Source organism: Arachis hypogaea, chromosome 7 (assembly GCF_003086295.3).
Source record: "Arachis hypogaea cultivar Tifrunner chromosome 7, arahy.Tifrunner.gnm2.J5K5, whole genome shotgun sequence".
Taxonomy (NCBI): Eukaryota; Viridiplantae; Streptophyta; class Magnoliopsida; order Fabales; family Fabaceae; genus Arachis; species Arachis hypogaea.
Window position 1 is genome coordinate 79,997,079 of NC_092042.1, and position 61,225 is coordinate 80,058,303.

General features: G+C 32.7%; 2 protein-coding genes and 1 long non-coding RNA gene across 3 annotated transcripts; 1 reads left to right on the forward strand and 2 right to left on the reverse strand.

The window, feature by feature from the left end:
* Positions 1-39,616: 39,616 nt before the first annotated feature.
* Positions 39,617-44,174, reverse strand: LOC112701680 (uncharacterized). Its single transcript, XM_072199785.1, has 4 exons — positions 43,665-44,174; positions 42,700-42,922; positions 41,869-42,109; positions 39,617-41,628 (listed from the first exon to the last, which is right to left on the reverse strand). Exon 4 carries the CDS (start codon positions 41,591-41,593, stop codon positions 40,544-40,546), a length of 1,050 nt encoding a protein of 349 aa, XP_072055886.1. The 5' UTR covers positions 41,594-41,628; positions 41,869-42,109; positions 42,700-42,922; positions 43,665-44,174; the 3' UTR covers positions 39,617-40,543.
* Positions 44,175-46,759: 2,585 nt separating this feature from the next.
* LOC112703629 (protein IQ-DOMAIN 10) lies at positions 46,760-49,584 on the reverse strand. Its single transcript, XM_025755180.3, has 6 exons — positions 49,378-49,584; positions 48,736-48,834; positions 48,230-48,409; positions 47,486-47,713; positions 47,289-47,402; positions 46,760-47,197 (listed from the first exon to the last, which is right to left on the reverse strand). Exons 2-6 carry the CDS (start codon positions 48,811-48,813, stop codon positions 46,946-46,948), a joined length of 852 nt encoding a protein of 283 aa, XP_025610965.1. The 5' UTR covers positions 48,814-48,834; positions 49,378-49,584; the 3' UTR covers positions 46,760-46,945.
* LOC112703630 (uncharacterized) lies at positions 46,809-47,849 on the forward strand. The gene is made up of 2 exons (XR_003154663.3): positions 46,809-46,953; positions 47,045-47,849. It is a non-coding gene; the product is annotated as an uncharacterized lncRNA (long non-coding RNA).
* Positions 49,585-61,225: the final 11,641 nt, after the last annotated feature.

The following is a 61,225-nucleotide window of genomic DNA, read 5'->3' on the forward strand; positions in this document are numbered from 1 at the left end:
GGTTCACGTCATCTAGCCACCTGAATAGAAAGAACATAGCAGAAGATTTTTCGAAGGTGACTTCCCATCTTTCTCCCCTTTCAACCATCACCATCAAAGCCTTCTTTCTCATGCGAGCCTATCTTCTCGTTCTCTTCCTTCTTTCAGTTTCTCATAATGGTTTTCAATTGAATTTTTATTTCATTCTTAATTGTTAATGGGTGGTGATTGCTGTGTTTAAAATAAATTGGTTTTTTATTTCTCACATTGTTAATTAGTGATGGCTGTTGTGTTAGTGCTTTAGTTCATTAGTTGTTTCTTCTATAGTTCTTTTCAAGTGACCTTGTGGTTTGAAGGGGCTTGTGTCTGATAGTTTTAAAAGAGAATATTTGATTATTAGAAATGCGGAATCAATGAACGGTGTTATTATCTTGTTGAGAATGAAAAAAGAAGCCTAATAATTTGAGATAGATTCAAAACGACACAATTTTAAAGCCCTAAACCCAGGGATTAATTTGTCCTGTCGAGTTGTCTATGTATGTTTGTTCATGCCTGTAGATCAGTATTTTTTGTTTGTTATTGATGGAAAAATAAGGCTGAGGACTGATTTGTCTGCCAAAGTTAAACTTAGAAGAGTTTTTTGTGTATTTAAAAAGTTAGAAGACTAAAATGTTCGATATTAAAAATTTCGAAAACTGATTTGAGTAATTACTCTAAATTTTTTTTGTTTTTGCATGGATATAATTATTACTAAATTGTCCATAAATTTCTTAAAAATTTAACTGTTAAAAATATATTTAATATAAACTAAAAATTTTTAGAATAAAATTAAAACAAATTAAAATTTAAATATATTTTTAAAATTTTTAACAAATTTCAAAAAAAATTACTTTATCCAAATTATATGTCTTAAAGAAGTTTTTGGCACTATAAAAAAATTTTTAGTAATGGTCTTTTTTTATTTAATTACCAATGATAAAAAATATTTTAAAAAATAAATTTATTAATAGTTTGTAGGAGTTTAAAATTTCTATAAATTATAAATAAAATTTTTACAAAACTAATTTTCGTTATTATTTAACTGATTTTTTAATAAAAAAATTGTATTATTCTAAAATAATTGAGAACCGAAGTATCTCTGTTGAGTTAAGAAATTAACTAAATTAATTATTGATGACAAATATTATTTTTGGCAAAATAAATAATTAGAGTTGTTTAATTAATAAATATACATTGCTAATTATTTATGTTATGTTGCAGGCCATAATTCAAGTTAAGCAGTCCAAATGGTATGAAAATAACATAGCAAGGCTGATGGGTAAATAAACTAGCACAGCCCAAAAGAAACAAAGTCAAAGGATCCAATAGGCCAAACGGGTTGCTTAATAAAAACCGGATCCAAGCCCGTATCCATCCCACAAAGCTTCTCTTGTAAGATTGAATTCTTCACTCCTCCAAAGTAAGCAACGTTCCTCTCCTCTCAAATCAAGTCAAATCATGGAATCAGAAAAGTAAGAAAGAGAAAGAGAGAAAAAGGTTCCTCCCTAAGCTAGTAACCAAAGAAGCAAGAGAGAGAGAGTTGAAGCTTGAAGCACAAAAGCTAAAACAGAAACTCCAAGCTAAATCAAGCGTAAGAAAGGTAATCCATCTCATCTTGCATGCATCAGATCTTCATCCTTTCTTCCCAACTCTCTGCTCTATCCGAAAATGGCATTCAAAGGAAAAGTTGATCTCTGTTCTTCACTGCTACAAATCCACGGTCACAAGAGATTCTTGGGGACCAAGTTGCATCTCTATGGTTCAGATTTGGTTGACCATTGGAAGACATTTTCGGTTACTCCTTCATGGATTTCGGTCAAGTTGGAAAAGTCAGAAGCAAAGGTCCTACTTTGATGTTTGAGAAGAAAAAGTGAGCTTGGGGTTGGAAAAGCTCAGTGCTCAAGGAGCTGACCTAGGAAGATGAACCCATCAACATGCTAGGAGATAAAAGAGGTTTGTCGTTCATTCAGAAACCAAGGAGAAAAAAACTAGAGTGTGAGAACAGTGTTCTATTAGGAAGTTCATCTACTTGGATAATGCTTTCTTTCAAAGAAGCATTCGGCTAATACTGAAGAACTCAAGCTGAGGTTTGTGAATCTGGTTTTGCACATAGCAAAGAGGCTGCTGATGAAGTCAATCTCCTTCATGTTTTACTGATTGTAAAGTACTTTTCTAAGCTTATCTTTCTGTAATTTCTTGAGAGAAAAGGCAGTGTGAGAAAGCTTGAGAAAAAGCCATGAGTGGAAAAAGGCTGAGAGATACACTTGAGAGAAAAGTCTAGAGTTGTTTTCTGATTTCTTTAGGTATGATTGTGTCTTGTATCTTGTACCTGTAAGGTATCCCTTTCTTAGTTGGGTTAGCACTAAGAGGTATAGTTAGGTATTAGCATAGCCAATGTCAAGTTAGGTTAGAACTTGAGTGTGAAAGGATTGGGTCAATCCTGTGTTATTGGTGTATGTAATACTGTTAACTATAATGAAATTCTTCCATAGTTGTGGAGGAGACTGGATGTAGGTTGCATAGCACAAGGCAACCGAATCAGGATACTTGCTGGTGTTAGCTTTTCTCTTCTCTGCTGTGTTCTGTTTTCTGATTTTCATGAGACAAAAACAAATTATCTCATAAATTTCCGCTGCTCAGTTCGAATAGAATCAGAATTGCAAAGTTATTTTAAAAGGGTAATAACAGCAAAATCAAAGGAAGGCATAGATTCAACTCCTCTTCTCTAAGCCTACCACAACCTTCAATTGGTATCAAGAGCTAAGGTCTCAAGAATCAAGTTTAACCGCTTAGAGCAAGGATCCAATGGCGAACAACCTGGGCACAACCACAGTTGCCTACACCCTCACTGAAGGCCAGTCAAACAACTGGCTACCTTTCTTTAACGGAAAGAACTACTCCTACTGGAAAGAAAGGATAAGGATCTTCATCCAATCCATTGAATACAACCTATGGAAGATCGTTGTGAGTGGTCCCAAGATCCCAACAAAAACAAGTGCTGATGGAGTGGTGACTCCAAAAGAAGAAGCTGAATGGAATGAAGATGACAAGAAGAAGATAGAGCTGAACGCTAAAGCAATCAACCTTCTTCACTGTGCTATCAGCTTTGAAGAGTACCGGAAGGTGTCTAGATGCAAGACAGCCAAAGAAATCTGGGAAAAACTCTAGGTTACACACGAAGGCACTAAACAAGTCAAAGAAACGAGGATTGATATGCTGCGAAAAGAGTATGAGATGTTTAGCATGAAGGATGGAGAAAGCATTGATGAAGCGTTTGAGAGATTCTCAATCATAATCAACAACCTTGATGCTATGGGTACAAACTATGTAGAACAAACCTTGGTGAGAAAACTCCTTAGAAGCCTCACAAAAGAGTGGGAAAACACTGCCACTGTCCTAACCGAGAGTAACAACATAAGCCCCATAACCTATGATGAGCTGAGAGGAAAACTCCTTGCCTATGAAGCCACACACACAAACACAGACTCAAAGAAAAAGGGAATAGCCCTCAAGTCACAAATAGAACCAAAAGAGAGTGATTCTAGTGATGGTATTTCAGATGACGAGCTTTTGTTCTTTGCTAGGAGATTTAGAAGGATGATGAAAAGCAAAGGCAAATACAAGGGTTCAAGTTCAAAGGAGCAAAAGATAGACTTGAGCAAGGTGACGTGTCATCATTGCAAGGAGGCTGGACACTTCAAGTCAAACTGTCCAAAGCTCAAAAAGGAAGACAAAGGAAAGAAGGAAAGGAAGAGAGTACTCATGGCAGCTTGGGAAGATCTTGAGAATGACTCAAATTAAGAAGAAGAATCTGAAGGAGATGACAAAGACTGCTTCATGGCTGGAAACAACAATCTTGATGAGGTAAATTATTATGATTTGACCATTGAAGACTTGCATGCTATTATTGATGATCTCACTTTAAATACATCAAAATTGCTTGACAAATACAATGAATGTAAATCTGAAAGAGATGTGTTAAGAGTTGAAAATAATTTTTTAAAAGAAAAAGTAAAGGAAACTGAATGTGCTTTGGATATTATTGAAGAAAAGAGATTTCTAAAATCTGAACTTGAAAAATTAAAAGGAAAGCACATTGTGGATCCTTCTCATGAGTTAATTGCTGAAAATGAAAGGTTAAATGAAATGATCAAAAGGTTGAATGGTGACTTAGCAAAATTTGCTCAAGGTTCTAGCAACCTGGATAAATTACTTGCAAGTCAAAGGCCATTATTTGAAAAATCTGGTTTAGGCTACATAGCCAAGGAAGACATAGTTTCTAACACTTCTTCTATAAAATTTGTGGCCTCTTCATCAAATACCAAATCCATACCAAACAAATCAGGTATCGGATATGTTTCAACTTGTGAAAAAAAATCTAATGAAGAATACACAAATGAAGCTGAGCCTTCACCTAGAACTGGTCCGAGTTCAAACCGGCCAGGTTTGGGTTATATTTCGAAAAATGAGGCTGCTTTCAAGAAACCATTTTTCTATAACAAAACCTCATTTTCGAAAAATCCAAATAGTTTTAAAAATTCTGGTGAAAACAGTTTTGCAAAGAGGAACAATTATGACAAAAATCAATTTGTTAAAGGAAATGTGTCTCCTCCAAAAACCAGAAAATTTCAACCATTTAATCACTTCAAGCAATTTAACTCACCTAAGTTTCAGCGACACACACCAAAAAATCATTGTGTTAATTGCAAAAAATTTGGTCACTCATATCCACAATGCTTCATTGAAAAGAGAGTCATAGGAAACAAAGTCTACAATGTTGTTTGTGATTTCAATGCACTTGGGCAACCAAGATGGATTAACTTCAAAGGATCCAAATTAATTTGGATACCTAAGGCTACTTGAAACTCATCATGCAGATTTGCCTAGCATCCAAGAACAAAAAGGACATGTGGTACATGGATAGTGGATGTTCAAGGCACATGACTGGAAGGTCAACCTACTTCATCAAACTAAATAAGTATGACGGAGGTTTTGTGACCTTTGGAGATGATGGCAAAGGTAAAATCATTGCAGTTGGAAAAGTAGGTAATGAACAATCTACATTCATTGATGATGTGCTTTTGGTTTGTGGTTTAAAGCACAATCTTTTGAGTATAAGTCAGCTGTGTGATTTAGGATATTTAGTTATTTTCAAAAGGCTTGAATGCTGTGTTGTTAATGAAAAGACAAATGAAGTGATGTTTGTTGCCAAGCGTTTCAATAATATGTATGGACTTACTCTTGATGAACTGAAGGATCAAAATGTAGCTTGTCTTCACTCTAAAGAATCTGAAAAGTGGTTGTGGCACAAGAGATTGGGCCATGCAAGTATGTTTCAAATAAACAAACTTGTAAAGAAAGAATTAGTAAGAGGTCTTCCTTTGATAAAGTTTGACAAAGACATCACTTGTGATGCTTGCCAAATGGGAAAACAAACAAAAAGTTCTTTTATACCCAAGGAAGACATCTCTACTAAAAGACCACTTGAGTTGCTACACGTTGATTTATTTGGTCCAACAAGAACTCAAAGCCTAGGTGGTAAACATTATGGTTTAGTAATTGTGGATGACTACACTAGGTTTGGTTGGGTTTTATTTCTTGCACACAAAAATGAAGCCTTTTCGGCCTTTGAACCTTTTTGCAAGAAAATTCAAAATGAAAAGGATTTGAAAATCTCTTCTATAAGAAGCGATCATGAAACTGAATTTGAAAATAATTTGTTTGAATCCTTTTGTGAGGAATTTGGAATATCTCACAACTTCTCTTGTCCAAGAACACCACAACAAAATGGTGTTGTGGAAAGAAGAAATAGAAGCATACAAGAGATGACAAGAGCCATGCTTTGTGAGAGTAATGTTCCAAAATTCCTTTGGGCTGAAGCGGTTAACACAGCTTGCCACATTTTAAATAGAACAATCATAAGGAAATTTTTGAAGAAAACCCCTTATGAACTTTGGAAAGGCTACCCACCAAACTTAGATTACTTGCACATCTTTGGATGCAAATGTTTTGTTCTAAATAACAAAGAAAATTTGGGAAAATTTGATCCAAAGGCTTATGAGTGTTTGTTTGTAGGATATTTCACAAATAGTAAAGCTTATAGGGTTTATCATCAAGATGCTAGAATTATTGAAGAGTCCATACATGTTACATTCTGTGATACTAACTTGGTGCAAAGCATTTTGGAAGATGGTGATGCAGGAAATCAAGCTCAAAAGGAGGATGAAACTGCTCAGTATCATGGAAAAGAAAATTCTGGACAAACTTAACCAGAAACAGCAAAGGCTGAAAATTCAAGAGATAATTCCATTTTGTCTCATGAATCTGAAGGAAATTCTGCAGACAGTAGCACACAGAATCCCTTGGTGACTGAATCTGCCTCCAAGTCCACCAGACCTTGTGAATGGAGATTCTTGAAGAATTATCCTGAGGAATTTGTCATTGGGGACGTCTCTCATGGAGTGCAAACTAGGTCTTCCACTAGAAAGGCAAATGAAGGTTCAAACATTGCCCTTCTTTCACAAACAGAGCCTTAAAACGTCAAGGAAGCCCTTAGTGACCCCTCTTAGATTAAGGCTATGGAGGAGGAGCTTCTTGAATTTGAAAAGAATCAAGTGTGGACGTTGGTTCCAAGGCCTAGTGGAAAGAAAGTGACCGGCACCAAGTGGATATTCCGGAACAAGTTGGGAGAAGATGGTAGCATTGCAAGAAACAAGGCAAGGCTGTGGCTCAAGGATATGACCAAGAAGAAGGAATAGACTTTGATGAATCATTTGCCCCTGTTGCCCGAATGGAAGCCATAAGACTTCTCTTAGCTTATGCTGCATATTGTGGTTTTAAATTATACCAAATAGATGTGAAATGTGCATTCTTGAATGGAGTGATAGATAGAGAAGTGTATGTGGAGCAGCCCCCTGGTTTTGAAAATAAAGAACATTTTAATCATATTTTTAAACTATCTAAAGCTCTCTATGGTTTAAGACAAGCTCCTAGAGCTTGGTATGAGAGACTTAGCTCCTTCCTTTTGAAAAATGGTTTTCAAAGAGGCACCACTGACACAACTCTATTCATCAAGAACTCTAATGATTCCTTTATTCTAGTCCAAATATATGTTGATGACATTATTTTTGAATCAGCCAATGAATCCCTTTGTTCTGAATTTGGAAAACTCATGACAAGCGAATTTGACATGAGTATGATGGGTGAACCTAATTTTTTTCTTGGACTGCAAATTAAACAAACTGAAAATGGTATTTTCATTCATCAAGAAAAGTATGCCAAGGAATTAGTTAAGAAATTTGGTATGGAAAATGCCAAACCCATGGGAACTCCCATGCATCCTAGTTCTAAATTAGATAAGGGAGAAACTGAGAAAGATGTTGATGAGACTAGGTATAGAGGGATGATCGGTTCTCTTATGTACTTAACTTCCTCTAGACCCGATATTATGCAAAGTGTTGGATTGTGTTCTAGGTTCCAATCCAAACCTAAAGAGTCACATCTTTCTGCAGTTAAAAGGATCATTAGATATGTTCATGGCACATCCAATTTTGGTCTTTGGTATCCTAAGATTGATGATTTTTCTGCAATTGGTTATTGTGATGCAGATTTTGCTGGTGATAGAGTTGATAGAAGGAGCACTTCTGGTTTATGCTCCTTCCTTGGAAAGTCCTTAAATGTGTGGTCAAGTAAGAAGCAACCAACAGTGGCCTTATCCACTGCAGAGGCTGAGTATATAGCTGCTTCTTCTTGTTGTTCTCAGCTTTTATGGTTAAAAACACAGCTTGCTAATTACAAATTAAATGCTGAAAATATTCCCTTAATGTGTGATAATATGAGTGCCATTAATATTTCTAAAAATCCAGTTTTGCACTCTAGGACTAAGCATATTGAAGTGAAATTTCACTCAATAAGAGAACATGTCCAAAAGGGGGATATTTGCATTCAATTTGTTAAATCAGAGGAGCAATTAGCAGATATTTTTACAAAACCATTAGTTGAGGATAGATTCTGCATGCTTAGGACTTGTCTAGGAATTTTGAGCTATGATTCCTTATTTGAAAATTGCTGATGTATTTGCTGGAGCTTTTTTTGTCTCATAAACAGGTATGAGACAATTCTGGGCAGATGATGAATGTTTCCTTCAAGTCAGCGTATTCTGGGCTTATTGCTAGTAAATCAATCTGGGCAAACCTCAATTCAGATCTGTGTAGTCCTATGTGATTCATTAATTCAAACCACATCTGGGCCCAATATGAATGTTACATTCTTGCTTGCTTATTTTTTTTAATTGTGTGTTTAAGTTTTCTTCAAAATTTTTGTTTTTGTGGCCCGAAAAGTTTTTTTTTGGCTAATTTAATTTTTGACTTTGGTCCAAAAGCTCGAACCAAAAACACTCCAAGGTTTCCTGCCTCTGCCAAGTCGACGCCACCACCAAAGGCCACACCTTCCAAGCCTAGCTCCTCAAAACCGAGTTCAGCAAAGCCTAGATCCTCCAAAGCCAAACGTCCGGCGACTGAGGAACCAATTCCCGAACAAACACAACCCATATCCAGGTCGGTTCCAATGCGCTCTCAACGAGGTAACACTCGAGTCCCTCTCAAAAATGTTAAAGAACCAGAAATTGGACCATTTGATCACAAAGCTCATTTTTTGACCTCTCATTCAAACTATAATCCCTATAGATTCAAATCTGTCATGAATAATGATTTTTATGAGGGGGTCATCCAGTATCGCACCCTATGCTCTTCATTTCTTGCTAATCTGCCATCTTTGAAAAGAAAAGATTTTTCTTTTGTTGACAACTTAATTTTTCTGGACTGGAATCACCTTTTTGACATCAAAAAACCTGTTTATCCCTTGTTGGTCAAAGAGTTTTATGCAAACATGACTTATCATGAAGGCACTGCTCATTCGTATGTCAAGGGCCGAGATATCATTTTAAACAATGAGACCATCAGTGAAGCTTTGAAGTATACTGATGTTGGGCCTTGTGCATACACGTCAGTTAAGTGGGATGAAGGAGTTGGTGTTTCTTACAATGATGCCCTGGCTAGTATTTGTGAACATGTCTCCTTAATAGATGGCATTACACCCACACACAAAGCCCTAGGATATGAACGTGCTCAGTTGCACCGAATGGTCAACCACATTATACTTCCTCAAAGTGGTTCATATCAAAGGGTTTCATACACTGACACTCTTGTTTTATATGTCATTCTCACCAAAACTGAAATTTCATTTGCATATTTGATGGTTAGATACATGTTTGATTCTGTTAGAAGTGAAAAGGACAAAGCTCTTCCTTATGGCATGTTTCTAACTTGTATTTTTGAGTATTTTGGTATTGACTTGACCAATGAGAAATATGAAAATAGACATTCATATCTAAAGGGAGGTGGTTCAGTGAAACAGAACAAAGGACCCACTAGATCTAAAAGAGTCGTCCTAAATGATGAAGACGAGGACTTTATCCCTGAGGATTCTACTGCTCCCTCCATTGAGGGTACTTCCATCTCCACTGGGAAGAAATCCACTCTGCTGAATGTGGTCAGGGATGTTGCTTAAGAGTTTGTCTCTCAATCGAATCACTTGATTGAATTGAGCAAAGATTGTTTACATTATTCATAATTTTCGTTGTCTACCTAGCAAAAATACTAAAAGTTGCTAACTCTAAAATTATTTTATAATAAAGCATGAATATTGTATTTATTATTAAAGCATGAATATAAATACTAAAATTTTCTTATCGTTAAACGTTTTTATTAAGGAAAGAATATTGTATTTATCATTAATTAAATATATTTTAATTATTTATTTATTATATTTTATATAATAATTCAAATTTAAAATTTAGAATTTAAATAAAAAAACACTGCATTTCATATTTTTTTCAAATTAAAGCACATTATTTTTTTTGGTGACTTTCAAAGCACATTATTAACATTCTCTTTATAAGGCATATTAATTATTCCTCGGCAATGTAAGACAAATTAGGAACTGCATATTACTTCATTTACATGGATATGCGAAGATCACCCTCAACAGAAAAGAATAGGACAAAGATTCTAGCGCCTCTTTATGTTTGTGTATTACAGTATTAGGCTTTTATAGGGGAAATTCATAATTATGTTTTAAACCCTTTTTTTTTCGGAAAATACTTGCATATTAAAATTGTGCACAGAATATGCTCGAGGATATTCATTGTCAACAAAAACCCTTTTTAGAAAGAAAGAACTCAATACACATATGGAGCATTACATAGATAAACAAAACATAACAGTGGTACAATTCTTATGTTATTTTGGCATTGTCATCAATAATATGAGTCATTTATAATACTATTCTGTGACATATGAAAAAGATTGTTTCATACATTCTTTAATCTCTTATTTTATTGTGAAAAATAACATCCTTTTTATATAGCTATATAATCCATATCACTGAAAAAAAACCAACTAAACAGTACTTACATACTTCTTTTCTCATTGCCAACAAAAACTCACATACTAACTCACAAACATGTCTTGCTAAAAGCAAAATATATATATGTTTTTCTTTTTTTTTAAAAGTATCTTTAATATTTAATTTGTATAAATTATATTCTTAAAATTTGTAATACTTTTCAATTCTACCTATCTGTTAGTTCATTCTATTAATGATAGTTTGATCGATTAGGATAATTTTGAAATATAAATCAAATATTACAGGTGAAAATGATTATAAATTTTTAAATTGAGAACAATTTTAAATTATATTAATAGACATAGTTAAAATGTAGGATTAGAATAAAAACTAATTTTAAACATTAAGGTAAAAATGATTTAAATTAAACCTAAAAGACATTTATGAAGTGCTTGAAAATAATACGAAAAAGATCATAGTGCCGTTTGTGATGTTATTATGTTTGTTGAATTTATCTTTATTTTACATTTAGCGAGAATATATTGATAAAATAAGAAAATAAATTTTTTGAATAAGATAACAAAACTCACATAATCATTTAATGATAATAGTTTTCTTATTTCACTAACTTTTTTATTTTAGAAAAAAATTTTCACCCTTTTGAGAAGCTATCCTACCGCCAAGTGTCAATGCAATGATGAATTGATGATTTTTGCGGTAGTTTTCTAAGGCTGCATTATTTTTTAGAATTAGATAAAATAAGACATTAAAAATAAGATATAAAGGACAAAAATATAAAATTTTGTGTTTTTATATTTTTTGTTTGGTGATAAACTAAAATAAATTATAAAAATCTAATTTATTCTCTTTTTTCAGTAAAAAAATTTGAGATGAAAAATATAATAATAAAAAATATAATTATGCAAAATTAATAAGAATAATGAAAGAAAAAATAAAAAATAAATTGTGTCATTTGTTAGTGTCTCTGTGTCTTTCCTATTAGAATGAACACAAAATATACTAATTTAGTGTTTCTAGATACATTGTCTCTGTTCATATCTCCTCTGTCAAACATGATTTTATGTCTCTGTCACTGTCATGTCTTTATAAACAAACACAATCTAAAGGATTTATGCATTGGTATTTTTTTAAGAGAAAGTCTAAGAGACCAGCACTTTTATTAAAATCTCGTCATCACTTAACCAATAAAAAAGTGGATAATCTCACACCATTAGATATAATCTCATATCATTAAAAATACTAATAATAATTAATTGATAGATATAAATCACAAAATATACTCGCTGCGTAACACTGCACTCCTCATTTCTTAAAAGTACTATAATCAAATGAAGTGTTACCTAATAAATATTAAGGTGAATATTTCTGTGTTTATCATATTATATCTATCTTATTAAAGAAAATAAATATTTAATATTTAATAAATTTTAAATATTTTATTTTTATTTTAAATATTTTATTTTATATTTTTAAAAGTAAATTGAACAATTTAAACACCGCAGTAAAAAAACCACAAAATTCACCAAATATTAACGGCAATCAACCAAGGCCTTATAAGATTTTGAATTGTAGTTGTCTCAATAATATGAACAGGGCTAGGCAGGGGGCATGTGACATTCCCTACATAATAATATATATAATTCCAAGCCTATGCACATGTTCCACAAACATAAAATGCCAACCCTATGCACATGTATACAAAGAGATTAAAAAAAACTGAGTTGTCTTTGTTTTATCTTTGTTATCCACTCCAAGCTAAAAGATTATAAATCAAATCTAATTTGAGTCCAAGCAAATTGTAGCTCTGTCAAAGCGGTTGTTGATCCGATATTGTTCAACTAGATATAAATAGTGACAGTTTTAAAATGGTTTAATTAATGTATTAGTTTTTATAATTTTGTAAAATTTTTAATTAGATTTTTATATTTTTTAATTAAATTTTTATACTAATTTTTTTAATTAAATTCTTATATTTTTTTTATTTGAGTCCTTGCACTAATTTTTTTAATTAGGTTTTTATATAATTAAACTAATTATTACTAAAAGGGATTTAATTAAAAAAAAATTAGTGCAGAAATCTAATTAAAAAAAAGAAAAAATATAAAATACTAATTAAAAATTTTGTAAAATTATACCAACAGAATAATTAAACTTTTTAAAATTTTTGTTAAAAGAAGTACTTATGAAATACATTAACACCAAAAACTAAATTTATGGTAAAATTAGTATTCCAAAAAAAATAAGGTGATAAAGAAGGACGAAATCAATGACGTACAACTTCTCTCGTCTTGTGAAGTGGACACTCGTGATGGAGGGAAAAAATTCCTGGACATTCAAGAAATGAAATTTATAAACAACAGTGAATTTTTAAACTCAACCAAATGCATATTTGACGACAAAAATTTTGAAGAGGTGATAAAAGAAACTCAATTGGACTTAAGGGGTGACTGAAACCATGAAGTGGATTAGATGGAATCAAACCATAATGATGTAGGTACATGAGATAGAAATGTAGTAAGTTTAACCCCAGAATTTGCTGAATATGTACTGTTGATTGTTTAATTTGCTGCTTCGCATGAGTTTTTCTTTCAATTTCTGTAGATAAATAGAATGAAATAAGTGTATGTGTTCAATTCAATTATTGCAGGAGTTGACTTTCTATTTTTCTTAGTTTCTATTCAAATAAAGTATCTGTTGAATTAGAATATAAGTATGTTATCAATGGTGCTAGATAAAGAAGTGTTAAGGGGAGTATATATGGTTGTGTCTTTGTATAGGGACTATTTCTTTTGTGTTTGATATGTGTTTTTTGTTTTAATGGCTGAATATGTAATATTACGGGACCTAATTAAAGTTGCCTTGCCATTTTTATGTTTAATCAATTTGGATTTGGAATTGAATTTGTTGGTCTTAATTAAAGTCGTTTTTATAACATGCACTAACATAAGATTATTTAAAATTCTACACGGCAGTGATAAAAATAATGGAGCTCATAATGAATGATCACACTACTCATGAAATTTGATATTTTGTAACTAAGTAGACTAAGGATTCGATGGTCCCAAAACGTTTGGACCATTAAATAGTCCCATAACAAAACATGTTTTTTAAGTTTTTTTAATAATTATTAAATAGTCCTTTTTTAATTTTAATTACAAATTAATCCCATATATTTTATTTAATTATAAAAATTATTTTTTATTTTATAAATTATTATTTTATCATTCATCTATTATGTTTATTAACAATCAAAATAAAAAACAATAACGAATTAGATCTTCCATTGATCATAATAAACTTTTTGCCCATTCCAATTGATTAAAAGTTTATATTTGATCCGTGACATTCGTCCAAGGCTGTGAAATCGTGTTTATTTGAAAATCAATCGATTGGATTATCAAAACAATCGATTGAATTTCAGGTTTTCCATAACTCAATCGATTGGATTACAAAGTATCACAAAACAATGGATTGTTTATATTACCCAATCGATTGAACGATAACTGAAATGTAAATTTTTTAAAATTCATTCTATTGCTTATACTACCTAATCAATTGAATTAATAAATAAAAATTGGAGCTTATAATATAAATAAATAAATAATTAATAAAAATTGGCATTCCTATTAATGATTCGTCGTCTTCTCCACTTCGAAGCTTAGAGATCGATGACGACGTACGGAACCATCCCAACCTCCTCTTCTCCCTCCTCAAATCTGGAGTTCCTCTCACGCGCCAAGCAGCGGATCAAGGAAGGTCTAGGCACGCGCCGCCCATGGAAGCTCATGTTCAACCTCCACTCCTTCGGTCTCCCATCTGGATTCTCAGACGCGCTCTCGCGCGTGCGCACTAACATGACTTACTTCCAGATGAACTACGCCATCGTCGTGCTCCTTGTTCTCTTCCTTAGCCTCGTATGGCACCAACATAAGAAATCGATTGAATTTTAAAAAACTAACATTTTAATTAACGTTCAATCAATTGATTTTTGCGAAAATCATACTGTCATATAATTTTCAATCGATTGTTTTGTGACAATCTATAGTCTAATCGATTGAGTTATGAAAACTTGAAATTCAATCAATTGTTTTGATAATTCAATCCATTGATTTTCAAATAAACACGATTTCACAGCCCCTGTACAAACATCACAGATCAAATATAAACTTTTAATCGATTGGAATGGCCAAAAAATTTATTACGATCAATGAAATATCTAATTCCTTATTCTTTTTTATTTTGATTGTTAATAAACATAATAGATGAATGATAAAATAATAATTTATAAAATAAAAAACAGTTTTTATAATTAAATAAAATATATAGGGTTAATTTGTAATTAAAATTAAAAAAGAACTATTTAGCAATTATTAAAAAAAATTAAAAAAATATGTTTTGTTATGAGATCATTTAATAGTCCAAACCTTCTGGGACCTTCGAATCCAGTACCAACTAAGTATATAAAAGAAGTAGATATGTGACATTTGTTGGAATTGCAATTCTTATTTACTTCTTATAACTTTACTTTTTGGTACTTTGTCATCAAAGCCTACTTTTGTGGTGACAAGTTTTATATGTATATATTTTTTTATGGAAAAGTTTATATTTGTTGGATTAGTTCAATATATATAATTTTATTTTGGTCTATGATTTTAAAATTATATATGAATTTTGCACGAAATATTAGGAAGATTAATGAAAAAAAATTCTGACCAAACTTATGGGCACGCTTAAAAAAGGTGGCTATATCTTAATTTTGGGTTCAACAAGCACGCTTAATAAGCGTGGCCATAACTTGGCAACCGGCACGCTTTAAAAGCGTACCTATATCCTCATCTATTGGCACGTTTTCTAAGCGTAGCCGTATCTTTTTGTATTTATAAATAGCCACGCTTTTGGAGCATAGCCATATGTTTACCCTATTGGTACGTTTGAAAAGTGTATCCATATCTTCCCCGATCGGCACGCTTTTAAAGAATACCCAAAGCATATGTTCTGAGATGTTTTAAAAGTGTGGCGATATGTGCACTTTTCGGTATGCTTTTTAAGCGTACCTATAGGTTAAGACCTATGGCCACGCTTTTTAAGCATGGCAAGAGATGAAAGCGTGCCAACAAAAAAAGCGTGCCGATAGATTCACAAAAGCGTGGCGATAGAGCAACTGGCACGTTGGCAGATGTGACCCTTTCAAAAGCGTGCCAATAGCTCAAAAAGCGTGGCGAAAAGCTATTGGCACGCTTTTTTGCACTTTTTGGCACATTTTTAAAGTGTGGCAGAAAGCTTATTTTCTTGTAGTGCGACTTCATATCAGAATTTCCCGACCTCGAAGAACCAGACAAGATATGGGAACTGTATGTAGACGGTGCATCAAATGAAAGTGGATGTGGAGCAAGGATCCTACTAAAGGACGACACTAGAGTCCAAGCCGAGTAGTTAATCAAATTTCTATTTCAAGCAACCAATAACCAAGCCGAATATGAAGCGCTCTTAGCAGGCCTCTGGTTGGCAAAAGAAATAGAAGTAAAAAATCTAAAGGTATATTGTGATTTTCTCCTCGTAGTACAACAGGTAATCGGTCATTTTCAGGTATGAGATCAACTCCTAGAAAAGTATCTAACTTCGGCAAAAAATATGATACAGCTTTTTTAAAATTTTGAAATATCACATGTACCTAGAGAACAAAATTGTAGAGCCGATATTTTATCCAAATTAGCTACATACAGGGTAACCGATTCATTAGATAAATTATATCATCTCACGCTAACAGAACTAAGTTTAGATATCAAATCTGTTTTAAGTATATCACAGGAAGAAGACTGGCAAAGCCCATTCATTCGCTATTTAAGAGCTGGAGCAATACCAGAGGAGAAAAATCCGAGGTCATTCAGACATAAAGCAAGCCATTACACCATGATGGGAACCAACCTACACAAACGGGGAATCTCTAGGCCATTACTAAAATGCCTCGGCCAAGAAGATGCAGTAAATGCCATTGCCGAAGTCCATGATGGTATTTGTGGACACCACACTAGAAGCAGGAGCTTAGCCACAAAAATTCTAAGAGCAGGATACTACTGGCCAACGTTACGAGAAGACTACAAAAACAAGGTGAAAAGGTGTGACGCCTGCCAGAAATGCATGCCACTCATTCATAGCTCGACCAAACTATTGCATACCTCAGACGTTAGTTGGCATTTTCATAAATGGGGGGATGGATATACTCGGCCCATTCCCAATAGCACCAGGACAGGTAAAATTTTTATTAGTGGCAATTGACTACTTCACAAAGTGGATAGAAGCACAACCACTCGCAAAAATAACCTCAGATATGGTACAAACATTCATTTGAAAATTTATTATATGTAGATATGGCTTGCCCATGGAAATTGTTTCTGATAATGGTCGACAATTTACTGATAAGAAAATAGCTTCGTTTTTATCTAACCTTCACGTCAAACACCATTTTTTCTTTGTCGAGCACCCACAAAGTAATGGGCTCGCAGAGGCTGCTAACAAAGTTATTTTGCAGGCCTTAAAGAAATAGCTAACAGATTCTAAGGAACGCTGGGCCGAACTCATACCAGAAATTTTGTGGAGTTATAACACGACTCCACAATCCACAACGAAAGAAAGCCCGTTCCGATTAGTATACAGCTCAGACTGCATGATCCCTATTGAAGTCGGTCCGAGGTCAGTTCGGACCGACTACTTTGACGAAAACGTCAACAGGGAAGCCAGATCATTTGAGCTTGATACAATAGGCAAAGTCCGATGTCTGACCGAGCTAAGACAAAGATCCATACAACTAGCAACGCAAAAGCAGTATAACAAGAAAGTACGCCAAGAACTCTAAAAGAAGGAGACTTGGTACTGAGATAAATAGAAGAAATCCGGAAACCCCCAGGACATGGAAAATTAGCTGCTAATTGGGAAGGCCCCTTCCGAATTTCTAAAGTCATTGGAAAAGGGGCATATTATCTCGAAACATTGGAAGGGGCAGCCCTCCCCAACACTTGGAACAACTCATCTCTAAATATCTATTATAGTTAATCTCTTCTTGTAAAAGTGGAGTGGTCAGGTACTCTTTTTCCTGATCACGAGGTTTTATCCCTATCGAGGGTTTTACTCAGACAGGTTTTAACGAGACCGACCACCCCACACCTTTTAAAAGCTAAAAGGTCCTTTTTATATACAAATAAATCTAATTCTTTTTCTCTCTCCGATCATTGCAACAAACTATACTTTACTAGTCAATAATGGCAAACCAACAAATCAAAAGTTGGAGACAACATCCGTATATATGCAATAGACATCTTAAAATATTCATAACAGTCATAGCCGACACCATACATCGGATAAAGTATTCCAAATACAACTAAACCGATTTGAAGATTGGCATCCAAACTACCATACCAAAACAAAGAAAGTCATGTATTTCAAATTACAAGTATTAACTTTTTCAAGAGGGGGGAGGAACATTCTCAGCATGACCATCACCCGCCTCATCCTGTACAAGTTGTCCATCAATCACGATCTTCGTCACATCAAGCCTTCCGACGTCAAAGTTGGGAGAAAACACAAGCACCTGACTGACAGCACGATCGAAACTAGCAGCAAACATTTCCAACCCCTCATTTTTGAGTTCATGAATGCGAGCAGTCAACTCGCCCTTGACTTTATCACTATCTTTCATTTGGCTTTGCAACAAATGGATCTGATCTTGGAGCTGAGAAATCTCCTCCTCTTTTTCCTTCATCTTAGAAGTAGCATCTATGATCATATTCTCTTGTTCTTTAACAGAATGCTCAAGGCCGACAACTTTATCAGTAGCTACTTGCTGTTCTGCACCCAAGAGCTTGGTGTCCCGACCAACACACAGTAAACGAGATGCAACGATCTACAAACAGAAATCAAACGACGATCACAAAAATGCGGACACGAGACTAATAATAACCAAACAAAAGTAAACAATACAAAAGCATTTCAACCTGAACAAATTTTCCCATCGCTTCCACACCAGTATGACGGGTCAAGCTCATATCTCCGGGGTACTAGGACACCCGATCAGCAAGCTCAAAAAAAGAAAACTTGTCACTCCAAACGGACTGAGGATTCACACCATCAATGAATCCATGCAGTCTCCTTTGCCTCTCAAAAACTGGCTTACTTCCGGCATCATAATCCCCCTCAGACAAAACTTCAAGGGACTTCTCAAAATCCATTTTCCTCCTTTTAGGAGAAGGAGGAACCTGAGCAGTAGAGAATGTGGCATCCCCACTTACTTCCTTCACAATGCCCGAACTGCCAACACCCTTTTCACCCTTCCTCTTCAAAAAAGATTGAAGACGAGACATGTTCAAATTCGGCACGCGTCCACCTACGAAACAACAAAAATCTTACATACATCAGTAACCAAATCAATACGTACGAAAACCTAAAAACCACATACATTACCTATATACACCTCCATCCCTTCCCTGTCATTTTCTTTATTAAATCTCAACAACTCCGAAATAGATAGACACTCAGCCTCAGCAAAACATTCTATTACATAATCCAAAAACATATTTTTCTCCTCACTCCTCTCTATGGACTCCAATATTTGCAACGTTTTCAGACACCAATATAGCGGAAACCTCTTTATCAACTCGTTGTCTAAATAAAACGGGTATTCAGTCTCCAAGGATCGAACCCTAACAAACATCGATTTGAAATTTTTAAAAGAATATTTGTACATCAAGAAGAGGGAATGACCAGGAAAGCTACTAAAGAACACCCACAGACCCTTCCGAACCCGCTTAGACTGAAATAACGAAAAAAAGATGTTCAGCGAAATAGAAAAATTCAAAAAATACATTCAACACTCAAACGCTCGAAGAAATAGCCAAGAATTGGGATGCAACTGCGAAGGAGCGCAGTTAAACTGGGTTAAAACCTTGCACTGAAAGTCAGTAAAAGGAAACTGCAAGTAAAGCTTAGTAAAACACAGGGTATACATATAGAAGTAACCCCAATCACCCCTCTTCTCACAAACCCTCTAGTCACTATCGCAGGGAAGCAACTCAACACCAACATTCGCGCCATCCCTAACCAGCTTCAAAAGCTCTAACCTCACAAAGCGATTCCTTGTCACAATAAGAAGAAGAATGAGTTTTCACATCAACGTGCACCCAATGATAGGGGTTCTCATTTTTCACTTCAACCACTTTTTATTTTTCCTTTTCTCTCTCTTTTCCTCTTTCCCTAACCATGGTGTAGGTAAAACGACAAAGACAAAGAAAAAAAATACTTAACCAACAAGAAATTTGGGTAAATCTTCATGTCTTTTCCAAAAGAAAAAACGGTAATAAAGGTAAGTCGCAACGCACTAACTTAGTGGATAATTAAAAGCTTAACTGTTCAATTCTCCGAGGGATCTCAAGGCCCAAAACCAATCAAAGAGGTTACATAATTCATTTATTAGAAACACAGCTCACAAGGTACACTTTTAAATTTTAATTTTTTTATTTTTTAATTTTACTATTGCCTCTTCAAATTATAGCTCAAGCTTGAGGAACGTCAATACTCATTGAGCTTGGGGCTGACATACCTACCCATGACCGAGGTATAAAACATAGTTTGAAGCTCAACTTGCTAAAACGTAAAATCAGCAAGTCAACATAACAAAATCTTATCCCACTAAACCTCTCCCCCAAATATCTTGCACTGACGTCGGCCACGAAGATCTCGGCACCAACCGAAGAATAAGTCAACTTCACACGAACTATAAATCAAGTTGAGGGTCGACAATACAAGACAGATCATTCAACAACAACCCACTGAAACACCACGTTGATTATTCGCTTACTTTTATCAAGTAATCTCCCACTGACTTGAGCATCAGAGTCCTTTTTGCAAGTACCACGCTCGGGTTCAAGTTCGCAAGGGTGCTACGCTTTAGGGCCGAGACGTTGTAGTGACGAAAAGAGCAAAGCCGAGCTATACCTCGGAGAAGAGTATCTTTGCCAAAACAGATCTAATCTATATATTATTCAAATAAAGTTTAAGCACAAAATCGATCTTTAGGATTACTTTCTTTTCTTTCGCTGTGTGTTATGAACACATGGTAATCTTTCACATAGTAGATTGGCTAAAAGGGAAAGAGGTGGTGTGTTGGGAACAAATTTTTTTGAGAAATAAAACTATGAATTTGAAGCCCATCATACAAAACTTGAGTGTGGAATTTGCAAGTTCCTTGTGTCTCTCTTTTGGTTAATTCTTATTTTTTGAACCTTTGTCTTACCGTTGGAATTGAGGATGTTTGATTTATCGAAAAAAAAATATTGAGATTGGGTGTTTATTCTTATGTGAGTTTGTTGTCTATCGTGTTTATTTTTAATGATTTTTTATTATTTTTTTTTGTCAATTGTTTTTTGTTGACTTATAAGCATGGTGTGCTTTTTCTCCTCTTCGGAATCGAGTCTGTAACCACCGATTGAAAAAAATAAGTCCAAGCATGGCTTCAATTTATTCATTAGTTGGAGCTTCACGAGATTGAATGGAGATTCGTGATGTTGAGAAATAATTGCATTGAGAATCACTAATCATATATATTTCGTTCCATGTTGCATCATATATTTTAAAAGCATTGCCAACTCTTTTGAGAATGAAACAATAAAAAAGGATATCATAAAAATGTGAGTGAAAAAAGATTATACATATGATTAAAGTTTTAAAATATTAGTGTTCTGATTTAATAGTTTGAATTGTTAATTTTAATTAATATATATTATATATTTTTTATAATTAATAAAACTAACAATCGATCACAAATTCAAATCTTACTCCTAATTTAAAAAACAACAACAACAACAATAACAAAGCCTTGTTCTACTAAGTGGGGTCGGCTACATGAATCAAACGACGCCATTGTGCTCTGTCATATATCATGTCTACAGAGAGACCATTTACATGTAGATCTTGTTTGACCACCTCATGGATGGTCTTCTTAGGTCTTCCTCTGCCTTTCGCCCTTTGTCCATCTTCCATCTCATCCACCCTCCTGACTGGATGTTCTATCGTCTTCTTCTCACATGTCCAAACCACCTGAGACGCGATTCAACCAACTTTTCCACAATGGGTGCTACTCCAACTCTCTCCCTAATATCTTCATTCCTTATTTTATCCAATCGCGTATGACCACTCATCCATCTCAACATCTTCATCTCTGCCATACTCAGCTTATGTTCGTGCTCCCCTTTAGCCGCCCAACACTCCGTACCATACAGCATAGCCGGTCTTATAGCAGTGCGATAGAATTTACCTTTAAGTTTTAGAGGCACTTTTTTGTTGCATATAAAACCAGATGCACTCCGCCATTTTGACCAACCTATTTGGATCCTATGATTTACATCCTGTTCAATCTCTCCATTATCCTGTATGATGCACCCAAGATACTTAAAACTTTTAACTTTTCTTAGGATGTTTTCTCCAATCTTCACCTCTATATTGGGGTTTTCCCTTCTTAGACTGAACTTACATTCCATATATTCCGTCTTGCTACGGCTTATGCGCAGACCATACACTTCTAAAGCTTCTCTCCATAACTCCAACTTCTTATTTAGGTCTTCCCTTGACTCTCCCATAAGGACGATGTCATCGGCAAAAAGCATGCACCATGGCACAGGCTCTTGGATGTGCTCTGTAAGTACTTCCAAGACTAATGTGAAAAGGTATGGACTTAAGGATGATCCCTGGTGTAATCCTATACCAATAGGAAATTCCTCCGTCACACCACCTTGAGTCTTCACACTAGTTGTGGCCCCATCATACATGTCTTTAATTGCCCGAATATATGCGATCCTTACAATCATCTTTTCTAAAACCTTCCATAAGACCTCCCTTGGTACCCTATCATACGCTTTTTCCAAATCAATAATTACCATATGTAGAACCCTTTTATTACTACGATACCTCTCCATCATCCTTCTTAATAGGTATATCGCTTCAGTGGTAGATCTTCCTGGCATAAATTCGAATTGGTTCTCTGTTACTTGTGTTTCTTTTCTCAACCTCCGTTCTATCTCCCTTTCCCATAACTTCATAGTATGACTCATAAGCTTAACCCTCTATAGTTTCTGCAACTTTGTATATCCCACTTATTCTTGTAGATAGGTACCAAGGTGCTCTTTTTCCACTCATCAGGCATCTTCTTTGACCTTAAAATCTCATTAAAAAGCTTGGTTAACCAGTTGATGCCTTTTTCTCCAAGACCCTTCCAAACCTCAATCGGGATATTATCAGGTCCTACTGCCCTACCATTTTTCATCTGCTTTAGAGCCTCTTTTACCTCGAAGTCTCAAATCCTTCGATAGTAGTCAAAGTTTTGATCTTCTTCCCTTGTGCATAATCGACCAAGGCTCGGAAGAGTCTTCTATCCCTCAATAAATAACTCGTAGAAGTAGCTCTTCCACATTTTATTAATCTTCTCCTCTTGAACCAACACCTCTCCATCCTTATCATTTATGCACTTAACCTGATCCAAATCTTTCGTTCTTCTTTTCCGGCTCTTTGCGATTCTATATATACCTTTTTCTCCTTCTTTCGTGCCCAAAAACTGGTAGAGACCCTCATATGCTCTTGTTTTTGCTTCACTTACAGCCACTTTTGTCTCTTTCTTAGCCCCCTTATATTTTTTCTAGTTATCTGCATTGCGGCATAAAGACCACTCTTTAAAGCATTCCCTTTTTATCTTTATCTTTTCTTGTATACTCGCATTCCACCACCAGGTCTCCTTGTCTCTTGGTCCTATTCCTTTAGATTCACCAAAACTTTCTTTTGCTGTTCTTCTAATAACTTCTGCCATCTCCCTTCCTAGTTATCTGCATTGCGGCATAAAGACCACTCTTTAAAGCATTCCCTTTTTATCTTTATCTTTTCTTGTATACTCGCATTTCACCACCAGGACTCCTTGTCTCTTGGTCCTATTCCTTTAGATTCACCAAAACCTTCTTTTGCTGTTCTTCTAATAACTTCTGCCATCTCCCTCCACATCTCTTCCGCGCTTCCATTCCCATCCCACTTTGCCTCTTCTCCTACCCGTCTTAGGAAGCTTCTTTGTTCCTCACCTTTCATCCGCCACCACCTCGTCCTTGGGTTCTTCGTATGATGTCTTTTCCTCAACTTTTACTCAACGCGAAAATCCATGACGAGCACCCTATGTTGTGTTGTCAAACTCTCTCCCGGGATAGTTTTACAGTTAATGCAAAATTTTCGGTCGACTCTCCTCAGCAAGAAGAAGTCGATTTGAGAGCTTGTCATGCCACTTTTATAGGTTATAAGATGTTCGTCTCTCTTTTTAAAACATGTATTTGCGATGAGAAGATCAAAGGTTGAGGAAAAGTCCAAAATAGTTTTACCCTTGGCATTCATCACCCCGAAACTATGGCCTCCGTGAATACTCCCATATCCAGTCACTTCTCTCCCAACATGGCCATTTAAATCTCCTCCTAAGAAAATCTTATCTCCCAAAGGTATGCCTTGAACCAAACTCTCTAGATCCTCCCAAAACCTTATCTTGTGTTGTTCGTCCGAATCCACTTGCGGTGCATAGGCGCTAATCACATGGAAATCACATCCCTCCACCACAAGTTTGATAGAGATGATCCGATCTCCCACCCTCTTAACATCCACTACGTCCTTCTTCCACTGCTTATCCACAATTATTCCAACCCCATTCCTATTCTTCACCTTTCATGTCTACCAAAGTTTGAAACCAGAAGTATCCAACTCCCTAGCCTTTGCACCAACCCATTTTGTTTCTTGTAGGCACATAATGTTAATCTTCCTCCTTGTCATGGTGTCCACCACCTCCATGGACTTTCCTGTTAGAGTGCCTATGTTTCATGTCCCAAATCTCAACCTTCTGTCGCTTCGACCTTTACCTTTTACTTTGTGAACTAGTTTATTTACCCTCGTCCGTTCACGAAAACGCAAGAACCGTTGCTCATTTAACACTACATCCGGGCACCGATGCAACGACTTTTGCTTTGACACCGTACTCGAGCCATACGGCGCGTTGCTTCCGGGCAACGACCTAGCTTTAGTGCAATAATGTCTTTGATTCATGTCATGGGGGTTCGGCTATATTTTTATGTTGGTTGCCGAAGACCTAACACAACCCTCCTCCTTTATCCGGGCTTGGGACCGGCTATGTACTACAAGTGTAACATAGGCAGAGTTTCCTAATTTAAAAAAAATCAATAATAATAACTATTAAAATATTGATATTTCAGAAATACCTAAAATTATTTTTATTATATTTTCTTGCAGAACAACGAATGGTGCCAAGGTAGGTAATTAGAAGATGATAGATGATGCAACATCAATAATATAATGAATGCATGCATCCATATATTAGTTGATGAAAAGAAAATAACGGGGAAAATGAAATGCAAAATAGAAAGATCCATCATCAAAAAGTGCATTTAAGTATTGTATAACTGAAAAGAAAACCAATAAAAATAAGAATGTAATCACATCAAATCAAATGACAATCTTATCTTTAATACAAGTGGAAGAGCGGAGAAATAATAGTAATAATAACCAACTAAGATTTATCCTAGTCAATGAATTAGAACTCAAATGACATAATCTCTTCATACTTATTTAAAGGTAACGAATTCGAATCTCATTCTTAATTTAAAAAAAAAACTAAGACTTATCCTAGCAAGTGAAATTGATTATGCATATATTGACAATTTTATTATTTTGAACTCAATTTTACTGCAGTGACAGTACTCAATTATTTAATTACATTTATTTTTTTAAAATCACAAAATTAATATAAAAAATAATTATTTTTATTAATATAAAATTATATGATTTCATGTATGTATAAAATTACTTACATAAACAATGCATTCGAATTAAATTATATAATTTTATAGCACATTAAATTGCCATGGTTCTAGACGATCGTAAATTTTTTTTTTTAAAAAGCACTTATATAAGAAATTGCACCGTTTTGGATAAAATTACTCATTTTGTAGTGGTTATGGTTTGGCTTGTTACTTATTTAGCAAATATGATGGCGCTTGCAATAATGAAAAAGTACATTTTCATAGTTAGGTCTACAAGATGGAAGAAGCTAATAATAGTGGAGATAAGTGTGCATTTCTATCTCATGAAAGCTTTGTTCTTAACTCCCCACATGTGTGAAATATTATAATGATTTAATAGCTCAATCTAGTCATAACATAAAGACAAAGTCTTAAAAAGCAAACTATTGAAAATATCAGTTTACTGATGAAGACATCCATTTGATGGTTTACATTTGATGAAGTATTTAAACTTTGAATAGAGAAAATTTTTTCGAATTAATTGAGTTTTTAGCTTAAAAAAATATAGGTAAACTATGAAAATATTAAACAATGTAAACAATAGATATATCGGATATTCAATTCACTAGGTGTGCAGATGGTTATTCTAATATTAAAATTTAGGTAAATAATTTGGAGTGTAGTGTGTTTTATTTGAACTGGGTCAATTTTAGGATCCGTTATTCATGTTGTTTAAGAAAGTCATTGGTTACCTAGCATAACCCTTTAGCTTATGTCAATTTCGTCCTTAAAAATGTTTAAAAAAATGCTCAATATACCTCTTTTAGTGTTCAAAAAATATATGGTATATTTTTGCTTAAAAAATATGAGCAATTATTCGAAAAAAAATTGATAATTCTAAATTTTGCATAATTATTTATAAAGTTAGAAAGGAGTAAAAAAAATGCTTGTGATATTGATTTGTGAATAAATTGGATTGTTTGTGCCTATTGTATTTGTTGTTTAATTTACTCATAGAGTGCAGTTAATACTTGTTTTAACAGCTAAAGAAAGTTGTTGTGTTCCTCAATTTTTTCTAAACTTACATTAGTTGTTCAATTAAGGGTCATGTGAGTTGTTCAAGAAACTCATGTTACAAACTTAATTGCTAATGATGAAATTGAAAGGCTTAACCAGATATGTACTTTGCATAGAGCTGGCAGAGACATTAGCTAGATAGGGTTATCATTTAATTTAAATTTTGTATGTATGTTTGACGTTATTTGTGAAGTACTTAAAAAAAAGTAATTTCTGGATCCGCGGGGATATTAGTACTATTTCTAATACTATTTTTTGAATTTATTTTTGTTTTATATTTAACAAGAATATATTGGAAGTTAGTCACGATTTGTCAAGTGTTGCAACAAAAAAACCAATTATATACATTGAATGCATTATTTCTAAGAATGAGTTATGCCAACGATGAATGGAAATATGAAAATATGTATTATATCTTTTAATTAATTATTTAATTTGTTTGGTATTGTCTCTCATTATTTCAATGACTACAATTGTGAGATTCTTTTCAAATTTCAATTATGAACATTATAAAAAAATCATTAAAAACAAGATAGAAAAAAATGAATTTCTTATTAATTGTCTCTTACTTTATACTGAGAGAAAGATTGTTGAAAGGTTTGATATAGATTTTAATGTTGATGAATTTGAAAAGGATAAATATCATTTCTACCATGAGTGTTTAAAATGTTGATAAATCTACCCATAAAAAAATAGGACTAACACTATAAGAAAGGCGTTGAATATTATCGGAATGAATTTGATGGTATAAACGGTGCTGAAAAATGTTTATCTGCGGATTATGTCATCTGACGTTAATTACTGGCGGATTTCGCGTCAGATTTTGCAATTAATACAACGAAAATAAGCAGTTGGCTACCGTCAGATTTTTTCGACAGTAATTTTAGCGCCATATTATGTTTTGTGGCACCCATTTACCGTCCGATTATTACGCCTGTAAATCCAACGGTATGCAACTTTTCTTTTTTTTCTTTTTTCACAATTAGCGCACAATTAGTAGTCAAATTAATTTTTTTTACAAGATTAGTACATAAATTCAAAATACCAGAAATTGACTAATGATTTTATTAAATCTCAAAGGTCTAAATATAATAAAAAGTCAAAGAAGTAAACTACAATGAAATAGATATAAAATAAATTAAATCCCTAAACTCTATGGATCCCGGTAATTGTTGTCGTCGTCGTCGTCGTCTTTCCCCTGCTGAGGTGGTGGACTAGGTGCTGATGTTGGTTCCCCACCAGTAGCACCGTTGCCTCCAACACACATTTGCTCGTACACTGCCATATGATCTCGCAAGCGCTCTAACCGATCCAACTTCTCTGTCAGCTTCGACTTGATGGCAACGGTGTCTCCCACGCATGCAAGAAACTCATTGTACCTCTTCTCAAACTGCTGAGCTTGTTGGTGAAGCTCCTGTATGAGCTTCTACACCTCGTCCCTCAAATCGGCAACTTCCTTGGGATCGGCAAGACTAGTGGCAGAGGCAGAGGTAGAATGAAGCTGCCAATGTGGAGGTGCGGAGGTCGCCGATGAAGAACAACCCCAACCTGTAGATGTGATTCTTGTAGGGCTTAGAGACGGTCTCACGCCAAACCCTATCAGGATCAACGACTGAAGCATCGGAGCTGAGGTCGTCCTCACTAGGCTGAGATTGCTGGATCGCGGCCTCCAATCTCTGCATGTAGTCCTTCTGTGTAACACACATTATGATTAGGATGAGAGTTAATTGACTTTAAACTGAATATATTTCAAACTTAGAATTAATTGAAACTCACATAATAAGCCGCAGATCGCTCATAAGCAAATCTCTCATTGTTGACCTTCAATGTATGAGTATACTTAAAGGTCTCCGCCAATGTCGCCTCACGCTCTAACGACTTAGATTACACATATTGAAACCAACTAATAAAATAAATCAAGTAACAATTAATTCAAGTAATAATTAACAAAGATTAGAAAACTGCATACTAGCCTGCTTTTTGTCTTCATGAAAGTCGCCAACCCACTGGTATACTTTGACGACCTCGGAAAACCCTGTTAGTTCTGTTCGTTAGACGGTGATGCTTGAACCCCTCATTAGTACTAAAATAGATGTCCAGTTCCTTCTTAATATCTGGACGGAGCCAAATCGTGAGGTGGTCGCACCCCCGACGAATGTCCTGCATCATCTGCTAAAGTCGCCTAGCTATCCGATGGTCATAGATTTTTTCCTAATAAAGATATCATGTTCCCTATCCCATATAAAGTTCTCCTGCACAAAGTAATTCAACAACATTAGTTAGTTCAAATAAAATACAGTTAAAATACAGTTAATTCAACAACATTGGGTTCTTATCGCCCACTTTTGAAACATCGCTCTCTGGTCTTAGCAGGGATCTTTGTGTAGCTCGGCCATGGATGGTCGTACATGGACTTAATCACATTGGAGATTTTCTGTGTACATACATTGTTGTTTGGTGCAAACCTATCAATGAAAAACTTAAGATTAGCAAACAAATAAAACTTAACAAATCCAAAATAGATTACGGATAAAAGGCATTAAAACAATAATCATGCCTGAATGCCATCAGGCCAAGTATTCATTCGTATGACAGTGGTGGAGAGGCATTTGGCTGGGACGCATTAGAGGAATCACCCACCACGATATTTGTCGCTGGAGTTGTAGGGGGCAAGGGGCATAGCAGAAGGAGTGATGTAGATAGGATTTAGGACCATAATGAACTGTTGGTCTGGTGGAGCCGCCTGTGACATCACAGGGGTCGACAAGGTAGTCAGGATAGAGGGCGAGGAGTGAGAAGTCCCTAGGGTACCGGTGGAAACTCTCCCTCTATCACGACCACGAGACCGACTCGTGACACCTCTGCTACCTGTCCTCATGTATATAAAGAGAATACCAATTAACACTAATCAATATATATACAACACAAATCCTTCGACATTTATATTATTTAAAAAAAAGTTTAACATAACCCCCTTAAAATTTGACATATATTCATCTTTGCGCTTCCCACAAATCTAATCAACCTCAATCTACAACACCAGTCAAAACTCAATTAAATTCACAACATTTCTAGCACAATATATTAACTTGTATATACTATTGTATATATTTATAAGGATATCATATATATTTATATTTAAATATCAACAAATGTCACTATATGTAACGTTAATCATTATATATTTATTTGAAAATATAAGGAATTAAGTTAAATTTTGCCAAGATTTAAAAAATGATGGTTAATTGTTGCCTTATAATACATGATTTCTTCAATAACTATACATATGAATTAGAATAATCCTAAAAATAATGTACTTACATTGTCATAGTAAATGAGTACAACCTAATACTTTAAATCTAACCTATCTTAACAACTTAAATCCTCTAGCTAAAACTAAAAATTAAATTTAACTCGAGGATATATAATACTAATTATCAACTAAAATACAAATTAAACATAGAAGCATATAATCAAGCACTTGGCGTGCAAAAGCATTAAACAATAAGAAATAGCACAACTAAGTATTCCTTCAACATCAATTCACACAAATCAGCATCAATGACACAACAATCAGCAGTACATTGCAGAAATTCAGCAAAATATCAATCAATCTAGTCCAAACAAATTCAAATTCAAATTCAAGAAACATAATAACATGTTGAACTAATTTTTATAAATTCTCTAACTGATTCTAAATTAAGAATAAATTAAATTAACAATAATAAAAATATATAACGAAAACTTCACTAAGCAACCTGAATAATCAACACAAATCAACAATAATTAACACAAATTAACAATAATTAACACAAATCCTATTTTATAATAACAAGTAAGCTCAGACCTTAATCCTATTTTAAAAGTTCAGAAGCATTACCTGAAATGAGCTTTAACAGGAGAAGAGAACGACTGAGCAAGAGCTTCTGACCTTGCCCCTCACGTCAACGCCGAGAAGAAGAGTAGAAGTGGCGGCAGAAGCATTTGCAGCAACAGCGGTAGCAGAACAGTGAGAGGGTGTCGTCAGAGGGGTTGTCGGAGAGGAACGGGCTAACGGTGAGATGTTGACGGAGAGGAGAGATGAGAAAGAAAGACTGGGAGTCAAGAGGTTAGAGAGAGAGAGAGAAATTCGAAGTAAAAAGAAAGAGGGTTCGTGGTTCGAATTTAGGGCACGGTTACTATCGAATTTACTGGCAGATAAATCCAACAATAATGCGTTGTGGGTCACCAAAACGCAGCATTCCACTAAACGTGTTCATTGTCAGAAAAATTCGACGCTAAATTTTGTGCCTATCTTTCTAATCTTCCTGTCATTTATTACCAGCGAATTTACCATCGGAATTGAAACTCCACTGGTAATGCTTTGTCCTGACGAATTCAACACTGAAACTCCCGATAAATCCGACGATATTCAGAGCCTTTCTTATAGTGTAATCTTATACTCATAAATGATGAGTTTTTTTTATAAAACTACCCAAATCCTAAAAAACTATTAAAATTTTCCAAATTATCTTTGCTAACTTAATTCAACTCTAACCTCATTCAATCTTTATCTTCATCTTCATCCTCAATTCCTTTATCTCCTTCCCTTACTCCTCCATCATGTTGAAGAAGTTCCTTTACATGGACCCTCCCTTTCACTTCCACTACTCCTGACCGTTTCTTCCACAAAGGCGTCGGTGAACAAATAAAGATGCCAGTGACGAATCGTCATGTTCTCCCATGATGGATTCCATAATCCGATCCCAAGCTACACACAGTTCAAAAAGTAACTTACAGCTAGTGCCAAATCAGGGAAGAGAGGATGCAGAGTAAAGCTTTGATCTCATTCAAAATTTTGACTGCCAAAAAAAATTCTAAAAATAAGAAAATAATATCTTTATGAAAAAAATATTTATGTTCATTACCAATTCAAATATAAATATTTTATTGAAAGAAGCAAAGATGAAGAAACAGTCATAGAAATACTACTATATACAACTGGTAAGTTTAGTTTAATTTAATTTAATTTAATCTTCTTTATTTCTTTCTTTAGTTATTATCGACATGTAACAAAGAAGGAAAAAAAGGGGCATCCAGGTCGGTGCGTGCATTAGTGAAGTTTCAAGTGAATATGCACAGGTTTTTTCTTTATGACTTTTGTAGATCTATTTCTGGTGGCGGTTTAAAATCGTCGTGAACCGTGTGATTTTTGTAGTATCATTTGAGATGACACAGGTTAGATATGCACATTATACTATTAATTTAAGAAGAAAAGATATAAGTATATTAAAAATAAAAAGAATTTTATCAATATCTACAAAAGAGTCAAATAAAATACTATAATTTTGAATTGGACAAGGAAAACTAGTTAATTGTTAATTGTGTATTCAATTCCTAATTAATTTCTATAATTTTATTAAGGTTGTCAAATTTGCGAGTCTAAATAAATTCGTGACTCGACTCATGAATTAACTAGTAGATTCGTGCAAATTTATTATGAATTTTTTTAATATATACATAATAAACTAAAATAGTATAACACACATTATTATCACAAGTACAACCTTAAAATTTAAAATACACATTCCAATCATTTATAATTATGCTTATGCGATTAGTACAACAAACATAGAACACATATAATTCAAATCCTTCACTTTTTAACTATTCCCTTGGACATCAATTCTATATCACTTCTATTTTTACTTGTATTTTTTCTCCTAGAAATTGGAGGAAGATTAGGAATTCATGACCTTGTCAGTGAACTAATATTATCAGACATTTTGTATTTTTATTTTAAGTCAACAATATCAAATAATCAAATTACCAATAAGTGTATAATCATTAATCATAATTCTATAAATTATAAAATCAAAATTATAAATATTTTTTTGAACAAAAAAGCTCAACACATTAAAGTGGAGCAGGTATGAACTAAAAAAAACACAACTATGAACACAAGACAATAAACACATTTAAATTGGGTATAATCCATTGTCATCTCCGGCATTGCTATCAACAACTAAATGGATCAACGCCACACCATTTCCTGTAACTCAAAAACGACATATTCTTGATTCCATCAACACTTGTCTCTGAGCTCTAGAATACTTTACTATTCTGTTCCAACCAAATGTTCCAAATAATCACAAAGAACACTATCAGACACTTCTTTTGCTCAAAGTTATGACTAGACACTCCAATCCAACTTTGAAATAGCTCTTTGACAGTCCCCAGAATAGCCGAAGCTCTATCAGCACACGTCAACCAAGCGTGCCACACCTGCCACGTAAACTCACAGCCAAGAAACAAACGATGCACAAATGCTATTTCTTTTTTACACAAAACACAAATATTATCACTATGATGAATAATTTCTAGCCTACTCAGTCCCTCTTTAATGTTGACCCTGCCTACTAAGATAAACCATGCAAATAGTTTAACTCTTGGAGGGACCAATCCTCTCCATATGGTACTAGTGAAGCTGTAGCTTGTGATATCCTCCGAGAGAGTCTCTTTCTGCAACACCTGCACAAATGAATTAGTAGAAAAAATACTTGTTCTATCAAATTTTCATATAACAGTATCCTCTCTACTAGACGATAATCTTACCAGCTATAACCGGTCATGAAGTTTATTGAGAAACTCTAACTCCCATTGGAATAATTCTCTCCTCCACTGAAAATTTCATACCCACTCTAATCCATCTCAGAACCCACAGTCCCCTATGATAGATCCTTGTTGATTTGGAACAGAGAAGAGTCTCGAAAAAATATCTTTCAAAGAGCCACTTTGTAACCAATCATCCTCTCAAAATCGAATACGTCTTCCATTTTCCACCTCCATAGACAAACCACTGATCATCATATCTTTTACCTGTTGCTCTTTAATATTAAGCTGGCAGATATCTTTCCATGGGCCACCTCTTGACGGTAATGGCTGTTTTGACAACATTACAGTTGGGTTCAAATGATTATAAGAGCATACAATCTTCTTCCACAATGGACAATCCTCCTTTGAAAAGTGCCACCACCACTTGAACAGAAGCGACGCCTTTCTAATCAATGCATCCCCCACCCCCAAACCACCTAGCTTCTTCGGAGCTTGCACTATCTCCCATTTCACATGTGATATACCGTTATTCCCATCTTTTTTACTCCACAAAAATCTGTTTTGTAACCCAATTATCTTTTCTGCAACCGCCTTTGGCATCTTATACAAGTTTAAGTAGTAAACCAGCAAACTATTAAGAACAGACTTTATGAGAACCAGCTTACCAGCTTTGCTAAGAGACTTCGCTTTCCATAAGCTAAGGTTATCTTCCACCTTGTCTATGATTTGTTTCCAAGTATTCCCCAATCGAGGATTTGCCCCTAGAGAAATCCCTAAGTACTTGATAGGTAAAGCAACTTCGGCACATCCCAACAAACCAGTTAACATTGTAATTTGTAAAATCTAAATGACTAAATTCTAATCTGGAAAAGGTTCAAGCAATAAAATTACCTTAATACAACGACACAAGGGAGGAAAACAACAACCTGGCAACCAGCTGCGATGGAAAATGACAAGAGTAGCAGCACAAAACAGAAGCTGCGACGAGAATGACGGCAGTAGCAGCACAAAACAGAAGCGACAACAAAGAGCCAGAGACATCGTGCAGAAGCCAGAGAGTCAGAAAGTTGACGACGGCGCGAACCAGAGCAAAAGTAGGAATCCGTAGGGGAAGAAGGCGAACTGGCGATGGTAGCAACACGACTGAGTTGCGGACGGTAGAGGCGTGAAGAAAAGCAAACCAGAGAACAACAAAGGTAGAACCCAAGGACGACGGCACAAAGCAGAACAAAGGTAGGCGAAGCAGGTGAATAACAGCAGTGCGACAGATACCAAGGGAAACACAGAACAATGAGAGTGTGAGACTCTAGAGAAATTACCCAAAGTAAGAGAAGGGTGAGTTTGAGTGTTTTTTGGTGGTATAATTGTAATCCTAGAAGAAAATGGTGTCGATTTTAAACAAAAAAGAGATCATAAACTTGCTAATTCAGTCATAGACTCGTGAGTTTGACTGAATTTAACTTTTACTCAAAATTAAATTTATGTTTAAGTCAATTTATTCTACTATCTAAATTCATAAATTTGTAACTCGTACGAATTTACAAGTAAACGCACGAGTTTGAGAACACTTTTTTATTTTGCATAAAGTTGCATTATATAATTATTTGACCAATGCTGACTTTAATTTGTGAAAGGTTCTGACTTTAATGCTTTACAATAAGTTGAGTGCTTGAGAACTCAGAATAAGGGATAAGCGCTTGTGTTGCATTGAGGGCCCTATACAAACTACAAAGCCACTACTATCATCCGATTTTCAATTTCAGTTTGTCTTTTTCAAAAAAAATATAATAATACGATTAAGTGTTGGGCGCATTAATTTCAAATATATATATAAGAATTATCAATCATATGCAAACCCTTAACCATAAATCATCAAGTTGTTTAGCATTTTGGAATAAATAAGTAACATGATGAAGTAGATCGTCAATTTTTGAAAATCTCAATCTTATTCAATTTTTTTTTTTAGATATTTTATATATCTAAGTTACATTGACATGATTGCTGATGCATATCACTTACCCATACCCATATATAGGGGAATTAGCACTATCGCTTAGTTGCCCTTACATAGACAGGGCTGCCATTCATTGAGGTGTAGCCATTACACCAGTGACCCTTCAAATCAAGACATGCCAATTATCATCTATTATTATTAAGTGATCATAAGAGAAATTTATGAATGACTAGTACTTTAACTTATATGTGTTTTCACTTTTTCTCTCCCCATATAGCTTAGATCTCTTGGATTTGTAGCCATAATATACGCTCAAGTAGTAGTGTTTCTTCAAAATGTTTGTGTTTTTTAAAATTCGAACATAAAACAAATTAACTGTCTCAATAATTTTAACTCAACTTTCATAGTCAGATTAAAAGAAAAAACTATTCATTTTGCCTCTTTTTATTAGTTTAAATTTTTGAAATAGATGATATCATAACATAATATCAGAACTCTATATTTGAAAGGTTTTAAGTTCGATCCTTAGTGAATCCTAAAAATGAAAAAAAAATAATATAAGACAAATAAAATGAAAAAAGAAAACCTATACAAAAGTGAAGCAAACCCAAACAAAAATTCTTGTTTGAAAAAGAGTGATTTCATGACAACAAACTACTAAATCGATTGAATTTTAATTTTTTTTTATAATTATGATTTTTTCAAATTTTTTTTAATAAATTCAAGTCTGGAGCAAAAAGAGAAAGATTTTTATATATAATAAATTATTTTTATCTTTTAATATTATTACATTTACATTTAATAATAACAAAAACATAATATATTTAATTTAAATTAAATATATATTAAAATCAAAAGATATCAAATAAACTTTTTTTTAAATAAAAAATTTATAAATTAAGATATACCTATATGAATAATTTTTTTGTTTGATTATTTTTTATTATTTTATAACATAAAATATATAATATCATGAACTATATAAACTTTGAGGTTTAGCTATTTTTTTATTTGACTATTATGTTATACTTATATGAAATTATAAAATTTTAGTTGGTTTTATATTTTTAATTTATATATTTTTAAAATTTATATTAGCATATATTTATATTTTTATGTATTTATTTATAATTTTATATGATATTTTATTATAATTCGATTCTTTCAGTTAAACTACCATTAAATCAGTTGAATCTTTAAATTAATAAATTTCAATAACCGATTTGAGTTTTACAACCTGTCTTTTATGTTTTTGTTCAACCAAGTACACATTCTCGAGTGAGGTTTATCATTGGCCACATAAATTGTCTACCCACTCGCCTTTAGTGGGATATATGCATGATTTATGAATGAATGAATTTCTGATCCATTTGTTACAAATTCCGTGGGTTATTCATAGTAAACAATAAGAAGAGCATGAGAGTTTTCAACAAGGTACAACAATTTCAATTATTATATACATTACACTCACACCAACAAACTCTAAGTCTATGCATTAACTCTTATTTTATTCGTTTTCTTCGTCCTTTACCTAAAATGTACCATAATATTATTATTCCACATTTCCACGCATGGATAGAAATATGTTGGACTTGGACCTTGTATAATTTGCCAAACAAAACATAAAAAACAATATCATCATGATAAGTATTTGCAAATAATAATGGTAGATATATATATACATCCACCAATCCACTACCAATGTACGAGTTACCGAAAAGAAATCTAGATTAATAAGTGAACATGTATCGCATAATCATTGTGAATGTCATTATCACCCTCTGACCCTATATATGTACTATCCATCTTATATTCCCTAACAAAAAGGGTTTATTACCTTTTAAAAAAAGTTTTCTAAAGATATATATATATATATATATATATATATATATATATATATATATATATATATGAGTTGACCATTTAATTTACTGTTGAATTGAATTTAACATAAAAACAGTATCAAAAATTATTTATCGACAGATTATTTCATCCGACGCTAACTATTAGCATATTTTTTATCGGTTTTTTAATGAATTTGTCGAGACTAAGTTATTGATTACCGTTGGATTATTGTGACGGTAACTTTAGCACTATATTATGTGTTTTCACGTTAATTACTGTCGGATTTGTCCACCAATAAATTTTATAGTAGTTTTTTTTCACAATTAAGACACAATTAGTAGTCAAATTAAAATTCTTGTTAATATAATTAGGGCAGAAATTCAAAATTACTAGAAATCAACTAATAATTTTATCAAATATTAATTGTCTAATTTCTAATTTCTATGAGTAAAAGTATGTTTCTGCACTGTGATATATATAATTTTTTATGATTTAATATAAATTATCTGACATATAAAATAATTTATTCTAACAAATGATATCATAACCATCCATAATTTAATCATAAAAAATATTTAGTTTTATTATTATTTTTGAATCGATATATATATAAGCGTATTTTTTTTGAATCGATATATATATAAAGCGTACGTCGTTTACATTTAGAATTGTTGTGCAATAAAATTATATAAATTTTGAACATTCTTCTATAGTTCGGTTTATTGCTAATGCACATATATGTAATTTTACTATGTGTGCACATCAAATATTTAAGTTAAGTTTAATACATGTATATTATATTATGTGCGTGCGTGTATATATATATATATATATATATATATATATATATATATATATATATATATATACGTACTATTATCTATGTATTTACATAGATAGTATCATGTTATTATTTGGCTATACACATTGTTGTGCATTTATGATGATACGTCAGTGTTAACGTTATCTCTCTTTCTTTCTTTTTTTGAGATGATGCTCATAAAATTATTTTATAAATAAGTATTGATAGTTTATTTTAAAATATTGATTGAATATTATTGAATTATGATTGATTATTTTAATTATGTGTGTCATTAATTTAGTGTAAAATTAATTAATTATCTCTTTTGAAATATAAGATTTATTGTGTGTAACTTATGCGAATATTAATCGATCCAAAAGGAGATTTATATTTAGCTGAGTTATGTGTACGCATTAATAATATTTGAATAATAGAAAATAATGTTCATTATTTATGTGAACAATAATCGGTCCAAAAAAAATTTATTATTTGGCCAAATAATAAGCATTATACACTTGTTCCGGCCCAACCCACTTGCGATTAGAGGTGACAATAGGTAGGGTAGGGTAGGGTTTGGATCCAACCCTAACCCTATCCACTCTTAACCCGCAGGTACCCGACCTTACTTGCGAGTTACAAAAAAGTATACAACATTATTATATAACTTGATGATAATTTAAAATATAACTAATATTTATGTAAAAGAAATTATTAAATTATCAATTAATGATTTTCTTTTAGTGGTTAAGAATCTTTTGCATTTAGTGAGAGGTCTTTGATTCAACATCTATTTAAAACGTGTATATATATATATATATATATATATATATATATATATATATATATATAGTGCAGGTTGATCGGGTTGGGTTGAGGTTCAACCCGCACCCTACCCGACCCGTACGAGAACCCTGCCCGCACCCTACCTTACCCGCTGCGGATCGGATTGGCAACCCTACCCGACTGGGTGGAATCAGGTTGGGTACCCGCGGTAGAGTACATATTGCCACCCCTAAACCTAGGTCCGGTTACGGATAGCCAATCCGCCGGATCCTGACACGAGGGGCCCACCCGAGTACGGACTATAAAAGGGAAAGGAACTACCTCTTCTTACAGGTACGACATTCTGTCCTAACCCTAAATGAGAAGACAAATTAAAATAAAAATGAAACTCTAATTTAATTTGTACAAAGGATAAAATTAGAATTAATTAATTGAAATGAGGGTATTTTAGGTATAAAATTTTATGAAAGTTTCAATCTTCATCTCTAAAAATTTTAGTCCTCTGTGTCCCTACTTTTTGAGATACTGAAATACTTAAATTTTAGAGACAGAGACAGAAATTTTAGTAACAGTCTCTGAACTAACAAACATGATACTGAGTCTCAATCTTTCAATTTCTCTCTCAATACCTCAAAACAAATGCTACCTAAGGTAGCGTTTGGTGGAGAGACAGAGACAGAAAGACTGAGACTGAGAGACTGAGACTAAGAGACAGGGAGTGAAACAAATCTCAATATTCTGTTTGGTGCAAAAAGGGAGACAGGAATTGAAACAAGAATGAAACTCTAATTTAATTTGCACAAAGGGTAAAATTGGAATTAATTAATTGAAATAAAAGTATTTTAGGTATAAAATGTTATTAAAGTTTCAGTCTTCATCTCTAAAAATTTCAGTCTCCTGTGTCCCTACTTTTTGGAGGTACTGAAATACTGAAATTTTGGAGACAGAGACAGAAATTTTAGTACCAGTCTCTGAACCAACAAACACGATACTAAGTCTCAGTCTCTCAGTCTCTGTCTCAGTACTTGAAAACAAACGCTACCTAAGTGAACACAAAAACTACAACTTCTTCTTGCTTCAGTGAACCGCACATTCAGAGCAGAAAAAGTTACCAAACACAAAAAAACAACATTCAAGAAACTTAAACACACTTTTCTCACTTTTCTCCTCTCTAACGCTAAACCAAACACAACCCAACTCTCATACTATAATTGTTGGGTAGCTAAAGAATGATTATATTCACAAACATCCCCAACAAGTTATACGAAAAACCAAATTCTTGAGTATTTTAAAAGGATCTAAGTCAAGGATCAACTTCATAATTGCATAAGTTGTCAGCTGGAAGCTCTTGAATGATATTGATTTTCTAGTATTATTTACATGGATGAATCAAAAGGCCAGACTCAATGTACTATCTTTTTGGGAACAAAAATTCTCGAAATGCAGTGTCTCCTTGATTAGTGGATAAGTAATTGATAATCAATTCTGTGGTGGTAGCATCTACTGAAAAGCCTTTGTCTGTCATTATTTGAAGGTATTTCATGGACCTTAAAGGATCTCTTTTAATTAGTAACCCTTGGACAAAAACATTGTAAGTGGAGTAGTTTGGCGGGCAGCCATTCTCTTCCATGTTCGTAAGCAAGTCTTCAGCTTCATCTATTAAACCTTGTTTACATTGACCTTTAACCATAATGTTATAACTTATAAGTATACAAATTAATTTGCAGACCTTTAGCAGGCAAAGAAGAAAAAAGTTTCCATGCCCCCTTTACTTCTCCAACGGCCCACATTCCATCAAGCATAATATTATAAATCACAATGTTAAGATCCAGACCACTCTTCTCCATTAATTCAAACAACGATGTTGCCTCGGAAAGAAGCTGGCATTTACATAGACCATCCAACATAACAGCACAAGTCTGGAGATTGGCCATCTGGCCATGTTTGTGCATACTAAAAAAGAGTTCTTTTGCAGCCAATGGTCGACCAACTCAACAAAACCCACCGATAAGAGTGGTCCAAGTGACAACATCGGGAACGAATCCAGTATTGACCATTTCATTCAAAAGATGCATAGCCTTATTTATGTTTTTAATCATACACCATCCATGTATAAGTGATGTGTAAGTTACAATGTCAGGTAAACAGCCCCTAGTAACCATCGAGTTGAATATTTTCATGGCCTCATTGATTTCCTTTTGCAAACAATGTCTATCAATCAATGCATTATAGGTAAAGGGCATCTGGCCGCTCACCCATCAGAATCATAAATCCAATTGCACTCTTAGCCTGCATAACTTTTCCATCTTTGCAGAAAACATCCACTAAAATATTTAGAGTTTGCAAATCTGGCATCATCCCCACTTTCATCATCTCATCCAGCAGGGAAGCAGCATCTTTCCATCTGCCAAAATTACAAAGACCTTGAATCAAACAACTGTATGTGACGATATTTGGTTTAATACCTTTGCTGCACATTTCTGAGAACATATTTAAAGCCTCAGACACCAATTCATCCTTGCACAAACTATCAATAATTGTGCTGTGAACTACAACATTGGATCTACAATCTCTTTCTTCCATCTTATGTAGCCACTCAATAGCTGCATTAGTGTCGCCCATCTTACACAATCCATTAATCAACGCTCCATAAGTGTAAACATCCAATTGATAACCCATGCTTTTCAAACTTTCAAGCGTCCCCACTGCCCGAGCCACATCGCCTTGCATGCAAAGCCCATTAATGAGAGCAGTGAAAGTTGACAGAGGTGGCTCCAATCCAAGCTTGAGCATGCTCGCAAAAACAGAGAACCCGAAAGGCGTCAACTTTATTCGACAAAGGCAATTAATCACAATATTAAGAGTAAAGCAATCAGGTTTTATGCCCAAAGAAGAATACATGTATTGAACCAAAGATATCACAGTTGTGTAATGCTTCATCCTCACAATCACACCCAACAACAAAGTGAAGTCAAACACAGATGGCAAAGGCTTCATCATAGCCATAGAATGAAACAAGTCAAAAGCTTCCCCAACATTACTCAGTTTACCAAGCTTACACTTGTCTATCAAGGAGTTCCTGAAGTCGTTTCTTTTGTTATTCCTCTCACAATCATCATGATCATCAAGGTTTGTGGCACTAACTATAGAAGTAAAGTGAAATATGGGGAAATGAAAAGAAGCAAAAGGAGGAAGATTGAAAATGGAGTGAAAGAGAGTACCCATGTGTTGATGAAGGCGAAAACGAGACAGAGAAGCTATTCGGGTTGGCACCATTCCTTCAAACACGTGCGCCACACCGTCGATGCTTCCTCATACAGGTAAAAGCACCGTGAAAGAAAGAATCAGAATCAGAACAGAGAAAACCAAGGTTGCCAGAACTGAACCGGTCAAGTGATTGATTCAATGGTTCAATGGTCCAACCGTAGTCGAACTAGTTTAGTTAAATATACAATTTCAAACATCCAAATTCAATGATTTCTAAACTAATAAAATTCAAAATTTTGTAATTTCGCATAATAACTTGTCCATATTTAATCATAAAAACTTACAAAATAAAAAATTTCCAAAAGGATTAAGATCTCTTCTTGCCGAAATAATGCATAAAAATCCGGTTGCATTGATCTCTTCTTTGATTCCCAGTGTAAAGCAAAATATTCCTTAAAGAACTTCACTCTACTCCCAGCTTCCCCAAACTCCTCCTCAAACTTCTTCCAGAGGTCATTATTCCTCAAGCAAGCCACCCTAGCCACAACAACACTAGGAAAACTCTCCAAAATCATCATCTAAGTTCTGTGGGGACATGAAACACGGTGGAAAGTCCAATCCAACTTTGTCAAAAAGATCAATCAATAATGGCAATGCAAGCCTATCCTTAACTATGTTCCACAACTCAAAAATCTCACTTTGTTGATCAACAACAGCATCATCATCAAAATTATCCTTGGATTCAAAATTTTCCAGCATCAACTTCAAGGGCTTGGAAAATTTACGATTATCCATAGTATTCAAGAAAACTCAGCATCCAAAGCAAGGTTCTGAGAACCGGACCGGTCATCGAACTGCTTTAGTCACTGGTTCATTGGTTCACTGGTCTAACCGGTCTAACCGGTCCAACCGTGATTCAATCGAAAAAACCGTTTTAGAATAAAATAATAAATAAATTACAAATAAACACCCTAATGCAACAGCCACAAGCACAACTCGCTTTTTATTTCTTCATAAAACAGTAATGTGAACCATGAAGAAATATGGCTAAAATGTAAGCTCATTCAAGGGAATCTTGGTATTGAGCTTTGTGTCTCCACTTCAACTCATTCCACATGGATCTTAAGTTTGTTTCCTTATACTTGCAAAATGGTAAAGATTTCAACAAAGAGCACCTGTATATATTTACTTGCTCTAGAGAGGACCATCTCAATGTCATGTCTATGGTTACAAATCTGAGTCTTGGCAAGTTAGCTAGCAGCAGCACCTCCAGTTTTGGAAGAACATTCTCACCGATCTCTGTGACTAGAATAAGTTCTTCTAATCTAAAGCAACTGTGAATTTTCAGTATCTGGAGCTCTGAGAGATATTGAATAGCCCCATTGCAAAAAATGGTTCCTAAAAACGGGCAATTTTTCAAAGTCAAAACCTTTAATTTGGAAAGGGATCTAGGATTCAGAGGACCTCGAAACACACAATTCAGTTCAAGCAATTTGTTTAACAGCAACAAAATTTAAAAAACAGCAACAAATAATTACCTAAACCCTGAAATCAATAAATCTATCAACAAAAATTCAAAAATAGCAGACTCTGAAATTAGAAAACAGCAGCAGCAGCAGCATAGCAAAGCCATTTTTATCAATAATTTCAACAACACAACTTATCAATGATTATTCAAAAATCAGAAATTCAGAACAGAGCATAAATGATGCATTACAGTGTCACATTACATTTTTTTGTGCATAAAATTTGATTATGACCATCTTAGAGTCAGAATTATTGTTCACATTACAAGACACTATTATATTATTCTGGTTTGAAGCCTTGTTGTTGTCAGCTACCCCACATTCTACAAACAGATGCAATTGCAAGATACTATGGACTAGAGAAAGGGCAAGTAGTTAACTTACAGAATAAAAAATAAAGAACACACAAAACAGCAACACAGCAGAACCAGAGCTCATTCAATAAAAAATCACAACACACAAAAACAGCAACACAGCAGAACCAGAGCTCATTAGTAATCAAATAATCATTCAATAAAAAAATTAAAACACAAAACATTCAAATAATCAGTAATCAAATAATCATTGAACATGGCATAAATAAAAAAGGCAGAAGAAGTTAGCAGTGAACTGACCTTCGAAGTCTAGGGTTTTTTTCTTGGTTGAGCTTCTGCTCTCTGAACTCGAAGGAAGAAAATTGGAATGGAGAAGGGTTTTTCTTCTGAGCAAAGGGGCAGAAGCGCGACGGAGACAGAGGCCAGGCGACAAACACGACTCAGAAGATGGTGGTTGGAAGAACCTGCGGCTGAGCAAACGAAGAGTAGACTCAAAGACTCCAAGCTCGAGCAAGAAGCTGCAATTGGTGGGTTGGGGACTTCGAGCACGACGACTAGACGAAGACGATGGTGCCTGAGGGCGCGACGGAGCTGATGAATACCAGGGACTGACGCGCCGAGCTCGAGGAAGAAGCTGCGATTCTTGAAGGAAGAAGAAGCACGAACGACCAGACGACAATGGTAGTGCCTGGGCGCGACGGACGGCGGCAGCCCTTGCAGCGGTGGTGGGGAAGCTAGGGTTTCCTGTTTTAACTTCCTTTTATGATTTGGAGAGAAGCTGTTAGGGGTTTGGACTTTGGAATGAAGACGGAAGGGAACCAAAACGACATAGTTTCATTTAAACCAGCCGGTTCCGGTTTCAGTCCGACCAACCGATTTTTGGCCGGTTCAACGGTTCGTTAATGGTTTTTTAATTAGTGGTTTTATATGGTTAATTGAATCATTAATACTGTCTGTTCACGGTTTGACCGGTTCGACCAGACACTCCGGTCCAATTTTCAGAACCATGATCCAAAGTTGAGAATCCAAAAATAGAAAAACTAAGCCAAAAATCCAAACTCAGAATCATAAAACCCAGCAACTAAGAATCACATAATCAGAACTATTAATAAATTGAATCACAGAATCAACTCAAAACAAGCAAAAATAAATTGAAACAAAAGTACTTACCGACGGCGAAGAAGGAAGGAAGTGATGGCGACAGAGAAGAGAAGTGAACTTGGACAGAGAGAACGAGAGAGAGCTTGAACAGGAAAACGAGCTCAAAGAGAGAGACAGAAAGCTTGAAGAGACGATGACCGACGGACCAGCAACCCTTCGTGCGACGGCAAGGAAAAGACGACCTCCTTGACTGTTTGGGTGATGAGTTTGGGATGGTGGCTGGTGGCTGCTCTAAGAAGGGTATTAGGATTTTCTATGCGCGAGAGAGACTTAAGGAGAAAGGGTCGTAAGAACCGAATTGATGATTGAACCGGTTAGACTACTGGTTTATTGATTTATTGGTTCAATTGATAAGTTATTGGTTGAACTGGTAGAATCGGTCTTATGTAAATAAAAAATATAAAATAGTTACAAATTTAAAATATATATTTTTATTAATATTTTAAAAACAATCAAGTTTCAACAAATTATAATTAATAAGTTATAATTCGATTGTTACTAAATAAGTATATAAAATTCTAGTATTTTTTCATGATAAAGATTTTTTATTTTATTTTTATATTAAAGTATTTTTATATTTATTATATTTTTATAAACTATGTGTATTTATTGAAAATAATATTAATAAATATTATATGATCATAAAAAAATAACTATATAATTAATAAAAATATTTGATTACATATTTAATAATATTTATATTAATAATTATGAATAATAAAAAAATAATTAATTTAAATATAAATGAATATAAAATTAAAATAATATCTAAAAAATTATTGTGTGATTTTATTATATAATTAATAATTAGCATATAAAATACTATGGAATAAAATAGTGTAATTTAGAATTTTCTCTTGAACGATTCAGTTAGATCAGTTTTTCACCGGTTTTGACCAATTTTCATCGACTTTAATCGGTTCTTACCAGTTCTTGACCTTAAACGGTCTTTACATTAGCCCGGATAGATTGGAGATCCAGTTCATCGATTTTTCAGTCAATCCGACTAATTTGGCCCAATTTTTACATTATGGAAAGGGTTTGGATGGATCTTCTTTTTCTGATTTGTGTTTTATTTTTTTTATAGAAAAACAAAATGATGCGATTTTGAGGCGTATGGATCCAAACCGGTGAGCCTCCAAAAATCGGGTTGATTCTAACGATTTATCGGTTAACCGTCAGTTTAATTTCTTTTCACACCTTTTTTTTGTCAAGCGGTTCTTTGAATTAATCGGACCGATCAAAAAACTAGTTCTCAGTTAATCCGGTCGGTCCGGTTCGATTTTCTCATGACCTTGCAATTTATCAAATATTTTTTATTAAAATAAAAAAATTTAATGAGCGAAGTTATTATGCGGTAAAAACTATATAAAGGCCACTAAGAAACCCTAAACCAGTAAACCCTAACACTACTTGATCTTATCTGAGCAGATCCGCCACGGCTAAGTTACTGCCTTCTCCGAACAACTCTCCCTTCTTCCAATGCGGCAGCGAGGGGCGGGGGCGGAGCAACCCTTCTTCCTCCCTTGGAGGTAGTTGCAGGCGGCTCTGCCCCGAGAAGAGATGGACACGGAGGAGCGGCCTTCCGCTGTGTCGGAATCTGCGATGAAGACTGCCCGCGGTCAGAGCCCCCCTCTCTCTGCTTGCTGGGGCCGTGATGGCCACGCGGGCTATCCCAATCCAAAATATCTCTTCTTTTTTTTTTTTTCTGTCTTAAAATTTATAATGTTTTCCAAAAGTTTTACTTCTTTACTTTAATTGGACCTGTATCAAACAACTTTATCTTGGAAATTTCAGTTTTTGCATTTTTTTAGTGTGTTTTCGAGTAAAACTAGAATATGTAACAGTTTTGCGGATCTTGCATAGTTGCATATATCAAATGTTTTGTGGTTTTCCCTTTGACGCAATTTTGTGTGGCTATGCTCATATTGTTATGGTTTTTACGACTGAATTCCCATAATGGTTCTCAGATCCATGACTTCCACCATTTTGGTCCTGAGATCCATGACTCGAGGACCACAATACCAAATTGGTGAAAGCAGAGAATCTAAGCACTATTATGAGAATTTAGTATGGTTTTTCACTTTATACTCAAGCCATGTAGTTCTTCAGAAATTTTCTTTGGACTATAATTCATACATTGTTATTCAGTTAGAACTTGTTGATTCCTTGAGTGAGGATTTCTCAATCCATTTCAAGAACTTATGAATCAGTAATTGGTTGCGTGCTTATGGTTTCAAATAGAAATTATTGATATTTAACTCTTTACTTCTTTTAGTGCAACCTTGAAATAGTAGGCAATACATTATGAAGCAAAAACCATAGCATCTCTGCACACCAAATGGTAGATTCTCACCAAGCCAAGTAGTTAAACAAACACAACAAACCGAAAAAATAGTTAGGCCTTCAAAGAAATGACCCTATTCAGGTATACAGTTATTTGACAACTCCGAAGTGTCGTTTTCTTTTCCTTTGCTCTTGTTGTCGTCCATCTTATCTAACTTGGACTTTTGGTGCAGGCTATTGAGTTTCTTTACCTTGGAGGTATGAACTCGTACCCGGATTTCCCAAGGACGCACCGCAACCCAACGCTCCGTCCAGCTCCAACCCCAGCTTTCCTTACCGAGACTATACGAAGCCTGACCGAAATATTGGCTACAGTTTGGCCTCCACTGCAATAATTAAGGCATGCTTTTAGAAATGTGGTGGAATTCTTTATAACAATTGGTATGTGATGTGGTGCAAGTAGATCAAGGTTTGTACCTGATGAGAGAAGGCATATGCCATGGCTCGCTCTCGTTTAATTGCGGCTTCTTCTCTCTGATATAACCTTGAAATTATCTCTTCCATTGTTTCTGAACCGCCGCACCATTCCACCTAGCATGCATTTTACCAAACAGCATTACAAGAAACAGACAGAAACCAAGTGATTGCGAGAAGATGGTTGAAACAATGTGTACCTCTAGCTGATGAATCTTAGCTTCGAGTTTTAGCTGGCTTTCCAATCTCCTTTGCTTAACACGAGCTTCTGTTATCATACAGATTCTGCGAGCTTTAATCTCGTCTTGTATTCTGCTCCATGAATGTATATAGCTTAATGCAGTTGCTGTTTGCTCTCTGGCCAGGTGATCTTGAATCAAAGCTTCAAATTTCTCTGCCCCCTTTAGATGGTTTAATGTTCTTCTTGCCTGCATAGTATGCCAGAAGGGGTGTCATTTAATGTTCTTTTATGAGAAATATTTGGTGTACTCATCATGCTCTAATGTAATTTGATGGTATCATCTCCCATGATTCAAATTGGTATGCTAAATTATATTAATTCAATTCGGTGCATTGTTACATGGTACTTAAACTTGATCTATGAAACCAACAAGGAATTGTTAGGAACATGGAGAAATGCAGCCAAGTTTCTAGCCTTGAAAATCTAGCAATTATATTTTTGTGACAATTTGTCAAGATCTTGTGTTTACTTTCCTATTATAAGCAACATGAAATGCTTTTTTTACATGGATAAATCAATTTTGCATAGTTGATACGTTGAAAAGCCACTATATTTGGATTTGGATATGTTAGATTTCTCAACAAATTGCTCACTAATTTATAACCAGTAACATCATTCGTACACTAAACACACTCGTATCTGCATAAAATATAGTTGTCAATTAAAAATGGTTATGCGTAATGAGATTATTTTAAAACTGTACCATAAAAGAGCGAAATGCATTTTGGATCCTTGTAGCAGCAATATTATCAATCAACCTTGAAGGAACTGTTCTGTCCATTATCAAACCACCTTCATTAGGGATCATGCTACTTGACTCTTCATTACTGCTTTGCTTTCCATTCAACGATTCTTCGTTTATCTTTTCTTCGGTAGGGTTTACCTATATTCAAGGAGCGGTTAAAAATTTTAATTGAAGGGAACTTTTAAAAATTCAATTCTTAGTTGTTATTTTTACTTAAGATATATATAATAAATTTAACAGATTTAAGTGCAACTTGGTTAACTAATTATTCCGAAAAGTGCATAGAAGAGAAAAAATTCAATAATGCTACGTATATACAACTACCAAATCAGTTATTTGTATAAAATACATTTTAAAATAAATACATATTGAAAATAAACATCACATGTATTTATATATAAATACATAAGAACTGATATTCTGTATACATATAGTATTTTTGGAGAAAATTATGGAGAAATCACCTTTTCTTCTTGGGAGTTATCTTCTTTGGGTTTCTTTTTCTGTTTGAATAGTATCCAACAACATTTCCTTGCACCCATTCCTGTTTATTAACAAGTAACCTGCACAGTAATATTCCATCCAACAACTTATAGTAAATTTCTTCATAGATCCATGCATTAGTGTGATGGAGGAACATTATTATTTGGTTATTTACTTATTTATAATTAGCCTTATTCTTGCTTATCAGATGCATTAACCCTTTCCATAGTATTATGCAAACTTGAGAATTGAGGCTATCCAATAATATAATATTAGAAATAAAAATTATTAAAAATAAAAATACAAACAAAACGCATATTTTAAATGAGAAAAAACTATTTTGTCGAAATTCCATCATAATAGATGCCTTTTCTATTAACACCATGGAATTTATATCCAAATTAAAATCAGCAATCTATGTTTATTTCTTTTGATGTTGCACCCAGAACTCTTGAAACAATTTACAACATTAAATCACACAAGTAACAAAAAAAAAATGAGTCCTATTCCCTTAGAACATGAAAATAATGCCATGCTAAAGTTTGTGGCACAAAAAATAATCATAATCATATTGAATGCCAAGGATAAAAGCTAAAGATATGAAATGGTTAAGGGGCACATACCAAGCAGAGAGAAGGAAAAAAAAAAAAAGCAAACAGAGGAGTTTTCTTGAAGAGGATGATGAATGGTGGGTAGTGAGAAGTGATACATTGCAAGAGTAGACATAAATTGAGAGGAAAAGAGAGATAGATAGAATTGCTCAATAATGCAATGACAAGCCAACAACATTGAAGGAGATGTTTGATCTCTTGGAAGAGTAGAAGTCTAAACAAGAAATTAATAACAAGAGGAAAATAAGAGAAAAAGATGAGGTGAGGTGAGGAGGTATTAATTATATGATTATTTCCCAGCTGTGCTCTTTTGAAAATGAAATATCATCATCAAGGAAACATTGATTAAAATCTTGGAATAACAAAACAAGAATAATCTGTTTTGGTCCTGAGAGACTTGAACTCGCGACCTTCCACCCATAAGACCAACTAGAGATCACAAAAAAAACCCACACCTGTGGATATCTGTTGGGATTTTTTGCAAAGGAGGCTAAGAGGACTTGCAAATTTGTGTTTGAATTATATTTGATTTGATATATTTAGTTGAATTGTATATGATTTTATTATAGTTGTATTAATTTTTTAAAATAAATTTAAAATTTTTACGAAAAAATAAACGAGACTGATAGGAATAGAATAGAGATGGGAGACATTTTACTAAACATGAGACAAGAGCGGAAAGAATCTCCACCCATATAAATCCATTGTCATCCCTAAAATCAACGCTCTAACCGAATGAACTATGAAGTACATAACCATGGAATATTAATAAGCATACATTGATTTAAGACTAAACATTTTTACGTCGGATTCTCTTCTAAATTAGTTAGTAGCCATCAAATTATTTAGTATTATTTTGTTTGATAGTTGTTAAAGCAAGATTTCAATCTCAAAGGAGAAGGAATTCTAATACTAATAGTAAATATAAAAACAGCAACAAAATATATATAATACTTATTTTTTATTGATTTTTTATTTTTACTTACTCTATCATATACACTCAAATACCAAACAATAATTATACAATAATTTTTTCTGGCATTGTCATCAAAATTATTATGAATTAGAATTTTATTATTATTCTCTACGTACAAAAAAAATCCTTATTTATTTTTAACACTTCTAAGATCATTACCTGATTTTACAATATTTCTGATTTTATGTTCGAAAAAAGGACAAATAATTCTTTGACTTTTTGATCTGCAGACATTTAAGTTATCAAGGATTTGAAAATACATTTAAGTCTTTAATCTTTTCAAAACCTAGACATATTGATTCCTCATGTTCACTTGAGTCTGTCAGACTCAACAAAAAAATCAAACGTAATTCCCGTTGTACTGACCTGGTTGATATGAATATACATGTAACAGAGTTTTTAAAATTGGACAAATTAAACTTAAAGATTGATATGTCCAGATTTTGAAGAGGTCAAAAATTTAAATATATTTTTAAATTCTTAAAGACTTAAATGTCTACAAACCAAAAAGATATAAATCGATTTGTCCTTTTCTCTTTATGTTATAGTGTTCCGTCTGTAGAATCTGTTATCCTTTCTGTGTTTTATGCTTTCTGGTTATTCCTCTACTTGAGGGTCTTACAGCAAATCTTATGTGTATTTCATAATTCATATACTACTAGGGAATTGATATTGAATTAAAACAAAAAGGTTGATACTTAAACAATATAATAAAAATAATGGTGATAAATAATTCCATAAAAGATTACTTTAACATTAGTAAGTATGACGAAGACAAACATATTTCAAAAAAAAAATTTCGTATTTTTCAGAGTTTGTACAACAGTTTCTTTTTTGTTATACTGCTTAAATTTCTTTTGAATAAATATAGTAGAGAATTAATTTTTAATTAGTTAATATATAATATTAGTTAATTTTTTAGTATAAAATTATTTTTTTTAATTTCACTTTTTGGAGGTTTAAGTTTAAAGATTTAGAATTTAAAATCTAGAATTTAGAATAAAATGTAATTTTTTTAAATGACTGATATTGATAGGAAAATATTTAATTTTCTAGTTGAATTTGTTTATTTTTTATCAAGCTGTAAAATGATGCTAAAAAAAATCAAGATCATTAAAATCATTTCAAAATCTTTCCTTAAAGTATACTCTACTTTATTTCCTTATAGTTATGGATTTTGTTTGCTACTTATGGTATATAGGGGAAAGTTTTAATCTCACCCTTCAAATTTTGAGAGAGAGAGAGAGAGAGGGAGTGCAAATTATCTCCAACACATTGGTTAGGTTCCAACGAAACATGGTACTTGAATGTGAAAAATGAAGGAAACATCAAATCTTATGATATGGCTTGGATGAACACACAATATATATTGTGCATCTAAATCTAACAAAGATCTTTTAAGTTCTTTAGATGACAAAAGAGTGGTGTCATAATACACGTGGTGGGGGCATCCACTCCTAATATTTGAGTCCAAAGGTTAGTGGTGTTTGGTTACATATCTTTGCCAGAAAACAAAACCTTTTGTGCAGGGTGTTTATGTGCAAAATGAAATTGGTTTGTCTTGATTTAGATTTGATCTTAAAATATATATTGGGTTTATTTTTTAAATTTTAATCCGATTCTAAATATAATAAAACTTAAATATTTTTGGGCTACAACTATACCGAGCCTAAATCAGGTGAAAATCGAGTCTTTAAAACTTTAATAATAATTTATAAAAAAAATTTATTTATAAAAAAATTTGTTTATGATGCACTTATTTATAAAGAAGAAACTTGTTATTGAAAAGTTGATATTTATATTTGAACTTGAATTTATCTATAAATTTTAATTTGATATTTCTTTGATCTATTTTCTAATTCAACAAATGTGATTAAAAATAAAACAATAAGCCTATAATTAATATAACATAATATTAAAATTAATTTAAAATATGTATACCTTTTTTTAGTTTTCTTGTTCGCCTTGACTCAAATCCGATCCGAAATAATGACCGAGTCTATTTTTGATATCCTTACCCGACCTTTGACCCAGTAAAATCACACCAATTAGCCCCTAAAATATTTAAAATGGGACCGAGTTTTCTGTATATGCACCCCTATTTTTGTGCACTCTTATACCGAATTTATGGATTTACACTTTCATACTCTTTCTATTTACATACAATTATTATGACATATATATTTAAATATAAATTAATTACTAACAAGTAGACATAATTAGCAAAGACTTGAAATGTATTTATTATAAAAGAATATTTGAAAAACAATAAAAATTATAAAACAATCTAAAATTATTTTATTTTATATTTTTTAATTACTACTTATCTTATTTTACATTTTTTAATTATTGTTAAATAATTAAATAATATTAACAAATGTATAATTATGAGTGTTACATAATTTATAAGTATCTTTCTAAGTACTTGTTGATGATCATAGAGGTATGTTTTGATTTCACAAGTGATGAGTGTGTTCAGTTCACAACAAAAAGATAGAAGCAGAGATTTTAAAGCTCATCATATATATGATGTGTAGATACAATCAGAGAATTATATATATATAGGGATGACCTCTCACCAATCTCAACTTATTTTTAGCACATGTTTAGCTTTCTTTCTTATACATGCCATCTTATAAGTTTAAGAATAAACTAGGACATTTGATTGGTCACCTTTTTACCTAAACTACATAATTAATTCAAAAATATCCTATGACATAATCAAAGCAATTAACTACTACTGAAATAATCAAATATGAGTTAGTAACATGCATACTCAAATCTTTTAGACATAATATTTTTTTAGGTTTAATTACTGTGTCTAACTTTATAATTTAATTAAATTTTTAATTAGATTTTTATATATATATTTTTTAATTGAATCTTATATTATATTAAATTTTATAATTAAGTTCTTACTATAACAAAAATGTTAAAAAGAATAGAATATTTTGTTAAACAAGATAAATATATCTAACACTTAATTAAATATTTTATTTTATTTAATATAATATTTTGTTAATTCTAATATTTTTGTGATAATAGAAATATGATTCAGTTACAAATCTGATATAATATAAAAATTTAATTAAAAAAATATAAAACTTTATTAACAAATTAATAAAATTATAAAATTGATAAAATAATTAATTTTTTAATACTAAATATGTAATTTTATAACGTGATTGGTTAAAAACTTACTTTTTATTTTTTGTATTCATGTAATATGATCCTAATTAATTAGGGGCATCAATTTCAATGACCTTTGTATAAAGAGCAATCCAAGTGAATTGTTAGCACTTTGTAACAAGTCAAATTGCTCCATTTCGTCATTGAAGGGCAAAAAGCATACGAAAGAATAGAGAAAGAAAAGATAAATAATGTTTATCGTATATTGTTGTGGTATTTTATATGAGAGAATAATGTTATTTATCTATATTAATTATTAAACTGATTTTGAATTTTAAAATAAGATAAAAAAATCAAAATTTTTAAATAATTCTGTTAGAAAAAGATAAACATAATTAACTTAAAAAAAGATAAGTATAATATTTTTTTTAGAAGAAAAAGATAAGGTAACCAATAAAAATAATACAAGAATTTAATATGTTCCCGTAAATTGGTGGATGGAAGATGTTAATAATCCATAATTTGGATAAGTTCCAATAAAATAGTTGAAGAAGACACGTGTGGCGCAGTGATGTAGAAACATAGAAGGAGATATCGTGCTTGAGGGAGAGAGAACAAGCAGCGAGATCTTTAAAAGGTACGTAGAGCGCGGTAATAGAGGGCGCGTAGAGTGCGATAATTTTGAGTCTGTTGGACTCAGAAGGATAAGAAAAGAAAAGATGAAGGTGATGCAGAAACATAGAAGGAGATGATGTTCTTGACGGAGAAAGAGCAAGCAGCGATCTTTAGAGTGCGCGTAGAGCGCGATAAGAGTGATTTTCAGAGGGCGCATAGAGTGCGATAAGAGTGATCTTCAGAGGGCGGGTAGAGCGCGATAAAAATGCAGATGGAACTGTTGAAATAGAGCACAGACAAAACTGTAAGAAGAAGGCACAGACGAAATTGTAAGAAGGAGGCGCAGACGATTGTGATGGTATGTTATCAGAGAACAATTTTTTAAGTACCACAACGAATTTTATCAAATATGTAACGGACCATTTTGCCTATCAAATTGAACTTTCAGCTCCAACTTGAAAACAAAAAAGCAGAACACTAATGTTACGTGTAAGGTGAATTTTATGGTGTAGAAAGAAAAAATTTTCTACACCTATAGATTTGTGTTGTCTTAGTAAATAATTGACAAGTGTCCTTTAAATAAGAAAACAAAATCTATCATTTTAAAAGTGAGATGGAGCTTTACAAGACCTTCTCTCTCTTGCATGTAAAATTTTTAATAGTTAAGCTAATTAATTATATTTAAAATGATTAATTATTTTAACATGATAGTATTGTGTACTGATTTTTTTCGTATTTGGATATTACAAGAATAAATACAAAATGAAAGTTTGAGTTTATAAGTTTATGAGCTTATAATATTATGCATATTATTCACTCATTTAATACGTAACATTTATTATTATTGCAGTGAAAAATAAAAATAAATCTTTTCTATTTTTTTATTAATATTGTTAATTGTTAAGTGTATTTTTTATTTCATAATATATTTTTTTAGTTTTATTTAAAATTACATAATAGAAAATTACACTTTATCATATTTATATAAAAAAAATGAAAAATTTATTTCTCAAGTATAATTACTATTTTTACTAATGATCTTCCTATGATCATTAACTTCCATATATTTTTAATTTTTATAAAAATTATTTAGGATGGATTGATTTTATTAATTATTCTCTTAAAAAAGAGTAATTTTTATTATCTTGGATTTTATAAATTTGAAAAAAAAAAAGCTGAAAACTAATTTTGATTAGCTACCATTCGTTTAATTTTATTATAAAATAAAGTTAAAGAATCAATTTCCCTTTATTTGAAACAAATTATAGAAAAAAAATGATTGTATTACTATTATTATTCAAAAACACAAAAAATTTATCATTATTATTAAAAAAATAAAATTATTCTTTTATAAATACTTGTATATATATAAGAATGAGAATATTATACTAAAATTTAACCGATAAATAAAAAAATTAATTTTTAAATTTTAAGATATTGTCTTATTCTTATATATTTTTTAGTTAAAGAATGAAATTAAAATTAACTCGTATAAATATGTACTAATGGATATATGTTTTAATAAATAAAAATTATGTGATAAAATAAAAAAATGTGCTTTAAGATTTACGGAGCAATAACATAAAAAACCTGACTTCAACCCAAAATATTTTTTTTTGTGCAAAAACAAAAAATTCTAACACATTATAATTAATTATGATAAATATAATTATTTAAGCTAAGCATTAAAATTCTAAGGTGAAAGAGAGAGAAAGTCTTTGTACTTCATTTTTAAAGCTGCATTTCACCTGCAAAACAATAGACTTTGTCTTCTTTGTTCAAGGACACATGTCAACTATTTTTTATGACAACACAAATCTACATGTATAGAAATTTTTTTTCTTCTATACCATAGAATTCACGTACATGTAAATCAATCAACTATTTTTTCTCATCAGTGCTAAATTAAACAGTGCCAATTTTTACACATGTAAAAAATGTTAAATTTAAATTAAAACTATAATGTTCCCAAAATATGAAGGATGAAAAAATAAAAAGTGATATACAACATAATTATGATTAACAAAAAGTTGACGTGGGAACAACTCTTGCTATCATTTGCTTGAAAACTCTCTGTGTCTTGTACTTTCAATAATACTATTTAATTATATTAATTATTAAATTAATTTTAAATTTTAAAATAAAATAAAATAATTAAAATCTCTAGATGATTCTATTAAAAAAAGATAAATAATTAAATAAAATAAGTATAACAATTTTTTTTTAAAATAAGATGAAATAACAAATAAAAATAATACAAAAATTTAATATGTATGATGTTTTCCGAGTTAATATATAAAATCGTCCCTGAAAGATACTTCGATCTCCATATGATTTCTCGAATAATAAAGTTAATCAAAATAGTCTCCGAAAGATGACGGACATGACCATGTTAGTCCTTCCATCAATTCGTCTACTGAGCTGGCTAACGTTGAGTGACGTATTCCATTAATTGTCTGGTGGCTGACGCCTATGTATACGCTGGATTTGCTGACAAGGTAAGTTCGTTAAAAGAAATCAAATCAGTCCCTTGGATGATGAACCCTAATCCTAAATGCGATGATAAATACAGTTCTCAATATAAGCCAAGAAAAATACAGTCCTTAATAAACAAATGAGATATTAGTCACCAAAAAAACAAAATGAGATATTGTACAAGGAATTTCCAGTTTGTTGCAGCAAAGATGAACTTAACACTTGAGTGCTTCATCTATTTCATGGCAAAATCATGCAAGTGGTTTCAGATGGACAGCACGAACCTGGTATAGGGTCAATTGGGCAGAAAGAATTATAACTTTGGTCTGAAAGGTCTGAACTTTACGTTTGAGTTCTTGTATATAGGAGGCTTTTCTCTCTTTTGAACGTGCAGCAGATTGCCGATTAGCAAGTGTTCTGTACATACAAGATACAATAATATTCGTCAGAATACTAATCCACAGAAAGTATTAAGATATGAAAGCACAAAACGACATGAAACAAAAGAGCAACGTCCCTTGAATCTCACTATCCCTCACTTTTGTTTCTCCCACCTCAATTTGAAATCAAAGCACACACAAAATGGGAGGATACATGATGATCTCTGTTTTTCAGAAATAATAAATTATATATTGTAATGTCACTAAATTGAGCATAATTCATGTTAAAAAGGAAGATTCTTCATGACAAATAGTTTTGAACTGTGGCCTGCACATCATTTGTATTGGTTTTGAAGGTTCTACTACAAATTCACAATTGCAGCTGCATTAGCCATGTAACCTTAAAAACTTCCAAAGTGCCTATTCAAAAACTACCTATCAATTGCTATAACAACTCATCCGATTCTGAATTCCAATGCTTCAATTACTTCCAGGGTTAACAAACCAACGCTACAATAGAGTTAGAATGCCAAAATCCATTCATGCATCAAATTAAGAAAAAACATGACAAGAATCAAATATCATTGCCAAAATTCAACGTTTCGACGTCAAGAATCAGAGATTTCCCCAAAGAAATTGTTTGTAAATAACATTAAGATCAACGGAAAAAGTCTACGCATACAAATCATTTCATTACCTTAAAAAGTGCAATTATCCACCACAAACTAACGCAAAAAATTTTCATTTTTAATAGCTAACTCAACAAGACGAAATTTGTAAACTTCATGCAGCAATGTAAAAGCATGAGAAACCTAATTCCACTGTTCAAATTCTGAAATTGCAAAAACAAAACATGTACTCAAAATCAAAATAAAAAATAGAAAATTTAAATGAAAAATAAAGTGAGTATCATATTCAGACCTCTTGACGCGTTTCGGATCAATGGTCCACAGCTAAGAGAGCTTATCAGGAGGCATTTCTTTTTTCGCCTCCATGATCTCTCTGAACACGTCTATCATAGAACCGTTGACGGAGTTACTATGCCGGTGCCTCGGCCTAGCTCCTCCGGTGCCAGCGCTACCGTTTTCACCAGGACTCTTATCTTCCTCGTTGTTGCTGCTTGTTCCGGCGCCGCTGTAACCGCTCTGATCTGATCTATTTCCCGCCCTGAATCGAACCATTTGAAGCCCCTCCTCTGCCGCTGAGCTTCTTGATGGGTTGCAATGTTTTGAATCTCTCCTGTACATCACACGATGTCGTCTCAACATCTGAAGGCCATTGATTTAAAACGGTGTCGTTTTGTTACTGTGCCACGCGGGCACTTAACAAGATACGTCACCCAACGTTAGCCAACTCAGTGGATGAATTGATGGAAGGACTAACGTGGTCATGTCCGTCATTTTTCGGAGACAATTTTGATTAACTTTATCATTCAGAGACTCATATAAAGATCAAAGTATCTTTCAAGAACGATTTTGACTATTAACTCGATATTTTCCTCACAATCATTAAAGATGAGTATTATCAAGAAAGACACTTGAACATCAAATGTCTCACAATTATTGACTCTTGTGCGATGAATAATTCCAATCAGCAGCGGAACTCAAAAATTTTTTTCGAAAGGACAAAACGTTTTAATATAGAAATTACATAATAATATTTATAATAAAATAAAATTTATAAATATAATTATTTTTAAATTTTAAATTTATTACTAATATAATAATAAATACATAATTAAACAGATAAAAATTATAAAATAATTAATAATAATATTCTTCAAATTTTAAATTACTTAAAATTTTTAATAATTAAATTAGAATTAAACTTTTTAATAAATTTTTTAATATAAATAACCAAATTATTTTTCAAAAAAATACCTAATTTTATTGCAGCTAATTCTATTATTAAAATTAAAACATTTACACTCCATTTAGAAAAAAAACATGTGTATTTAGGTGCTAGGTGAATAGTTTTTTTTTTTTTTTTTTTTGAGAAGCAATTTCCAAATCTAAGAGATGTTAATGCTTTGAAATTAAAAATTATAGAGAAAATACAAAAAGTGAGAATTGAACACATCAAAATCTTAATTGAGAGAAAGAGGATTAAGCCAATTGAACTAAATTTATTCTTTTTGACATAAGAACTACTAATATTTTTATAAACAATTTGGAGCCATGGCCCCCATTTGCCCCACATAAGCTCCGTCATTGAGTAGTTTAACTGAGGAGTTCATTTTTTTAATCATTATCAATTAATTTTTTTAACGAATATCAATTAATATTTTAAAATTAATTTTTACAATAAAAAAGTAGTCAATATTAATTAATTAAAATTAATTTTTTATATTTATTGTTTCGAATTTTAGCCTGATAAGAATTGATAGATTCACATCTCAAATGTAATCCGCAAAATTCGAATGGAAATCGGATTGGATCCTTGAATTGCGCATAAACTAAATGTTTTTTTACTGTAAAAAATAGTATGTTAGTTAACCTATATGATTAAAAATAAATGTATATTAAAATTAGCCAATAAAATTAATTATTATTATAAAATAATATATATTAAAATATAAAATATATATTAAAAATTTGTTGAATTATAAATAATTTTAGTGTATAAATAATATTTTTATATTAAAAATAAAGTATATGCTGCTCTTACTACGAAATGATCAATTAATTGAATCTCAAATAAATGGTGAGGAAAGAGAAGGAAAAATAATTTAATTGGTAACCAATCAGTTGTCTATATTTCTTATTTCATGAAAATTAGATCCCATGCATAAGAAGAAAGCGACACTTCTACTGAAATATAATCAAGATGAGATGTCAATATAATATAATTGCATGCACACCTCATATATATTATATAGCATAGTAGCTTTCAATATTTCTTTAATTAGTGATAAAATACCGAAATTCAGTTCATATTATAATAAAGTTAACTAAACTAAACTAAATTAATTTGATTGGATTAAAATTTTTATAAAACTGATTGAAATCATTTTTATTCTTTGAACTAGTTAAGTTACCTTCAATTGATGAGCCAATATAGTTATTATCTTTGACAATTTTTAAAGTAATTTATAGATATACTTCTATCTTATTAAGATGAAAGAAATAAATAAGTTTCTAGCTTCATGTCATGCCAATGAAGAAAGCTATCTCAATCTTTTCCTTTTCTCTTCCATGAGGACCACTTTTTGTTTATATTCAGGCACAACAAACTTCAAATCGATCTCAGTAAGATAGTAGAATATCTAATATTTTTTAAGAATTTTTTTTTAAAATTTCAGTTACATTATATAAGATTGCATTAAAAACTGAGATTTATTATGCTTAATGATTAGAGACCGAAACTAAAATTTCAGTTTATTCATTAGTTCCAGAAAATAAGAATATAAAGAATTGAAATTTTTAGGAATAAAAACTGAATTTTAATAATATTTTTTTAATAATTAAATGTATTTTAGTAATGACTATGTTACGTGTATACTAAAATCAGTCATTAGTATAAAATATATATTAGAATACAAATATATATTGAAAATAAATTAAACTACACATATATTTATATACAAATATATTTGTAGTTAATTTTAGTGGCTGCTTTTGGTATAAAAATAGCATTTTTGTTTTAATAAATATTATTATTTCATCTCCATATATGTATTTATTTTGAACCAAACAAAATACTAACATATAATTCAGTCCATATTTTACGCTAAATATAATACAAAAATTTAATTTAATCTCAATATTTTAATTTTTATTTTTCAATCTTCTCTTCAAAAACAACCTAAGAGATTTTGTCATTAACAAATAGACAAGCAGCACCGTTTTTGAAGCCTGAAGAGGAGGAAACTAAGAACATATGTGCATGGCCCTACAATTTTGTCTTTCATGGCATTTAAGGAGAATTAAGATCTTGCTACCTACACAAAATATTTGGGGTATTCACCAAGCCATCTATGATAAGATTCTATGTTATCTTAATTTTCACATTCATAGAACCATGTTTGGTTGAACCTTGCACCTACCATATATATTACACCTCATTAGGTCTACACCTATTTCATATAATGCAACCAAATATATGACGTAAAAAAAATTTACACTCTTTCACTCAGAATATATAGCTCTAAGATTTGATTTCATAAGCAAGCAAGAATTTCCGATGTTAGCAAAAATAACAAACAAAAACCAACCCTACATTAAAAGGTGCATTGAAAGAAAACGATACAAAGTATATATATTTGGCCATATCAAATTCTTAAATA

Bases quoted from the DNA above. Each gene is read 5' to 3' on its own strand.
- LOC112701680 (XM_072199785.1), bottom strand. From the start codon at position 41,593: ATGGTGCCAACCCGAATAGCTTCTCTGTCTCGTTTTCGCCTTCATCAA.
- LOC112703629 (XM_025755180.3), bottom strand. From the start codon at position 48,813: ATGGGTGCAAGGAAATGTTGTTGGATACTATTCAAACAGAAAAAGAAA. The intron at 48,410-48,735 runs GTGATTTCTCCA...CCTTGAATATAG, and splicing joins ATAACTCCCAAGAAGAAAAG to GTAAACCCTACCGAAGAAAA. The intron at 47,714-48,229 runs GTACAGTTTTAA...CATACTATGCAG, and splicing joins ATGCATTTCGCTCTTTTATG to GCAAGAAGAACATTAAACCA.